The sequence below is a fragment of the Pocillopora verrucosa genome, chromosome 2, assembly GCF_036669915.1.
Source record: "Pocillopora verrucosa isolate sample1 chromosome 2, ASM3666991v2, whole genome shotgun sequence".
NCBI lineage: Eukaryota > Metazoa > Cnidaria > Anthozoa > Scleractinia > Pocilloporidae > Pocillopora > Pocillopora verrucosa.
In genome coordinates this window covers 3,235,175-3,307,263 of record NC_089313.1, presented here as the reverse complement: position 1 = coordinate 3,307,263, position 72,089 = coordinate 3,235,175, and the positions used below count along the sequence as shown (strand labels likewise).

The 72,089-nt window shown below is 37.7% G+C and overlaps 3 protein-coding genes, 1 long non-coding RNA gene and 3 pseudogenes across 4 annotated transcripts in view; 5 read left to right on the top strand and 2 right to left on the bottom strand.

Annotated features, from left to right (window-relative positions):
- Positions 1-1,683, top strand: part of LOC131780512 (uncharacterized) — a 5,391-nt gene extending 3,708 nt beyond the window's left edge. The window contains exons 5-7 of the mRNA XM_066162635.1: positions 88-434; positions 552-717; positions 1,463-1,683. Coding sequence (XP_066018732.1) covers positions 88-434; positions 552-717; positions 1,463-1,683 — 734 coding nt within the window. The remainder of the gene's footprint in view (positions 1-87; positions 435-551; positions 718-1,462) is intronic.
- A 3,821-nt stretch (positions 1,684-5,504) lies between these two features.
- LOC136279001 (uncharacterized) lies at positions 5,505-7,499 on the bottom strand (annotated as a pseudogene).
- A 7,807-nt stretch (positions 7,500-15,306) lies between these two features.
- LOC131780514 (uncharacterized) lies at positions 15,307-20,839 on the top strand. Its single transcript, XM_066162619.1, has 7 exons — positions 15,307-15,933; positions 16,371-16,465; positions 17,017-17,176; positions 18,579-18,645; positions 18,885-19,231; positions 19,348-19,513; positions 20,215-20,839. The coding sequence occupies exons 1-7, from the start codon at positions 15,307-15,309 to the stop codon at positions 20,433-20,435; spliced, it is 1,683 nt and encodes a 560-aa protein (XP_066018716.1). The 3' UTR covers positions 20,436-20,839.
- A 7,577-nt stretch (positions 20,840-28,416) lies between these two features.
- Positions 28,417-32,965, top strand: LOC136279043 (uncharacterized). Its single transcript, XR_010716673.1, has 3 exons — positions 28,417-28,851; positions 29,516-29,618; positions 32,713-32,965. It is a non-coding gene; the product is annotated as an uncharacterized lncRNA (long non-coding RNA).
- On the bottom strand, positions 29,975-32,316 carry LOC136278952 (uncharacterized; annotated as a pseudogene).
- Positions 32,966-42,139: 9,174 nt separating the features above from the next.
- On the top strand, positions 42,140-47,784 carry LOC136279130 (uncharacterized; annotated as a pseudogene).
- Positions 47,785-58,126: 10,342 nt separating this feature from the next.
- On the top strand, positions 58,127-71,485 carry LOC136279192 (uncharacterized). Its single transcript, XM_066162751.1, has 7 exons — positions 58,127-58,753; positions 59,288-59,382; positions 67,956-68,115; positions 69,715-69,781; positions 70,022-70,368; positions 70,477-70,642; positions 71,253-71,485. Exons 1-7 carry the CDS (start codon positions 58,127-58,129, stop codon positions 71,483-71,485), a joined length of 1,695 nt encoding a protein of 564 aa, XP_066018848.1.
- Positions 71,486-72,089: the final 604 nt, after the last annotated feature.

The following is a 72,089-nucleotide window of genomic DNA, read 5'->3' as shown; positions in this document are numbered from 1 at the left end:
AAGAGAAATTTGCCCGCCGCTTTTTCGCATTTTATTAATGTAAGAATTTGCGTTGGCGAACAAATCAAATAAATTTTTAATTAACAGAGTTCAACAACCTGGATGAGATGCAAGAAAGTCTTAGCCAAGGAACAATTGGAAGAGTAATGGTGGATCGCAACACTGCATTTCACTTTTTGGATAAATCTGGTTTAAAACGAAACAGACAGATCCGAATGATTCGTAACATCGATTATCCAATGGAATATTACCTGGTTCACGTGAGCCATGACGTAATGGCGTCACCGAATGACACGAACGATTCTGATGACGAAGTATTGGCTAGAAAAACTCAGCTTTCGGTTTGCGGGGAAAGCCTGAAAGAGTTATCAGCGGATGTGATGGCAGTTGCAAAAGATACTGCCAAAGAGCAACTTATCCCTGCCGAATTAAAGGTAGTTAATTGTTTTTTTTGTGAATTTTCTATAGTTCACCACGCGCCATTCTTCTCTTCATGCTTAGCATTTATTCCGATGCAATCAAGAGTTTGAAAATTATTTGTTTCTTTGTAGACAGCAGATTTGTCCGATGAAATGGAAGGGTTATTCTCCACCGGCTCACAAATGACCAAATTTATATTATTGGCCTTATTGGGAATACTTACCTTCCTAATGATCATCGGCAAACTTTGGGAAGTCTACACCAACTGTAAACCAACGGTACGCAAGAAGAGAAAAGGTAACTACTTCTTAAATTAATTTACCATAGGTTCCTGCAGAGTAAATATAAAACAGATACCTTTTGAAGAAAACTGTTCTATCTTAAATAATATAAATCGTGGTATTGGTGTAATTCTATATTTTTAAATTCAGATGGCGATCAAAGGCAATGAGACAGTCACTCGTCCTTCAGTTGGTCAGTCGGTCAGTCTGTCAGTTAGTTAGTCAGGCAGTCAATCAGTCAATCAGTTAGTCAGTCAGTCTGTCTGTCAGTCAGCCAGTCAGTTAGGCAGTCAGTCTGTCTTTCAGTCAGCCAGTCAGTTAGTCAGTCAGTCTGTCTGTCAGTCAGCCAGACTAATTCGTGGTATTGGTGTAATTCTATATTTTTAAATTCAGATGGCAATCAAAGACAATGAGACAGTCCCTCGTCCTTCAGTCGGTCAGTCGGTCAGTCTGTCAGTTAGTTCGTCAGGCAGTCGGTCGGTCAGTCATCCAATCAGCCAGTGAGATTTTAATCAGAAATGTGGAAACCTTCGTTACATGAAACAGTTCAATACTTATTGAAAGGTCGGTCTGTCAGTCAAATAATAAGTAATTATGTAAGTCCGTTTTTCAGTGAGAAAATAGTCATTCATTCAAACGATTAATGACCGAATCAAATATCGACTATTTGTGTACTGACAAACGGAAAGACAAAAGTAATATGTTCAGGGATTAATTTAGGGGTTCATTTCCTTAAATGTCCTTTGCGATCCTTCTTCTAGGACTGATTCTTAGCAGTAAGAAGATGTCAATGATGCAAAACTTCCTGGATTTCAAGGAACGACTAAAAGACATAACGTCTGATCTACAAAAGTTAAAAGAGGAATTTGAAGGTGCCGCGAACGATTTGTCTCGTGAATACTCAAGACCAAAAGAACGCTCATTTTCTATTAATATGCTTGATCTGAATGGAAAGAGTAAAAATACTGAAACAATAGTATAACACATAAAGCATTTTGTTATTAGTAAACTCAGATAGCATTTTAGTCTTCTGAGATTTCCATGGCCAGTGGCATATTTTTAGCTTGAGCAAAAAAAAAGAAAGTGAATATGTCACACAGAATAGGACACGTAACTCACTTCTTGTTTATTATGAATTGTATTGAATTCTTTTCCTTCCTTTTTCCTATTTCCTTTTTAATTTCCTTACTTTCGGGTTTTAGGCCAACAAATCAATACGTTATGTTCAGAGAAAGGTAGCAAGTGAACCAAGAGGGTTTATAAATTTTCTCATTCCACTGCAATCAGTTTTAGCTGTCTATTGATGAAATAGCTCGCGCTATTAACTACAGACTCTACCTCGTCCGTCCTGACGGATGAACAGAATCGAGCGTTAAGAATACTAACTTCGGTATTTGCTTTTCAGTGCCTAACTTCTGGGTTTGTTTCTTTATATTATGGAATTAAATTTCACAGGTGCTGGAAAAAAGCAAGCTTTTGAGAATGGGTGGTGAAAATTGAAAGTATAAATGAAGAATTCCTTTCTTTAATATTTATTTAAGGAAGAACTTATCATAAAAGATATAATATAACAATAATTGTTTCTTGAATTCTCTTCGCTTCGTTAGACGAATGCAATTGTAATTTCTAGCTGGCCACTTTCTCAGTTTCTTTCGCGAAAAGCATGAAATTTTATAAAAAATAGTTAATAAATGACGGGTTCGATTTATCAATTGAGACAAGATCTTTTAAGTAATGAAATTTTCAATAATATCGAGTGATCTTATGTAGACTAATTTACAATAACAAAACTAATAACTCTGCTCGTTGGTTGGCCCAGAAAACTTCAGCTATGCTCTTAACCTAGCGGATGCGAAACTGATAACAATTGCAACTTGCTCATTCGCATTTTTCCTGCTCTTGAAGCAGTTTGTTTGTTTTCTCTTTGAGTTCTCTTTGGCTAATGATAATGTAAACTGTTCTTCTGATTGGTTGTTTTGATAACTTTTGTTTTGTTTTCCAACTCTCAGAAGATAACTCTTCTATGTACAAAGTATCAATCATGAGAGTCAACAGTTGATTTTGTTAGGGATACAGCAAAAATCCCTGGCCATAAAATAATTTTACAAGATTAAAACTGGCCTTCCTTGGCTCCATAGTCGAGCAAATTGACCCACTCAGCAGGAACTTATCCCGGTTTCACTTTAGCATAAAGAAGAGTGTAACTATTCCCACCCCCCCCCCCCCCATGAGTTGCCAGTCCAACGCAAGGTCACCCCCAGCATTTCATCAGGCTTCCCTGACAATCTGTTGGTACTCGTTTATACACCTAGGTGAAAAGTGGCATGGGAGAGAAAAGTGTCTTGCCCAAGAAAAGAACCCGTTAACCCCGTCAGGTCTCGAACCCAGACCTCTCGATCCAGAATCCAGTGCACTGACCATGCATTAGGCCATTGGAACATGTCTAAGGCGAAGTGGGGACAGAGTAGAACCACAGAACAAATGAGCTGTCTGTTTCTTATGCTGACTTTACCTACCTTACCTATGACAATGATTGCAATTTGACCAACGATTATTTAAATCTGATCTAAAACAGGGATGACTGCAAGACCTTTGATTAGAGAATGATACATGCTAAATGAAACTTATTTTCATAGGACAGGTTTGCATCTTGCCTCACTTGAACAAAAGGTTTTTAAAACCGAAAATTGCCTGTAATACGAATGTAAAACGTCTGGTGGCTGTCAAAATGTGACAAATGACATAACGATGAATTCTCCCGTGCAGAAGAACATTAAGATACAATGGTATTATTCAGAACTAAAAAACTCAGCTCATAGGAATGAGCTAAAATAAGATAGAGCTATTTAAACGTTACAGTTTCTCGCCTTATTGCAGCAGTGTTTCATGAGGCGCATGGCTTTCCTAGATTAAATCCTTATATCATGAACAGAAGTCTCGATCCAGGATTTATGTACCAAACCATTAAATAGTTTGTGGACATGGCTTGATTTCTTAGACAAGCAAGCAACCGATCGAATAGCTTGCAATATGGATGCCATCTTTGCGCAAAGTCAAGGTGAAATATTAAATCTGATGAAAACCAAGCAAGTGGATTTCACTTTTCCCTTTCAAGCTAACCATGAGATAGATGATGATGGACTGCCTAATGTCACACTGATCCCTGCATTTGTGTCATTTTGCAGTTCTCTCATAGCAACTTAAATAAGTGTGAGGTAGAATCAGAGGAACAGCTGTTTGCATCTATTACGTCACGATGGCCAATTCTGGTTTGTATGATGTTACTGCCGGGAGTTTCAGGAATTCTCGTATGGCTTTTGGTAAGAACATGGATTTATGTTGGTTATCCAGTACCGCATAATCTTAGATAGGCCGCACGTTTGGGCGATGGGACACGACAGAATTCTGAGATACCTGGAGGTTTTAGGAAAACTCTTATGAATTTTGTTTTACTGGTCATGATATGTACATCTGACCTCTTGATAGAATGGAGATAATGCAGCATTTTCTTCTTGTTCTTTTTTATGAACGATATCCAAGTGATCCGGGAGAAACAGTTTATTTTGGGATAGCTCCAGGTTAAAACACCGTAACATTTTTTTGCAGGCTATAAAAGTAGAGTTTTCCTTCCTGATTGCAGGAACGCAGAGTTAACAAAGACCAGTTTTCACCTTTGTTTACGGCTGATGCACCCTAAAGGATTTTGGCGGCCCGTGCTCTCCCTTACAACAGTGGGGTATTTCAATTCTGTTTAAGATAACTGCATTTGCAACTAAACGTATTTCTAAGTTTTAAACTTTAGTTGCAGCTTTTTATGATTAATCCTCTCCTATATTAGGTACGGTGACCTAACTCCAAAGTCCTTTCTTTGCCATATATTTGACATTATCTGGGTTCTGGTGGGAGAAATTATGATGTCATTGTTCACAGGCTTAACTGAATCAGTGCCATGCAAGCCGCCCTTGATGGCACAAAATGCAAAGATATCGCTGGTAAAGAGGTGCGTATAAATTCATCTTAAGTGTTGCCAAAAAGAAGACGGATCTGTCCTTTAGTTTTAATTTGAAAACAAAACTATTTTTATAAATGTACCTTTTTAGTCCTCTCTAAGTACTTGTAGCATAAATCAACTCCCTATAGTTGTTGGTATTAATGCAAATTATTGTGTTTTTCGTATCAGGTTGGTGTCTTAGCTCCTTTTCTCACAACCCAAAACGTTGCTGAAGAGTTTGATGCAAAGATCATCAGTAAGTGAGAATTCGTTTATTGTAACAATGAGCTGTAATGCCAGAAATTATAGCAAGATGAAATGGCAACAAGTTAAAATCATTTCATTACCTTCGTGGTCACACTAAAACTTTCTCAACGAGCGAGGAATTTCTACCTCAATAAAGTTCTCACATCCTTTACTACCATTGTGAATTTTACTATCAACAATCAGTTAATCAATACTAGCTGCACATTATGAACGGAGTTAGTTTTCATCAGCAAAGGACTTTAGCTCTTTAAACCCATTAACCTACGTTCCCATATTGATTTGATCAAGGAACTTCTAATCTACAGAGTTTGACTCTCTTCAAGAAATGCAACAAAAATCTTAGCCAAGGAGCAATTGGAAGAGTATTGTTGGATCATAACACTGCATTGTACTATCTGGATAAATTTGGCTCGAAACAAGGCAAACAAATTCGATACGTAACATCAATTATCCAATGGAGTATTATCAGGTGCATGTAAGCCATGATGTCACACCACCACCAACAAGGTCACCAAATGAATCCAATGACTCCGAGGAGCAACGATTTAAAAGAAAACAAGAACTGTCCAGGTGCGGTGTGGTCTATTATTCATAGACCTGGTCTCGGTTGCTAAGGAAACTGCAAAAGAACAACTTATTCCGGCTGAGGTACGTCTAAGTGAAAGTGTATTTACCAAGAATGTGCCAAGAATCTCTGAAGGAGCTTTTGCTGTTTTGCTGGATGGTAAAAAAATTTCCGATAATTTTGGTTTCTTAGCCAGTGGTTCACCTGTCTCATTTTGCACTGTTTCACTCAGCTGTTGGGGTTCCGGAATCTGATTATTTTCTAGGTTTTCAGTACTCTCTTCTTCATCAATTAATAGTGTTGTATCTTCAGCTTCTTCTTCACATTCACCATCACTTTGAAATGACTGATCTTGAACTGGCAGATTCTGTTGCATGCATTCTTCTCCATTATGGTTTTCTTCATTGGGAATTCTGGTAGCTGGGATTTTGATTCCGCTTTGAATGCATTCTTCCCAGCAGTGTTGAAGGAAAATTTTCTCCATTCTGATATTGGAGGAGGGAAAGTGGTGAAGGGAAGGTCCTTGCTCCCTGAATTCAATTTCCTCAGGACCATCAAAGAACTCAATACAGTCTTCATCCTCAATTTCTCTCCACCAAACTCCTTCTCCCGGTACGAGGAAGTCAGCAATAGACTGAAGGTGAGCCTCCCAGTGCCTAGCATGTGTGTTGATGACATCTTTGGATAAAACTGTGTCTCCCAGCTTTGGTAGGACTTTGCTGATGTTGCTGATTTCCTTTTCTTGCCTGATGATGCAGGTCACAGCTGTGTTTCCTCCTGAAGTCTTCTCTGCTTGCATATGCAGAACTGCATTGCTCACTAAGCTTTCAACTCGGTTGTTCCAGGTCTTCCTGGTGATGTCGGTCAGCTCCTCAAACAACCTCTCAAACATCTCTGCATTAGTTGAACGGTGTGAATCAAGACGGAGAAGAAAGGCGGAATGAGATACACATGCATGGATGTATATGTCAAAGAGCTTTCCGCTTGCTAGGGCTCTAGTTGGGGTCATCACTTTTCGGCACAAAATTGCATGCCTCCAACACAGGTTATGCAACCTTAAAATCAACTTTGGTGACCGCTTTCTGTCCTGGGCATAAAAAATTTCCACCATTTCGCACAGGGTGGCCAGCAAAGCTCTCACATCATGGGTTGTTGTCTGGTAAAGGGCTATAGTTAACTAGATTAGTGTCTTGCGATAATGTACTCCTCGTTTTTTCTCTTTGTTAAGTTTGACAGCTAGTATTTCTTTAAGTTTTATCAGTGTATCAATGTGAGAAATGTGATGTGGGATTTCTTCCAGAATGTTTTTAATGTGATTCATGGAGCAGTGAAGAGCTTCAAAACACAGTACCTTATAGGACTGGAAGTAGAGACTTTCCACAGAAACACTCTCATCCCCAAACAACAGTGCTGGAATTCTTGTTGCCCCTCCAAGTTCTTCATTTAAAATTTCTGCAAGTTCTGGTTTGGTTTTGTCTGAATCTCCAAGTCCTCTTGCTTCAATTTCAGCTTGTAGCTCGTTGACCTTGAGATCTTTAAATGGGTTCAAGAGTTGTTTTGCCTCTTTTCCTTTCCTTCCTGCTAACAGCAGCTGTTGCCGTTCGGTCAATGTTCTTTACTTTCTTTGGGCCATGTAATCTAGATCGTGGCACATGCTTAAATGCCCCTCACAACCTGGGCAATCATAATGCCCTCCATGCTGATTTCCACATTCAAAGTTTGCTGCAGGGTTGTCTCCATTCATGAATCTCATCTCATCTTCTACTCCAACATCCTCCTCTGTTTTCACTCTTTGGGTTAAATTTACTAAATCATCATGTCTGGCTGGAACAAATTTTATCTGATCTTCAATGCTGGAACTGCTCTGCCCCAGCATATACAGATAGGGCCTCTCCACTGTTGCCTGGACATCCACATCTTTTCCATATTGAACTCTAGCTTCTGCATCAGAGAGATGAATTGCTGGGTCATACATCTCTCTGACACAAAAGAGCATGTGACCATAATTTGAAAGGGTTGAATGGTCATGCCAAATCAGCCAATGCCTCTTCCGCTGAAAGCTTTTCAGCCTTTGTTTGATTTCATCATGTGTTCCCCTTATATCCTCACTGATCTTTTCTAGCTCTGCACGAATCTCACTTTCACTAAGCTCTTCATAAAATGCATCGTTTTTTATTTGAAGGAGGTCTTTGTTTTTTAATCAATGCTTCTTTTCTAATGTCTTGGAAGGGAATTTTCCTTGCTTGCAAGTGGCATTTCTTCTGCTCTATCTCTCCCTGTGCATTTATAGCCAATTTGGTAATCTCTCTTTCTATCACTGGCTCTTCTATGTTAAATTTGCCACTCTCTATTCCCTCATGGATGCTTTACTTGAGTTTTTTATTTGATTGCATCACAGGCACAGAAATTTCTCCCCCCTTTTGCTTCCTCATAGCCCTGCGTACCCTCAATCCTGGAAAATTAATCAAACCTTTTCTTACATGAGGCTAGAGAAATGATAAAAAACCCATGAAAGTATTATACGGTATGCATTCTTATTACTTCAGGCCTTCTTCTTCTACTTCTAAATTCTAAATTGTAACTCTTAAATCTCACTGTTCTTTAATTAATAAATCAAATTTTGTTCAATCCTAATACACAATTTCTTTCGCTTATAATGATATTGCAGAGATGTAACTCTCCACTGTCGGCTTAGTTACAAATTTACCACTTTTTTTACCTGTAAGGACATCCTCTGAATTGAGATGCACTTCTGATGGGGGCTTAAATCGGGTAATGCCTCCTTTTTTTGACATTTAAAAAAGGCTTTGACTAATTGTCATCCATTGCCAGGTGTCGAATCACTTCCCTTGGTTTTTTTTGTTATACATTCTGGCTTTTTCTGACCAGTTTGGATGACCATTAGGCCATGACTGTACATCTGCAAGTAGCTGTTCCAACTTTCCTTCTATGTTAGCAGGTGAAGCTGTGTGGGATCGTTCCCTGACCTTTGGTGGGGTCGTTTTTGCTCTCTCCTCGGCCTCTTCAAAGGTTTCAAAGGACAGGGCCATTCTTTGGACTTGTCTTGAACTGTAAGACTGACGAAGGCTAAGGTGAACAGCAGTGTCATTTTGTGACATCTTGGTCTCTAGTTCTTTTTTTGTTTGCCTTCGCTCATTTCTCTTCATTTTTTTCTTTTCAGCAGGTGAAGGCTTCTTTTGAAGACCCGCTTCAGGGACAAGCACTAGAATTTCACTTAGTGATTTTTGAAAGTTTTCCAGGCATTTTTCATTGTAAGTGGCATATATTGCTTCCCCAATGCTTTTTAATTTCCTTTTTGTGACCTTAGGTTCTCTCTGACATTGTCTCCTGACATTTTTGTTAAGTTTAGTCAGAGGTCCTTTCCTAGCCCCTCTGCAAAACTTACTTATAGGGAAGGTAGATTGTAATTGAGAGTTGAACAAAAGACAGGCCTGGCAGCTGGTCAACGAGTGATCTTTTTTCCCTTCTTTACTAATTACTTTGCCCTCATTCCAGTTCATTGAGGAAAATGCTGTTAGGTATGCTTCTTTTTCGGTTTCACTTCTCCAGTTGTAAAAATTTTCATCAATGGTTCTGTAATGCCGCATGAAGTCTTCCCGTTTTATGTGTAGCCCAGGGTATTCTTAAAAATGTTCATTGAAGATTTCTATCTTGCAGCAATCTAGCAGCAAACTTTGCATTTCCTTCACCGGGAATCCTTTCAGTGTTCTAGTTTAACACAAGTTGGAACTCTCCACGCTGCTACTTGCACTAGCTAACTGCTCGAAATTTAAGACAAATTGCGCGCCAAAAACTAAGGAGCTCATGTAACATGTAATACGAGCCGCGTTTGCGGACCACTTTATTCATTCATTTACTAATATAAAGTCTACGAAGGTTTGAATGGACCATTGCCATTCTTCATCGATTTTTTTATTAAAGAATTACGGAAATATTAAGAAAACACTACCTTGAAATGTATTTTGTAGCTTAGAAGAACACTTTAAATGGCTGTTAGGCACCCTAAAGTTAAAAACGACCCGATTTAATCTTAATTCGAGAGCTCGAAGAATCCTCTCCTTCGACCGTCATCTTGGAGTCTGCATTTTAGTCCATAGTTCATTTCACCATATCCCCCAGAAAAAGGGCATAAATACAATTAAATTCTTCCCCAGGGGAGAGGGATTCGAAGTTTCTGTTTCAGTCTCCCAACGGCCGTGAAACAAAATGGCGTCCGAATCGGAACATTGTCGAGTGACGACCTATTTTGCACCATGGGGGAAAGAAAATCGATTCAAGTGTGAAAAAGTTTAACATAAGTTAGTTCTGCTGAACTTCTTCTTCTTGTTTTAGCCTTGCAATGTTGACCCCAAAGCTCGTAACCATTAAGAATTTAACGTAAAGACCCTCCAAACTGCTGCCGTGACGATTTCCTGACTTTTACCTATTCATCCACGGACATATGGCTGATGCTGACGCCTTTGCAGGGTTAACTCTTATGAATCAACTATTCCTCAATACGGTTTAAGCGAACTTGATTCAAGTCCTGAAGATTTGGTTTGCCCCATTTCAATTCAAAGTAAGGTAATTAATTTGGGCGTCGTCAAGGGTGACTATAATATAATTATGGTTGCTATGGCAATGGTATTGCATGGAATGATAGATAATTTCCATAGTAATAACCTCGCCGACATTTGTTAAATTTGATCTTCTACAACGACCTGGAATGAAAAAATTATTTTTTTTGCCTCGTTTTCACGTTGTAACCATGCCTTAACGTGCCTGAGTAAGTCAATTATCAGCCGACCAAAACGGGTAGAAAATGATGCAACGAAAGCCATTCTAAAAGGCTAAAAATGGATAGTGTTGTCTTACATTATCTTTTATTTGCATATCATTTCTAATTGAAACTTAAATAACCTCTCTTTTTTCCAATTGTTTGGAATTATTTTACGTCTGACGCGTTTTCCGTGAATAATGATGATGAACTTCGGAATGATCAAACGCCTTATTCCTTGCAGGATTAAAAGCATTTCAGTTGTATAGGGCACAGTTATTTCTACATATATTTTGAGGTATTTGTCTATTTCATTATTTTGTGTGTGTGTGCTTCATTGTAAAACATATGGCGTTCACCGGTTCGGAAAACAAGTTCTGAATTTTCTGACATTTTCCGACAAGAGAATCCAAAGTTTTCCCGTTAGTTTCGAGTCAACAAATTGGGTTATTCGTTCCATTATCCAGCAATTTTCCTTTTTAAGAGAGCGGTTAACAGATGGGAAAACGGTTGGTATTCGTTGCTTATTGGCGTTTTCCAGCAACAAAAGATTGCTTTGAAAGAAGTTTTCCTTCAAAGACAGTGCGTTTCCTTCCATTTTCCGAGGACAGGAAAATGTATAGAAAACGCTTGAAAACCACGTGTCGTCCAATGTTCACGGGTTGGTCAACGTAAAGAAATATGATGTTTTCTGGCGTTTGTTAGCTGTTTGCGTAGAGAAAACGTGTTGTTATCGGCGATTCACCACCCGAATGCAGTTATTCCCACGCATTTTTACGAAGTTGCCATTCGATTATCGTGCGAAAAATGGTATTTATTCCTATATTCATCGGTGTTTTACACCGTTAGCCATTTGGACATCTATGAATATGTTTATTATACATATATTATGTTTTGGTGAAGGAAAAAAAAACTGCCATACTGTTTCACTCATCGGCTCTACGCGTGTTTGTTTTTGTCAGAAGACAGTGCTCATCTCATCATCTTTGTCCGTGCTTCATTGCGAAACATATGGTGTTCACCGGTTCGGAAAACAAGTTCTGACTATTTGAAAACGCGGCATTCTTCATGCATTTTTCTGACATTTTCCGACGAGAGAATCCAAAGTTTTCCCGTAGCTTTCAACTCGGCGAATTGGAGTATTCGTTCCATTATCCAACAGTTTTCCTCCACAGTTAACTCTATGAAAACTATTGTTTTCCTGGTGTTAAGAAGTCGGTGTCAGATGGGAACCGGTTTGTATTCGTTTCTTACTGGTGTTTTCCAGTAACAAAAGACTGCTTAGAAAGAAGTTTTCCGTCGAAGACAGAGCGTTTCCTTCCATTTTCTAGGACAGAAAATGCGTAGAAAACGCTTAGAAACCACGTGTCGTCCAACGTTCACGGGTTGGTCAACGTAAAGAAATGCGATGTTTTCTGGCGTTTTTCACCTGTTTGCGTTGAGGAAACGCGTCGTCATCGGCGATTCACCACCCGAATGCGGTTATTCCCACGCAATTTCAAATAGTTGCCGTTCGATTATAGTGCAAAAAATGGTATTTATTCCTATATTCATCGGTATTTTACACCATTAACCATTTGGACATCTATAGATACGTTTATTATACGTATATGTTTTGGTGAAGCCCTTTTTTCTTTGATGGAAAAAAAACAAACAAAAACAACCGGCCACACTGTTTCACCAGAGTATGCCGGTTCGCATCAAACAAATTATGGCGTGCAAACCACTGAGTGCATTTATTTGTCACTTCAAAGTATCGTTTACGATCAAATGGAAGAAAAGTTGTCAAACTATATATATCAAGCTATACTCAAGGATTTTCGTTTGAAAATATAGATTGTACTAAATATCAGCTCATATTTGTGACCGCAGAGGAGATTTCGTCGAAGACATTTCTTTTCTAGCTGAAGAACAAAACTTCTTTACCGTTTCACTCATCGGCTCTACGTGTGTTTGTTTTTGTCGGAAGACGCTGCTTCTAGTTTTTAATTTAACTCAGTTTGATTGGTTACCCGCTTATCTTCAGGAAATGAAGTGACGCGCAACTACTCAGGGGGTGTTTTTCCTTTCCACAGCCTCTTCGGGCAGGTGTCTTCTTGCCCTTCCGTTCACCGTTCACTCTAACTCCAAATCAAACATGGTTGGTCGGAAAAACGATCGCGAGCACATAACGTTAGCTCGGCCTAATAACACGCCTGCACTGCAGGCTAGGCTCACTCTGATTCTTGATAACGTAGAGCTTCCTCTTTAACAAAGGGCTCTACGAAACTTCATGAGATATGTCTCCCAAATTTCCGTTTATAACAAGACGGCGTCGACTAATAATTTTTCTAGATTTTTAGTTAGAAACCATCGATGAATCTGAAAGTTTAACAGCCTGTAAATAGTCGCAAGAGAAAAGGTTAAAAATGGATAGTGTTGTCTTCCACCATTTGTTATTTGCATGTCCTTTCTAATTGTGAATCTCCTCGTTTACTAACTGTTCGGAATCATCATACGTCTGACACGTTTTCCGTGAATAAGAATGATGAAGTTCGGAATGATGATTGCAGGATTGCAAGCATTTAAATAGTATAGAGCAAAGTTATTTCTACATGTATTTTGAGGTATTTGTTTATTTCATTACTTTGTACTCGCTTCATTGCGAAACATATGGTGTTCACCGGTTCGGAAAACAATTTCTGAACATTTGAAAACGCGGCATTATTCATGCATTTTTCTGACATTTTCCGACAAGAAAATCAACGTTTTCCCGTTAATTTCGATTCGGTGAATTGGAGTATTCGTTCCATTATCTAGCAGTTTTCCTTGACAGTTAGCTCCACGAAAACTGTTTTCCTGGTGTTAAGAAGGCGGTGTCAGATGGAAAAATTGTTTGTATTCGTTGCTTACGGGTGTTTTCCAGTAATAAAAGACTGCTTTGAAATAAGTTTTCTGTCGAAGACAGAGCGTTTCCTACCATTTTCTTGGACAGAAAATACGTAGAAAACGCTTGAAAACAACGTGTCGTCCAACGTTCACGGGTTGGTCAACGTAAAGAAATAAAATGTTTTCTGGCGTTTTTTAGCTGTTTGCGCAGATAAAACGCGTTGTTATCGGTGATTCACCATCCGAATGCAGTTATTCCCACGCATTTTCTCGTATTTGCCGTTCGATTATCGTACGCAAAATGGTATTTATTCCTATATTCATCGGTGTTTTACACCATTAACTATTTGGACATCGACATATATAGAAAAGTTATTTTTGAAATTCCTAAATATCACAGGAGTATTTCCCTTTTTTGTATGATTATAGACGATGATAACGAAACTCGTTAATCTATCGGCTATCCTCTTCCCAACTTAATACTATCAGCAATTAATTAAGGAAATCCTGATAAGTATCGGTTCGTTAAAACGATAGCATTATAAAGTGTAACATAAATGGGCTTGTTCATGTTCGAACACTGACTTATATTATGGCGTTGATCATCTTTCAGTAACATATTTCTCTGAAGAGCCCGCGCTATCTGTTGAGATCACAGCAAAACTTCAAGTGTGCAAGCAAGGAAGGTTTTCCAGTAATTCAATTCTTCGGCAGTTTTTACCATGCATGTTGCAACCATAAGACTAGCGCTGTCTCTTCTTTTGTTCCGATTTACGGCCTGCCAGCAGCCAAAAGCCCCGAATTGATTCAATCGATCAATCGGAATTACTGCGTAAAGCCCGTGATATCAGGCAACATCGTAAAATTCGCCAAACGCTTTTTATCCTTACAGAAGTTGGTAGACTAATTTCTGATATTTTTTTTGATATTGTTATCTGGAGTTTTTTTAATGGACTCTCATAAAATTAACGAAAACCTGTCCCAAATTCAGAATTTTTGTGACTTATTTGAATTGCCAATGAGATCCTAGAAGAAGTAGAAGTAGTCAAGTAGTGACAGTTCAATAATTTCTTGGCTTTGCCAAAGCCAGCTGAAAGCACATTTATTTGCCTGGCTCTGAATATTTCCCATAATGATTATTATTCATACTGCACTATGTCTACTGATTCCCTTTTGAATATCTTTCATTAAAAGTCAACTTTCCCAATTTCTTAATCGAAGATCGAAACGCGCTCCGTCTTTTCAAATTTCTATGCAGCCCTTCGCCAGACTTCATCAATTGTGTTTAGAGTCCGTCCCCGCTCTGTCCCCCGCAAATAACTGTGTAATAACATTCGCTCAATCTGGCGTCACAGCCCAGGACTCAAAATATTCTGCAGTGTTAGAAAAAAAATTACATTGACGCGGTGTTTTTGTTCACAATGGGGACTTATTTATAATCCTGGCATAGCCTTACTTACAGATTTTGTAGAACACATTAATATGCCAAAATTGCCGTTATGTTCCCCGACACAGAAAAGCAGAGTCGAAGAAAAACTATACTTTATCAAAAGATCTCAAATAAAAAGAGCTAATGTAGGATTCTTTTAAAAATTGTTATTTTCTGGCTCAGAATTTTGATAATCAAGCCCTTAAACTGCATCTGCCACAATTACAAATTTTGTTAGTCTGGAGATTCAAAGTATAGTTTGTAGTATAGATAAATGCATCGTAATAGGCGGTTTTCGGAAATTGAGAAAAATAAGCGTTTAGTGAGGGTAGCTGGATATTGCCAGGAGAGCAGATCGCTACCTCAATGAGAACTCCATAACTTTTTGTCTATAAGAAACTTCTTCGAGTCCTTTGAGAAGGTTAAAATCATATTTTCGTTCCATTCTTTTCAAGTGCATGATGTCTTCTTCGTGAATATTCTCATATAAATGTAATGGAAACCACATTGATATTTGGTCTTGCATTGCACCCATGCATTATAAAACAGCAAGCTTGCAAACAGATAACATATTGTACCGACTTTGGCATCTGTGGTTTTTGTTTGTTTGTTTGTTTGTTTTTTTTTTTTCTGGTTAGATCTGACAACTTGAAGTCTGGTAGCCTCAGGGGAGGTTTCTAACCATATCATATCTTGGTGGTGTTAACGATGCATGTTGCAACTCTGAGACTGGTCCTATCTTTAATGGTTTGCTGCGACTTATGGCTTTCCAGCAGCCAAAAGCTCCAACTTGATTCAATCGATCAATCAGAATTAGTGCGCAAAGCCCGTGAAATCAGGCAACATCGTCAAGCTCGCCGAACGCGTCAACTTCGTCAGGAACAAGATAAAGAAACGAAATGCAAATTCAAATTTGCCTTGCTAGATTTTCCTCCTTACATTATGAACCAAAGTATTAACCAAGGATTTATGTATCTAACCCTAAAATGGTTTGTGCACATGGCTTGCCTTGGTAGAAATGCAACAGACCCCATAGCTTGCAAAATGGTACCAGTATTTGTTCAAAATCAAGACGAGATAGTGAAATTGATTAAAAATGGGTCGGTTGATTTTGGCTTTCCAATTCTATCGGATGCAAAACAAAAACTTACGGGTCTAGACAGTGTGACACTCATCCGGGCATTTGTATCATCCGGGTGTTCAATGATTGTGAACTTAAAGCAGTGCAAAGCAGAGTCACGGGAACAGTTATTTACTTCCATTACGTCACAATGGCCAATATTGGCTTATATCATATTGCTGTCAGGGATATCTGGAGTGATCATTTGGCTCTTGGTAAGAGTTAAGGCTTATCATCGTCAATCTATACTCAGCTTCTGAAGCTCTTCAGTTTTAATTCTACGTAAGGTTAGATTCAAACTTAATTGTTACGGCTTTAGCATGAAAATAGTTCAAGTAGGAATCGACAGCACTATTTTTGAGTAAACGGTTAGTTAGGCACACCTTATCGCTTCAACAAAATAGAAAGCCAAACTAAAAAAAAGGACCTCACAGTAAATAGAAAGAAAACTGTAATGCCCCACAAGTCATGAATCTACAAATAAGGTTTGTTTGTTTGTAGGTGAATAAAGACCGTTGCAATGATGCAAACTATCAAATAAGGACATTTTATTCCGAGATGCCACAATTTCGGATAGAGTAATACTGCTGCAAACTTTGCGCGTTGTAGCAGGGCCTTAAGTAAGCTTGAAGTGTACTGATTTTCACGACAGGAACACCGTTCACACGCGTCTCAGTTTTCACCCTTGTTCACGAAAGGATCACCAGAAGGCTTTTGGTGGGCAGTGGAAACACTTACGACAGTAGAGTAAGTTGATTTAGATTTACACACCGGAAGTATGACGGTTCGACATCAACTGTGACGAGTCGTTCGATTCGAGTCGATTCGACATCTCCAACCCACCTTCGTAGTTACTCGCGGAATATTCTCTAAGTGTCTTGCAAATCGACTTCCGGTAAGACGGGTCGACATCAGCTGCGACGAGTCGTACGATTCAACAAAATCTGCAACCCCCTTTCAGAATATTTTCTAGTACATATTTTGTCTTGCAAATCGACTTCTGGTGTGACGGGTCGACTTTAACTTAGACGAGTCGTTCAATTCGACAACATTTTCAACAATCCTTGACAGTTACTTGTGAAATATTTCCTAAGTGATTTGCAAATCGACTTCCAGTTTCCATCTAATGAGAGACGGTTTATCAGATTTCCGATATAACGAGACGCATTAACCGGTAGAACGATTCGCAAACTGCCTCTGACGAATCGTAGCGGTTTGGGTGTATTGGACAACCCTCTTCCTATACTTGCTAGACTATCCTCAAAGCGCAAAGATATTTGGTTCCTTTTTCTCATTAGGTACGGTGATAAGACGCCTAAAACCCTCTGTGGACGTTTATTTGGTATAATATGGATCCTGATAGGAGCTATAACGTTGTCGCTCTTCACCGCCTTAATGACAAATACTATCCAAGCTTCCCTGGATGGTACGAGATGTAGGGACATCGGTGGCAAAAAGGTTAGTAACCCTAACATGAATACCTAAAACCCTTTGCACCCTAACATCATTATGCCTCTTCTCTATGTTTTCCTATATACATTTCTTAAGGTGCTGGAAAAAAGAATTTTTTTTTAATAATCAAGAGTTTCTTTAGTTGGTGATCATTTCTTTTATTCTCGTGACCCTAATGTTTGATTCAGGTGTGATATTGTAAGGAAATATTAGTTGATTATTTTCTTGGTTTCAAATTAGATTCCCTACATTTTTCAATTTATCCTAAACGAAGCGTCGAAAGGCTTTTCCCTGGAAAAGTTATTTTACCAATAAATGGATCCTACCCTCATCGATCGAACTCAGGAACAGCTAAAATGCAACTCGGCCCTGTGACTCAAACCTTCAGGGCCGAGTTGTTAAAAGCATGGTTCAGATAACTCAGCAGTAATGTGAAATCTTATTTAAGATCTGAAAGCTGTAAAGAAAGGTTGTTACGATTTTTCCACACTTATTAAATGCTCTTAGGAAAAAAAAATAGAGAAAATTATTCGAAAGAGGTTGCTGAACAAAGGTGTAAAGAAACCCGCATGAAATTAACCCCGGATTAGCGCTACTCAGACTTCGAACAGCTAAGCTAGGAATTATGAGCTACCTGAGTCCGAGTTAGCAAGTTGTATGGAAGAATGAAATTAGCATTAAACAATTTTAATTGATTGTCGAAGTGGAAAATTGCTCTGGTTTTGTACAACTTCGGATATTGTTGGCCCTTTCAACAACAATGCCTTCCCTGTTCCTATTATTTAGGGTGGGTCTTTCCGGAACTACAACTTAAGTGTACTTTCGTTGTACAGGTTTTTCATATTCTTTGCAAGAGGAAAGTACTTATCATCTGGCAATAAGCCTTTATAGATTGTGCTAGTAAAAGTAGCATATTATGCTAGTGGTATTACTCGATCATTTTTCAAATGGTGCTCAAAATTAAACTCGTTTTTGAAAATTATGCTACTTTTTATTTAAGTGCGCTTTACAAAAAAAGAAAAAAGAAACAAACGAAGTCTAAAGTATATATTTGTTGTCAATTAAACATGAAATCTTCTTCATTTTGAGATACATACTTGCTCTGACAAAACATAATTAACTATTGGATTCCAGACGAGAAGCAGTGACTTGACGAGTCAAAATGTAAGTTTCTCTTCGGCGCTATTTTGTTGCCTGTGAAAGCGGGAACTATAAACGATGTAATCTTTACTACGGGTATGCCCACTCCTTTAGACAACAAACGATTCTATACTGCGGTAACCCTCTTCTTACAAGACATTGAAAACCTGAAAATAGACTTGAACCATAGACCGAAAATCATTCTTGCGCAATCTATAAGAGCCCAACTGGCACATAAAAATTTGTCTGACGCTAATTTACTTGTTAGGTGGGTGTGTCCAACAAGAATCCTGAAACGCATATGGTCGCTATGGAGCTGGACGCAGACTTTGTCAGTAAGTAATTCTTTCCAGGTTATTTTAATGTTCTTGTATAACGCGTTGCATGACCATTGTTCTTCAGGAACGACTACGAAGGTAAAAAAATAAGCTTAAAAATTACCTTTTAATTTCAGTTATATTTCATATACTTTTGTATCAAAACTCTAAAGAGAAATTTGTCCGCCGCTTTTTCTTATTTTATTAATGTAAGAATTTGCGTTGGCGAACTAATCAAATAAATTTTTCATTAACAGAGTTCAACAACCTGGATGAAATGCAAGAAAGTCTTAGCCAAGGAACAATTGGAAGAGTAATGGTGGATCGCAACACTGCATTTCACTTTTTGGATAAATCTGGTTTAAAACGAAACAGACAGATCCGAATGATTCGTAACATCGATTATCCAATGGAATATTACCTGGCTCACGTGAGCCATGACGTAATGGCGTCACCGAATGACACGAACGATTCTGATGACGAAGTATTGGCTAGAAAAACTCAGCTTTCGGTTTGCGGGGAAAGCCTGAAAGAGTTATCAAAGGATGTGGTTGCAGTTGCAAAAGACACTGCCAAAGAGCAACTTATCCCTGCCGAATTACAGGTAGTTAATTGTTTTTTTATGAATTTTCTATATTTCACCACGCGCCATTCTTCTCTTCATGTTTAGCATTCATTCCGACGCAATCAAGAGTTTGAAAATTATTTGTTTCTTTGTAGACAGCAGATTTGTCCGATGAAATGGAAGGGTTATTCTCCACCGGCTCACAAATGACCAAATTTATATTATTGGCCTTATTGGGAATACTTACCTTCCTAATGATCATCGGCAAACTTTGGGAAGTCTACACCAACTGTAAACCAACGGTACGCAAGAAGAGAAAAGGTAACTACTTCTTAAATTAATTTACCATAGGTTCCTGCAGAGTAAATATAAAACAGATACCTTTTGAAGAAAACTGTTCTATCTTAATTAATATAAATCGTGGTATTGGTGTAATTCTATATTTTTAAATTCAGATGGCGATCAAAGGCAATGAGACAGTCACTCGTCCTTCAGTTGGTCAGTCTGTCAGTTAGTTAGTCAGGCAGTCAGTCAGTCAATCAGTTAGTCAGTCAGTCTGTCTGTCAGTCAGCCAGTCAGTTAGTCTGTCAGTCTGTCTGTCAGTCAGCCAGACTAATTCGAGGTATTGGTGTAATTCTATATTTTTAAATTCAGATGGCAATCAAAGACAATGAGACAGTCACTCGTCCTTCAGTCGGTCAGTCGGTCAGTCTGTCAGTTAGTTAGTCAGGCAGTCGGTCGGTCAGTCATCCAATCAGCCAGTGAGATTTTAATCAGAAATGTGGAAACCTTCGTTACATGAAACAGTTCAATACTTATTGAAAGGTCGGTCTGTCAGTCAAATAATAAGTAATTATGTAAGTCCGTTTTTCAGTGAGAAAATAGTCATTCATTCAAACGATTAATGACCGAATCAAATATCGACTATTTGTGTACTGACAATCGGAAAGACAAAAGTAATATGTTCAGGGATTAATTTAGTGGTTCATTTCTTTAAATGTCCTCTACAATCCTTCTTCTAGGACTGATTCTTAGCAGCAGGAAGATGTCAATGATGCAAAACTTCCTGGATTTCAAGGAACGACTAAAAGACATAACGTCTGATCTACAAAAGTTAAAAGAGGAATTTGAAGGTGCCGCGAACGATTTGTCTCGTGAATACTCAAGACCAAAAGAACGCTCATTTTCTATTAATATGCTTGATCTGAATGGAAAGAGTAAAAATGCAGAAACAATAGTATAACACATAAAACATTTTGCCATTAGTAAACTCAGATAGCATTTTACTTTTCTGAGATTTCCATGGCCAGTGGTATATTTTTAGCTTGAGCGAAAAAAGAAGGTGAATGTGTCACACAGAATAGGACACGTAACTGACTTCTTGTTTATTATGAATTGTATTTAATTCTTTTCCTTCCTTTTTCCTATTTCCTTTTTAATTTCCTTACTTTCGGGTTTTAGGCCAACAAATCAATACGTTATGTTCAGAGAAAGGTAGCAAGTGAACCAAGAGGGTTTTTATAAATTTTCTCATTCCACTGCAATCAGTTTTAGCTGTCTATTGATGAAATAGCTAGCGCTATTAACTTCAGACTCTAACTCGTCCGTCGTGACGGATGAACAGAATCGAGGGTTAAGAATAATAACTTCGGTATTAGCTTTTCAGTGCCTAACTTCTGGGTTTGTTTGTTTATACTCTATGGAATTAAATTTCACAGGTGCTGGAAAAAAACAAGCTTTTGAAAATGGGTGGTGAAAATTGAAAGAATAAATGAAGAACTCCTTTCTTTAATATTTATTTAAGGAAGAACTTATCATAAAAGATATAATATAACAATAATTGTTTCTTGACAGCTCTTCGCTTCGTTAGACGAAGGCAAGTGTAATTTCTGGCTAGTCACTTTCTCAGTTTCTTTCGCAAAAAGCATGCAATTTTATAACATTTCAGGAGACTTTTGGAACCGCTGACTTTTAAAATTATGGAGGGCGGATGCAAGTGGTCACCGAAGACTCTAGGTTAAAAGTTAATCGTTTCGATACTTCCCTAATCCTCAAATCCTTACAGTTTCATCAAAGTTTTTAGATATTGTATATAACCAATAGATCTGTGTGCCTATAGAGCATGCATAACAAACACTGATTATAGGAGAATAACGGCCAGTCAAGGACTATTATTCATTTACAGGTAATAAACTCCAATCCAGGTGATGTCTCTCTGGGAAATGCATCCCCGTTCTGCACTTGAATCTTGCACCGTAGTCGCTGATTTTTTTTAATTCAGGCAAGACTGAAGCGTTATATATGCTACAAGCGAAAGCTACAACTTGTGAAGTAATTAAAGGAATCTTTACTCTTAGTGATCAAGAAATATACTGATCAATGTATAGTAATAATTGCAGGTGAAAAAAAAAAACAAAAACAAAACAAAACAAAAAAAACCTTAGATGTTAGATCAAATAGTGTCCACAGCGATTTATTTTAGGGACCTTACTCCCACACTAGATGATTGGTTCCCTTGACTAAGAATTTTTGGGTTCGCTCTTTTACTATGAACAGATTAATCGTGTCGCGGCAAGCAACTACAGGAATGGGCTAATGAATTAGAAGAAAAAAAGATGACGAATCCTAAATCTTGGCCAAAAATTAGTTACAAGAAGGAATGATAAAAGAAAGTCATAACTTTACCGTCTCGGCTCAACCTTTAGTTTTAATTCTTTCGTGAATATAGCCGCGGCAGTAAAACATACTCACATATAATAGCTTCTACTACAGCTTTAGAATGGAAAGGTTTATAGTACAGACCAGATACAGATTTTAAGTCTAATAAACAAACCTATTATACAAAATAAAATTACAAAATTATGTCTTGACTATAAAATCGTCTCTGCTTGATGGGTTACAATTATGTTACCATCGTTTTTGAGGGTATAAGGTGTTGCAGCGCGCCGTGCAAGGCAAGCTCCGCTATTACACAATTATCTAGTTGCAAAGTGAACTGAAAAATATAATAGTATGTATCGGTTAAACGAACAAAAAATAGTTAATAAATGACGGGTTCGATTCATCAACTGAGAAAAAATCATTTTAGTAATGAAATTTTTAAATAATATCAAGTGATCTTATGTAGACTAATTTACAATAACAAAACTAATAACTGTGCTCGTTGATTGGCCCAGAAAACTTGAGCTATCCTCTCAACCTAGCGGATGCGAAACTAATAACAATTGTAACTTGCTCATTCGCATTTTTACTTCTCTTGAAGCAGTTTGCTTGTTTTCTCTTTGAGTTCTCTTTGGCTAATGATAATGTAAACTGTTCTTCTGATTGGTTGTTTTGATAACTTTTGTTTTGTTTTCCAACTCTCAAAAGATAACTCTTCTATGTACAAAGTATCAATCACGAGAGTCGACAGTTGATTTTGTTAAGGATATAGCAAAAATCCTTGGCCATAAAATAATTTTACAAGATTAAAACTGGCCTTCCTTGGCTCCATAGTCGAGCAAATTGACCCACTCAGCAGGAACTTATCCTGGTTTCACTTCAGCATAAAGAGGAGTATAACTATTCTCCCCCCCGCCCCCCGCCCCCCCGATGAGTTGCCAGTCCATCGCAAGGTTACCCCCAGCATTTCACCAGTCTTCCCTGACAATCTGTTGGTACTCGTTTATACTCCTAGGTGGGAAGTGGCATGGGAGAGAAAAGTGTCTTGCCCAAGAACACAACCCTTTGACCCCGTCAGGTCTCGAACCCAGACCTCTCGATCCAGAGTCCAGTGCACTGACCATGCATTAGGCCGTTGGAAGACGTCTAAGGCGAAGTGGGGACAGAGTAGAAGCACAGAACAAATGAGCAGTCGATCTGTTTCTTTTGTTGACTTTACCTACCTTGCCTATGACAATGATTGCAATTTGACCAACGACTATTGAAATTTTCCCTCTTTGCTGTAAAACCTCATTTTTTCAGGCCATGTCAGAGGTAACAAAGGCCTCTGATCTAAAACAGGGATGACTGCAAGACCTTTGATTAGAGAATGATACATGTTAAATGAAACTTATTTTCATAAGACAGGTTTGCATCTTGCCTCACTTGAAAAAAAGGGTTTTTAAAACCGAAAATTGCCTGCAATATGAATGTAAAATGTCTGGTGGCTGTCAAAATGTGACAAATGATATAACGACGTGTAGAAGAACATTAAGATACAATGGTATTATTCAGAATTTACAAACTCAGCTCATAGGAATGAGCTAAAATAAGATAGAGCTGTTTAAACGTTACAGTTTCTCGCCTTATTGCAGCAGTGTTTCATGAGGCGCATCGCTTTCCTAGATTAAATCCTTATATTATGAACGGATGTCTCTATCCAGAATTTATGTACCAAACCATTAAATAGTTTGTGGACATGGCTTGATTTATTAGACAAGCAAGCAACCGAATAACTTGCAATATGGATGCATCTTTGTGCAAAGTCAAGGTAAAATGTTAAATCTGATGAAAACCAAGCAAGTGGATTTCACTTTTCCCTTTCAAGTTGACCATAAGATAGATGATGATGGACTACCTAATGTCACACTGATCCGTGCATTTGTGTCATTTGGCAGTTCTCTCGTAGCAAACTTAAAGAAGTGTGAGGTAGAATCAGAGGAACAGCTGTTTGCATCTATTATTTCACAATGGCCAATTCTGGTTTGTATGATGTTATTGCCGGGAGTTTCAGGAGTTCTCGTATGGCTTTTGGTAAGAACATGGAATTATGTTGGTTATCCAGCACCACATAGGCTTAGATAGGCTGCACGTGTGGGCGATGGGACACGACAGAATTCTGAGATGCCTGGAGGTTTTAGGAAAACTCTTATGAATTTTGTTTTACTGGTCACGATAATGTGCATCTGACCTCTTGATAGAATGGAGTTAATGCAGCATTTTCTTCCTGTTCTTTTTTATGAACGATATCCAAGTGATCTGGGAGAAACAATTTATTTTGGGATAGCTCCAGGTTAAAACACCGTAACATTTTTTTGCAGGCTATAAAAGTAGACTTTTCCTTCCTGATTGCAGGAACGCAGAGTTAACAAAGACCAGTTTTCACCTTTTTTTACGGCTGATGTACCCTAAAGGATTTTGGTGGGCCGTGCCCTCCCTTACAACACTGGGGTATTTCAATTCTGTTTAAGATAACTGCATTTGCAACTAAACGTATTTCTAAGTTTTAAACTTTAGTTGCAACTTTTTATGATTAATCCTTTCCTATATTAAGTACGGTGACGTAACTCCAAAGTCCTTTCTTTGCCATATATTTGACATTATCTGGGTTCTGGTGGGAGCAATTATGATGTCATTGTTCACAGGCTTAATAATCAGTGCCATGCAAGCCTCCCTTGATGGCACAAAATACAAAGATATCGCTGGTAAAGAGGTGCATATAAAGTCATCTTAAGTGTTGCCAAAAAGAAGACGGATCTGTCCTTTAGTTTTAATTTGAAAACAAAACTTTTTTTATAAATGTACCTTTTTTAGTCCTCTCTGAGTTCTAAGTACATGTAGCAGAAATCAACTCCCCATAGTTGTTGGTATTAATGCAAATTACTGTGTTTTTCATATCAGGTCGGTGTCCTAGCTCCTTTTCTCACAACCCAAAAAGTTGCTGAAGAGTTTGATGCAAAGATCATCAGTAAGTGAGAATTCATTTATGGTAACAATGAGCTGTAATGCCACAAATCATAGCAATAAGATGAAATGGCAACAAGTTAATATCATTTTTGGTCACACTAAAACTTTCTCAACAAGGTAAGAACTTTATTCTCGTCTTGGCTGCCTATATATTGAATGTGCTAAAAAAAAACAAAGCAATGAAAATTTGATAAATGATAACCATGTGGAGAAAAAACCTGAAGCCGGCAAAAAATTTAATGGTGGTCATTTGGCATACAGTTTTGAAGTGCACAAGTATCTAGAGGACACCAGGTATAAGAATTACGGTAAAGGCTACGTTTAACAAGACAGAGTTGTCGGAATTTCTACTTCAATAAAGTTCTCACATCCTTTATTACCATTTATTATCAACAATCAGGTGATCAATACTAGCTGCACAACATGAACGGAGTTAGTTTTCATCAACAAAGGACTTTAGCTCTTTAAACCCAATAACCTACGTTCCCATACTGATTTGATCAAGGAACTTCTAATCTACAAACTTTGAATCTCTTCAAGAAATGCAAAAAAATCTTAGCCAAGGAGCAATTGGAATAACACTACATTGTACTTTCTGGATAAATTTGTCTCGAAACAAAGCAAACAAATTCGAATGATACGTAACATCAATTATCCAATGGAGTATTATCAGGCGCCTGTAAGCCATGACGTCACACCACCACCAACAAGGTCACCAAATGGATCCAATGACTCCGAGGAGCAACGATTTAAAAGAAAACAAGACCTTTCCAGGTGCGGGAAGAATTTAAAAGATTTATTCATAGACCTGGTCTCGGTTGCTAAGGAAACTGCAAAAGAACAACTTATTCCGGCTGAGGTACGTCTAAGTGAAAGTGTATTTACCAGCTGTTCACTTATTTTAACACGCGCAGCCGTTCAGTGCATTTGCCTTGATTTCTTTAGTCTTTTTAAGGCTTAACTTCTCGCAGACAACAGGCTCAGCAAGGGTTAGGGTAAGAAATAGAGGTTTAATTCCATTATCTCAAAAAATACCAAATTCATTTTGACTCACCTTCAAATATTCCTTTCCTCAAGCTCGGGAGTCGATAAACTTTTGGGAGTTTACAGTAACTTAAATGTCAACCTACTTGGGTCAGTATAAATCGAAAGTTTATCGGAAAAGTTTCCACAGCTGATGACTTTCCAAGTCCTCAGAGGTAAATTAAAAGACTAAATCGTTCTAGTGGAGTTAACAATAACAAAACAATTTTCAAAATAACGCCTTGAGGTCATTTTACTAGAGTAGATTACCAATTGCGAAATGTAAATAATAAAAATCACATCTAGGTTATAAAAACGAGTATGTTTTCCTCCACTGAACAATTGTCTGTATCTCTTTTGAATAAACCTTTCAACTTTTTCAAGAAATTCTAGGACAGAGTGACTGAATCATAATATTTCCCTTCTTGAATTATTGATCTTTACAGAGCGCAAACCTGTCCGATGAAATGAAGGGTTTTTTTCAACCGGCTCGAAAATGACCCTGTGGATGTTGATTTATCTTCTGGTGGTATTTCTCGGGCTGGTGTTTCTCGGTATCTTATGTCAAGTCTACACCAAGTGTTACCTAGCCAGGGTGCACGCAATAACAGAAGGTATGATTATCATCTATACATAGGCTGATACTGAGTAACATCACTTTTTTTTTACCCAAATAAAGCAAACGCCTCCTCTAAATTGTAAGTTATTAAATCTTGCGACTGAATTGAGCAATTTTACGTTTGCAGCAGTCCTAGGTCTTTCGATGGGAATGTCTTATTTCTTCATGAGCAAATGGGCAAGTTTCAGTGACAAGAAAAATCATTGTTCATTGTGAAAATAGGGTTAAAATATTTTTTTGCTTGTTAGTGGCAGGAAGCGGAAATTGAAAAGACCGCGATTTTTGAATTTTGAAGAATTTAATATCAATATCCTCAAGTTCATTTTCAATCCGTTTAGTTTTTGACCCTCAATTCTTTTGTTTTTTCTTTGAAAGAATTGTGATCATGAAGTAACTTCTTTGGCAGCCCATTTAAGCTTACGATCATTTATGCATGATTTAGATAAATTTGTGACTAACAAAAACATTGGAAGTATAAGTACATTTGTAGATTTTCCACACCGTAATGATGTCTCTGAGAATCTCCGGGACACGCACGTGGCTGATATTATGCAATATGTCAACAGTTTGAAGGAGAGACCAAAAGATTCAATTGCAGCGAACGAAAGAAGAGATGAACATGACCATCCCTGGCCGAGAAACCCGGACCTCAAGGAATTAAAAAAAAATCGATGATAAGTCGCGTCTGTCAACTGCACATCATTATGGCCACCATCCTTTGTCTACGACCATAATTATATTAAATAAAATTTAAGACTTAGAGCGTTTTTATTCCACCGTTATGATATTTATTTCCAACAAGATGTGCCTCAGAACCTTCTCATTTTTAGTCCATAGAAACTTATCATTTGTCATTCGTATAACACACTTAGAATTTATCATCAAACACATGTAACACCCATCTTTAGATCACGATCTGGTTATAAGGAGAGCACTGCCTAAGCCCATAAAGGGCCAAAGGCTATTGTTCAGTTCCTTTCAACTGCTGTTAAACTCAGCTCAGTAGCTATTAAATTAACGATAAGACAAAGGTAATACAGTCATTTGAATTGACTCTGTAAATAGATTGTTAAAAACTAACCATGGATTGAGCCTGTATAGCAAGGGCAGACTCGGGAACTTTTGATGGAGAGAGGGAGGGGGGGGGGGTTGAAAGGGGTCACACTAAGATTCAGAAAACAAATGTTTTTTCTTTTACGCTAAGGCCAAAATAATCTAAGAACTATTTGAAGATAACTAAATTTCAATTACTTTAAGTCGAGAGGTATTTTTGTTTCAGACAAGTAGTGGATACACCCATATGTCTGGTTGGGGAGGGAACACATTTTCATGAATGAAAGTACTCCTCTTCTTGTGATATTAAGGCAATGTTGGCGTTTATGATGAGAATGTAAGATATGTAATTTTTAAGTGGCAAATTCTCGCAAGTAGGCGGAAGAGTACCTGTATTTATTCATACTGAGATTTAATATTTTCACGTTTGGTCCATGCTTCAGTCTATTTATAATTTTGCAATATTCCAGGGAAGAAGGTTACCGGAGAGCGGTGGGGGTAAGGGCTTCGTCCAGGGCGGAATCGAACCTAATAACTTCACAATCAGAGCTCGATATCCTCCCGATTCCTCCCTCGAGAGCGAAATGTCACAATGGCGCTCAAATGACACATTTGGCATGTGATTGACAGCTGCAGTTAAACTGCACCAATTAAGCACTCTGTTCGTGGGTGAACTGAGTTTTACAAAAGACTTCTGGCAGGCGTAATCTTTACTCCCCCACTTCCCCACAATCTCCTTATTTTGGACCGTCGACCGCCCTCTTGGTACAAATTTCTTTCTCTCCCAAGCCTACCGCTGCTATTAAAATCAAAGGCGGCAGCCATAATTTTAGTTAGGAAAATACTGAGCACTCACTCGCCAAAATTACGCCTGCTCTGCAGACTAGAATGAGCCCACTTTTAAAAGATCGAACTGTCTCATATTGATTATTTGCAATCATAATTTTTGACAAATTTGATTCTGCGAAACGTTCTTTGACGCAAACAAACGCAACGAAAACGAGCCATTTGTCCACATTGAACACAGTTGTACGTGCTGATGGAGTTAAACTGTATTAAAATGTCAAGTTCATTAGGCTCGATTGCGGAGCACTCAAATACTCGGGCTCGTTAAGGCATGGCTCAGGATGATAAATTCCCCACCGCGAAGTCAATCGCGCCTAGAGAAAACATTTCAAAATGGCGGCAAAGATGGCGGACATTGTGGCACATCGAAGTTTCGGAAACTCTGTCGCTCTTTTATATTCTGAGGCTTGTTTGTGTTAGAGGTCTGGAATCACTTGGGAATAATATGTAGGTGAGAAATTTTTTATCACTGCTTCCTTTTTAACGTTGTTTAAAGGTTTTGCTTGTTGCGCGTCCTTCGATTGAATTCAGTGTGAGTTAGATCAAACTAGATCATTCTAGGCATTATGCGTTAGTTGACCGACAGGAAAGCTACGTATTACTTTCATCGCCGAGCAGGCATTAATTTAGTTTCACGCTTTTTTAATTCAATATGTTTCGGACGAAGCGTGAGAAATTGAAATTGTTTTGTGTTGTTAGAGAATCTTTCTTTTGATCAGCGTAACCTGTGTTAAGGTCCAACTTAAAAACGTGGAGAGAAAGAGACATTTGTAAGACGAAAAGCATTTTGTTAGCTTAAGTTAAAATCATGTTTCGTAAAGGAATTTATGATTTAGTTCTGAAAAAAGAATTCTGGTGAACCATTGCCCTTTTATCAAAAGTCTTAATATGAAAGTTAACCATGAGAACTAACAATACAGTCATTAGTTTCAAAATCACTTGAGTAGATTTAATTTGCTCGACATTATTCATCATGCACTTGGCAAATGTTACATTTTGAGCTCATTTTGTTCAATGAATCCTTTAGAAGCATAAATAAATTAATGACTTAAAAATTGCTGTACAAAATTAAACATTGCAACATGATTAATCATGTTGTTGCTGTTCTTTTTTAGATTTCTACCATGGTACATTGCCTTCAGTTATGTTCCAGATCTACATACATGTAGGATACTCATATTTATCAGTTGGATTGTTATACTAAAGTTCCTCAAAATGGTATGTATTAAATAGTTTTTTTGGTGCTTTTTCATGCTTACAGAACATGTGGAACCCACTGAAGACAGCTTTTCTGTGGACTTAATGTTGAGGACTGTAAATATTAATTATTTTCAGGGCTTGGAAAAATATTATGCAAATCACAAAATATCAGCACGTATTATACGTTAAAACATTGGATAATTTGAAGTGTTTATTTAGGAAGGTGAATGGTGATCTTCCATATTTTCAGTAGCTCAGTGGCAACTTTATTTTTCCTCCATGTTTTTGCTATAACTGGATCTTTTTTCATGTGGTTTTCTGTGGGATTTTTTTTGAAGACTTTCTTGAAGTTGGCTGACCACTCAGTAATTGCTTCATTTATGTCCTTGTATTTCTTTAGAACTTGTACTTGAATGTGTGCCAGGTGATTTAAGAAGTGTTCTTTGTGGTATCTTGAGCTTGAATTTTTTGTTGCATTTTTTTTTAAGTTTTTCATATAATATAACATCCTTGGTTGTGCCAAGAATCTCTGAAGGAGCTTTTGCTGTTTTGCTGGATGGTAAAAAATCTTCAGATAATTTTGGTTTCTTAGCCAGTGGTTCACCTGTCTCATTTTGCATTGTTTCACTCAGCTGTTGTGGTTCCGGAATCTGATTATTTTCTAGGTTTTCAGTACTCTCTTCTTCATCAATTAATAGAGTTGTATCTTCAGCTTCTTCTTCACATTCACCATCACTTTGAAATGACTGATCTTGAACTGGCAGATTCTGTTGCATGCATTCTTCTCCTTTATGGTTTTCTTCATTGGGAATTCTGGTAGCTGGGATTTTGATTCCGCTTTGAATGCATTCTTCCCAGCAGTGTTGAAGGAAAATTTTCTCCATTCTGATATTGGAGGAGCGAAAGTGGTGAAGGGAAGGTCCTTCCTCGCTGAATTCAATTTCCTCAGGACCATCAAAGAACTCAATACAGTCTTCATCCTCAATTTCTCTCCACCAAACTCCTTCTCCCGGTACGAGAAAGTCAGTAATAGAGTGAAGGTGAGCCTCCCAGTGCCTAGAATGTGTGTTGATGACATCTTTGGGTAAAACTGTGTCTCCCAGCTTTGGTAGGACTTTGCTGATGTTGCTGATTTCCTTTTCTTGCCTGATGATGCAGGTCACAGCTGTGTTTCCTCCTGAAGTCTTCTCTGCTTGCATATGCAGAACTGCATTGCTCACTAAGCTTTCAACTCGGTTGTTCCAGGTCTTCCTGGTGATGTCGGTCAGCTCCTCAAACAACCTCTCAAACATCTCTGCATTAGTTGAACGGTGTGAAGCAAGACGGAGAAGAAAGGCGGAATGAGATACACATGCATGGAAGTATATGCCAAAGAGCTTTCCGCTTGTTAGGGCTCTAGTTGGGGTCATCACTTTTCGGCACAAAATTGCATGCCTCTAACACAGGTTATGCAACCTTAAAATCAACTTTGGTGACCGCTTTCTGTCCTGGGCATAAAAAATTTCCACCATTTTGCACAGGGTGGCCAGCAAAGCTCTCACATCATGGGTTGTTGTCTGGTAAAGGGCTATAGTTAAGTAGATTAGTGTCTTGCGATAATATTTTCTTTAAGTTTTATCAGTGTATCAATGTCAGAAATGTGATGTGGGATTTCTTCCAGAATGTTTTAAATGTGATTCATGGAGCAGTGAAGAGCTTCAAAACACAGTACCTGATAGGACTGGAGGTTGAGACTTTCCACAGAAGCACTCTCATCCCCAAACAACAGTGCTGGAATTCTTGTTGCCCCTCCAAGTTCTTCATTTAAAATTTCTGCAAGTTCTGGTTTGGTTTTGTCTGAATCTCCAAGTCCTCTTGCCTCTTTTCCTTTCCTTCCTGCTAACACCAGCTGTTGCCGTTCGGTCAATGTTCTGTACTTTCTTTGGGCCATGTAATCTAGATCGTGGCACATGCTTAAATGCCCATCACAGCCTGGGCAATCATAATGCCCTCCATGCTGATTTCCACATTCAAAGTTTGCTGCAGGGTTGTCTCCATTCATGAATCTCATCTCATCTTCTACTTCAACATCCTCCTCTGTTTTCACTCTTTGGGTTAAATTTACTAAATCATCATGTCTGGCTGGAACAAATTTTATCTGATCTTCAATGCTGGAACTGCTCTGCCCCAGCATATGCAGATAGGGCCTCTCCACTGTTGCCTGGACATCCACATCTTTTCCATATTGAACTCTAGCTTCTGCATCAGAGAGATGAATTGCTAGGTCATACATCTCTCTCACACAAAAGAGCATATGACCATAATTTGAAAGGGTTGAATGGTCATGCCAAATCAGCCAATGCCTCTTCCGCTGAAAGCTTTTCAGCCTTTGTTTGATTTCATCATGTGTTCCCCTTATATCCTCACTGATCTTTTCTAGCTCTGCACGAATCTCACTTCCACTGAGCTCTTCATAAAATGCATGAAGGAGGTCTTTGTTTTTAATCAATGCTTCTTTTCTAATGTCTTGGAAGGGAATTTTCCTTGCTTCCAAGTGGCATTTCTTCTGCTCTATCTCTCCCTGTGCATTTATAGCCAATTTGGTAATCTCTCTTTCTATCACTGGCTCTCCTATGTTAAATTTGTCCACCTCTATTCCCTCATGGATCCTTTGCTTGAGTTGTTTATTTGATTGCATCACAGGCACAGAAATTTCTCCCCCCTTTTGCTTCCTCATAGCTCTGCGTACCCTGAATCCTGGAAAATTAATCAAACCTTTTCTTACATGAGGCTAGAGAAATGATAAAAAACCCATGAAAGTATTATACGGTATGCATTCTTATTACTTCAGGCCTTCTTCTTCTACTTCTAAATTCTAAATTTTAACTCTTAAATCTCACTGTTCTTTAATTAATAAATCAAATTTTGTTCAATCCTAATACACAATTTCTTTCGCTTATAAATGATATTGCAGAGATGTAATCTCCACTGTCGGCTTAGTTACAAATTTACAACTTTTTTTACCTGTAAGGCCATCCTCTGAATTGAGCTGCACTTCTGATGGGGGCTTAAATCGGGCAATGTCTACTTTTTTATTTTAAAAAGGCTTTGACTAATTGCCCGCCATTGTCAGGTGTCGAATCACTTCCCTTGGTTTTGATGTTGTACATTCTGGCTTTTTCTGACCAGTTTGGAGGACCATCAGGCCATGACTCTACATCTGCAAGTAGCTGGTCCAACTTTCCTTCTATGTTAGCAGGTGAAGCTGTGTGGGATCGTTCCCTGACCTTTGGTGGGGTCGTTTTTGCTCTCTCCTCGGCCTCTTCAAAGGTTTCAAAGGACAGGGCCATTCTATGGACTTGTCTTGAACTGTAAGACTGACGAAGGCTAAGGTGAACAGCAGTGTCATTTTGTGACATTTTGGTCTCTAGTTCTTTTTTTGTTTGCCCTCGCTCATTTCTCTTCATTTTTTCTTTTCAGCAGGTGAAGGCTGTTGAAGTCCTAAATGTAATAACTGTCCTAAATGTAATAAAGTCCTAAATGTAATAACATTTGGTCCTAAATGTAATAAAGTCCTAAATGTAATAACATGTAGTCCTAAATGTAATAAGCCTCTTATGCAATCGTTTAACTCCTGCAGTGCATTGTTGTTATGGCGGACATCCACATTGATATGTTAGTGACAGCTGTTGCTCAAAAAAAAAACCGCTGACCAGTATACATGTCACATTATGGGCTCGCTGATGTCAATCAGCGTCTTTTTACTTGCTAGACATAAGAAATATTAGCAGTCGAAGTATGGTCCTTATAGCGGTTTATTGATCGAGTTGAAGAAAATCATTTCCAGCCCAAAGTGGGCTAGTGCTTGACTGGAAGCTCAATAGGATGGAATCGATTGGTACGTAACCATTAAGACTTTTTGGAAAAGAAATTTACTACAATTGATGATGAACTAGCATGCTATTGTTGATGTTATCGTTCGTGTTAAAGTCTTTAGAAGTGATGTACCATTTTAGAGCAGTTTGAATGATTTCGCTGTGTCACTTGTTAATCCAAAAGGAAATTATTATTATCAGTAGCGTTATTGAAATTTTGCACATCAATGTTATTCGGTGTCAATTGATTATAATGAAGCATTTGAGTTCATTTTTAAGAATGACTGTCCAGATTTATTCAATTTTGAACCTGGGGTGTTGCATTTCCAGCCCTCTATGGCTTTACTCCACCTCAGTAATCAGTTCATGTACCATATGACTATAAGTGGAAACTGTTGAGCTTTCTTTTTTCATTCATCTATTTATCTATTCATTTTCTCCCCTCACGGCGGGGAGAAGAGGTGAAGACAAAAAATGATCGTGAAATGGGATAACATATCATTGGTCAGTCGATATCTTGCTCTGCAAGTCACATTATCATATAGCTAGCAGCGCACGCGGGCAAGATGAAGTGAATCCTGTGTTCTGATTGGCTACCTGAGCGGGCATGTTGGGCCCACCCTTGTTGAAGTCCTAAATGTAATAACTGTCCTAAATGTAATAAAGTCCTAAATGTAATAACGTTCGGTCCTAAATGTAATAAGCCTCCTATGCAATCGTTTAACTGCGCTAACATTGAGATGTCAAAGTGACAGCTGTTGCACCAAAGAATCCTCTGACCAAAATTCATGGAATATTGCGGGCTCACTGATATAAATCAGCGTCTTTTATTTCCTACGTAGGTTGAGAAACATTGGTTACAAAGCCTTATACTGATACTGATGTGCTTTTGGCATCAAATTGACGGACGCAAAAGCAATGAGAACGTTGACCAATAGCTGTCTTTATATCATTGGCTCAGACTCTTAAGTGTAACAGATTTTAACGATATAGTTCTGTCATCAGTGCTGAAGTTAACACTTCATGAACCGAATTATAAGGAAAAGAAAGTCCCCCGACTTATACCTTAGACAAATTCTGGGCTCGGAAGGGCATTTTTTGTACTGTCTTCCCTTGCCAAATTTGTACGGGTCTGCATAAAATATATTCATATGCGTTATTGACCAAGAGTGAGGTCAAAATGGCTGGATATTAGCCGAGTTCCTTTTGTTTTGCGTTTTTATGGACTGAGACGAAGTCTCGGTCCATAAAAAAGTAGAAAAAAACGAGGCTAATATCCAGTAATCTTGACCATACAAGCTTGGTCAAGAAAGTTTATATTCTCTTGGCTTAATCATTAAAGGATTCATTGAATAGCAAAAGATTTCACTTTGATAAGAATCAAGAATGGCCCGTTTATTTCGAGAGCCGATAGTGAAAGCCAACTATGTTTGCAGCACAATAAACTCAGGAGGATCGTTAATTTTTTTTTTTTTTATGTATATGCAAACATTGTCCAAAAGTTACGAACTTTGTAGGTTTTCTTGCGTGGGATCAATACGGGGAATCCCGAGCGGGCGAGGGTGGGCCAATCATGCCCGCTCAGGTAGCCAATCAGAACACAGGATTCACTTCATTTTGCCCGCGTGCGCTGCTAGCTATATGATAAAGTGACTTACAGAGCAAGATATCTACTGACCAATTATATGTTATCCCATTTCACGATCACTGGTCTCGACATGTTGCCTTTTTTCCACGCAAGAGTCAAATTGAACCATTGAGCTACGACATTCAACACATGATGGTTAGTTGACGGTCTAATGAGCCATTCATTTTTTTCCTTTAGCCCCTTATGACGGGTTCATCAGTTCCCGAACCGAAATATTGGGAAAAAAATATATTTTAAAGTTGATCTCAAGTTTATATTTCATTTTTTGTCTTCATCTCTTCTCCCCGCCGTGAGGGGAGAAAATGAATAGATAAATAGATGAATGAAAAAAGAAAGCTCAACAGTTTCCACTTATAGTCATATGGTACATGAACTGATTACTGAGGTGGAGTAAAGCCATAGAGGGCTAGAAATGCAATACCCTAAGTTCAAAATTGAATAAATCAGGATAGTCATTCTTAAAAATGAACTCAAATGCTTCATTAAAATCAACCGACACTGGATAACATTGATGTGCAAAATTTCAGTAACGCTACTGATAATAATAATTTTCTTTTGGATTAACATGTGACACAGCGAAATCATTCAAACTGCTCTAAAATGGTGCATCACTACTAAAGACTTTAACACGAACGATAATATCAACAAAAGCAAGCTAGTTCATCATCAATTGTAGTCAATGTCTTTTCCAAAAAATTAATAATTTCGTACCAATCTATTCCATCCTATTAAGCTTCCAGCCAAGCACTAGCCCACTTTGGGCTGGAAATGATTTTCTTCAACTCGATCAATAAACCGCTTTATGAACCATGATGTCTAGCAAGTAAAAAGACGCTGATTGATATCAGCGAGCCCGTAATGTGACATGTGTACTGGTCAGTGGTTTTTTTGGTGCAACAGCTGTCACTAACATCTCAGTGTGGATGTCCGCCATAACAACTATGCACTGAAGGAGTTGAACGATTGCATTGGTGGCTTATTACATTTAGGACTAAATGTTATTACATTTAGGACTAAATGTTATTACATTTAGGAGTTTATTACATTTAGGACCAAATGTTATTACATTTAGGACTTTATTACATTTAGGAGTTTATTACATTTAGGACCAAATGTTATTACATTTAGGACCAAATGTTATTACATTTAGGACCAAATGTTATTACATTTAGGACTTTATTACATTTAGGACAGTTATTACATTTAGGACTTCAACAAAGGCTTCTTTTGAAGACCCGCTTCAGGGACAAGCACTAGAATGTCACTTAGTGATTTTTGAAAGTTTTCCTGGCATTTTTCATTGTAAGTGGCATATATTGCTTTCCCAATGCTTTTTAATTTCCTTTTTGTGACCTTAGATTCTCTCTGACATTGTCTCTTGACATTTGTGTTAAGTTCAGTCAGAGGTCCTTTCCTAGTCCCTCTGCAAAACTTACTTATAGGGAAGGTAGATTGTAATTGAGAGTTGAATAAAAGACAGGCCTGGAAGCTGGTCAACGAGTGATCTTTTTTCCCTTCTTTACTGATTACTTTGCCCTCATTCCAGTTCATTGAGGAAAATGCTGTTAGGTATGCTTCTTTTTCGGTTTTACTTCTCCAGTTGTAAAATTTTTCATCAATGGTTCTGTAATGCCGCATGAAGTCTTCCCGTTTTATGTGTAGCCCAGGGTATTCTTGAAAATGTTCATTGAAGATTTTAAATCTATCTTGCAGCAATCTAGCAGCAAACTTTGCATTTCCTTCACCGGGAATCCTTTCAGTTTTGCTTAAACTTTTAGTTTCTCTAAGAAACACTCTTGCCCAGGCACAGTCAATCTTTAAAGACATCTTTATTGCCTTGGCAGAGGATATGGGATTTGATATTGTGTTCTAATTAAACACAAGTTGGAACTCTCCACGCTGCTACTTGAACTAGCTAACTGCTCGAAATTTAAGACAAATTGCGCGCCAAAAACTAAGGAGCTCATGTAACATGTAATACGAGCCGCGTTTGCGGACCACCTTATTCATTCATTTACTAATTTTACCTATTGATCCACGGACATATGACTGATGCCAACGCCTTTGCAGGGCTAACTCTTATGAATTAACTATTCCTCAATACGGTTTGGGCGAACTTGATTCAAGTCTTGAAGATTTGGTTTGCTCCATTTCAATTCAAAGTAAGGTAATTAGTTTGGGCGTCGTCAACGGTGACTATAATTTAATTATGGTTGCTATGGCAATGATATTGCATGGAATGATAGATAATTTCCATAGTAATAACCTCGCCGAAATTTGTTAAATTTGATCTTCTACAACGACCTGGAATGAAAAAATAATTTTTTTGCCACGTTTTGACGTTTTCACGTTGTAACCTTAACGTGCCTGAGTAAGTCAATTATCAGCCGACCAAAACAGGTAGAAAATGATGCAACGAAAGCCATTCTAAAAGGCTAAAATGGATAGTGTTGTCTTACATTATCTTTTATTTGCATATCATTTCTAATTGACACTTAAATAACCTCTCTTTTTTCCAACTGTTTGGAATTATTTTACGTCTGACGCGTTTTCCGTGAGTAATGATGATGAACTTCGGAATGATCAAACGCCTTTTTCCTTGCAGGATTAAAAGCATTTCAGTTGTATAGAGCACAGTTATTTCTACAGATATTTTGAGGTATTTGTCTATTTCATTATTTTGTGTGTGTGTGCTTTATTGCAAAACATATGGCGTTCACCGGTTCGGAAAACAAGTTCTGAATTTTCTGACATTTTCCGACAAGAGAATCCAAAGTTTTTCTAGGACAGAAAATGCGTAGAAAACGCTTAGAAACCACGTGTCGTCCAACGTTCACGGGTTGGTCAACGTAAAGAAATGCGATGTTTTCTGGCGTTTTTCACCTGTTTGCGTTGAGGAAACGCGTCGTTATCAGCGATTCACCACCCGAATGCGGTTATTCCCACGCAATTTCAAGTAGTTGCCGTTCGATTATAGTGCGAAAAATGGTGTTTATTCCTATATTCATCGGTATTTTACACCATTAACCATTTGGACATCTATAGATATGTTTATTATACATATATGTTTTGGTGAAGCCCTTTTTTCTTTGATGGAAAAAAAAAACAAACAAAAACAAACGGCCACACTGTTTCACCAGAGTATGCCGGTTTGCATCAAACAAATTATGGCGTGCAAACCACTAAGTGCATTTGTTTGTCACTTCAAAGTATCGTTTACGATCAAATAGAAGAAAAGTTGTCAAACTATATATATCAAGCTATACTCAAGGATTTTCGTTTGAAAAATATAGATTGTACTAAATATCAGCTCATATTTGTGACCGCAGAGGAGATTTCGTCGAAGACATTTCTTTTCTAGCTGAAGAACAAAACTTCCTCACCGTTTCACTCATCGGCTCTACGCGTGTTTGTTTTTGTCGGAAGACGCTGCTTCTAGTTTTTAATTTAACTCAGTTTGATTGGTTACCCGCTCATCTTCGGGAAATGAAGTGACGCGCAACTAATCAGGGGGTGTTCTTCCTTTCCACAGCCTCTTCGGGCTGGTGTCTTCTCGCCCTTTCCCCGCCCCCTACTTCCACCGTTCACTCTAACTCCAAATCAAACATGGTTGGTCGGAAAAACGATCGCCAGCTCATAACGTTAGCTCGGCCTAATAACACGCCTGCACTGCAGGCTAGGCTCACTCTGATTCTTGATAACGTAGAGTTTCCTCTTTAACAAAGGGCTCTACGAAACTTCATGAGATATGTCTCCCAAAATTTTCGTTTACGGCGTCGACTGATAAATTTTCTAGATTTTTAGTTAGAAACCATCGATGAGTCTGAAAGTTTAACAGCCTTTAAATAGTCGCAAGAGAAAAAGCTAAAAACGGATAGTGTTGTTGTACACCATTTGTTATTTGCATGTCATTTCTAATTCAAACTTCAATTACCTCCTCGTTTACCAGCTGTTCGGAATCATCTTACGTCTGACGCGTTTTCCGTGAATAATAATGATGAAGTTCGGAATGATGATTGCAGGATTACAAGCATTTAAATAGTATAGAGCAAAGTTATTTCTACATGTATTTTGAGGTACTTGTTTATTTCATTACTTTGTACTCGCTTCATTGCGAATATATAGTGTTCACCGGTTCGGAAAACAAGTTCTGAACATTTGAAAACGCGGCATTATTACTGCATTTTTCTGACATTTTCCGACAAGAAAATCAACGTTTTCCCGTTACTTTCGATTCGGCGAATTGGAGTATTCGTTCCATTATCTAGCAGTTTTCATTGACAGTTAGCTCTACGAAAACTGTTTTCCTGGTGTTGAGAAGGCGGTGTCAGATGGAAAAATTGTTTGTATTCGTTGCTTACGGTTGTTTTCTAGTAATAAAAGACTGCTTTGAAATAAGTTTTCTGTCGAAGACAGAGCGTTTCCTGCCATTTTCTTGGACAGAAAATACGTAGAAAACGCTTGAAAACAACGTGTCGTCCAACGTTCACGGGTTGGTTAACGTAAAGAAATAAAATGTTTTCTGGCGTTTTTTAGCTGTTTGCGCAGATAAAACGTTGTTATCGGTGATTCACCATCCGAATGCAGTTATTCCCACGCATTTTCTCGTATTTGCCGTTCGATTATCGTACGCAAAATGGTATTTATTCCTTTATTCATCGGTGTTTTACACCATTAACCATTTGGACATCGACATATATAGAAAAGTTATTTTTGAAATTCCTAAATATCACAGGAGTATTTCCCTTTTTTGTATGATTATAGACGATGATAACGAAACTCGTTAATCTATCGGCTATCCTCTTCCCAACTTTATCAATAAAGGGCAAAATTACTGAGCGCTGATTGGTTGAGAGAGAGGGCATTTTTTCTTAATCGAGGGCATTTTTAGTAATCAAGAGAAGGCATGATTACCTGTTAATGATTGGCTAATCCGTGCGCGCGTGATTTTCCTTCGTATAAATTTTGCCCTTTATTGATAAACAAGTAATCCCATGAGACCTCGTACTATTAAGGATTAATTGCACTTGAGTTTTCAAAATTTTTCAAATTGCCCTCGTCGCTTCGCGACTCGGGCAATTTTGGAAAATTTTGAAAACTCTCGTGCAATTAATCCTTAATAGTACTTGGCCTCATGTGATTACATATACTAATACTATCAGCAATTAATTAAGGAAATCCTGATAAGTATCGGTTCGTCAAAACGATAGCATTATAAAGTGTAACATAAATGGGCTTGTTCATGTTCGAACACTGACTTATATTATGGCGTTGATCATCTTTCAGTAACATATTTCTCTGAAGAGCCCGCTCTATCTGTTGAGATCACAGCAAAACTTCAAGTGTGCAAGCAAGGAAGGTTTTCCAGTAATTCAATTCTTCGGCAGTTTTTACCATGCATGTTGCAACCATAAGACTAGCGCTGTCTCTTCTTTTGTTCCGATTTACGGCCTGCCAGCAGCCAAAAGCCCCGAATTGATTCGATCGATCAATCGGAATTAGTGCGTAAAGACCGTGATATCAGGCAACATCGTCAAGTTCGCCAAACGCTTTTTATCCTTACAGAAGTTGGTAGCCTAATTTCTAATATTTTTGTTGATATTGTTATCTGGAGTTTTTTTAATGGGCTCTCCTAAAATTAACGAAAACCTGTCCCAAATTCAGAATTTTTGCGACTTATTTGAATTGCCAATGAGATCCTAGAAGAAGTAGAAGTAGTGACAGTTCAATAATTTCTTGTCTTTGCCAAAGCCAGGTGAAAGCACATTTATTTGCCTGGCTCTGAATATTTCCCATAATGATTATTAATCATACTGCAATATGTTTATTGATTCCCTTTTGAACATCTTTCATTAAAAGTCAACTTTCCCAATTTCTTAATCGAAGATCGAAACGCGCTCCATTTTTTCAAATTTCTATGCAGCCCTTCGCCAGACTTCATCAATTGTGTTTAGAGTCCGTCCCCGCTCTATCCCCCGCAAATAACTGTATAATAATATTCGCTCAATCTGGCGTCACAGCCCAGGACTCAAAATATTCTGCAGTGTTAGAAAAAAAATTACATTGACGCGGTGTTTTTGTTCACATGGGGACTTATTTATAATCCTGGCATAGCCTTACTTACAGATTTTGTAGAACACATTAATATGCCAAAATTGCCGTTATGTTCCTCGACACAGAAAAGCAATGTCGAAGAAAAACCATACTTTATCAAAAGATCTCAAATAAAAAGAGCTAATGTAGGATTCTTTTAAAAATTGTTATTTTCTGGCTCAGAATTTTGATAATCAAGCCCTTAACCTGCATCTGCCACAATTACAAATTTTGTTAGTCTGGAGATTCAAAGTATAGCTTTTTTTTTACCAAGTGTCAATTTGGGAAAAAAGGATCTACTTTTAAACTGAAAACGTGAAGCATTTTTCTAAAAGCCTTCTTGATGACACAGACCCTGACAAAAAACAGTTATTGCCAACCGCCAAGCGCAATTCAAAATTCATAACGGGTCCATCTTTCGAACTTCTTGATGGGAGCGAATCAAAATTTGTCAGTATGTTTGTAGCCGCCTTGTCTGATTCATTAACTAAAGAGAATGTCTGTTTTTGGCTCAGATATCAGCTTTTAATCATTAACTTTGATTCTACTACCCGAACTTACACTTAAACTCGTTTGATGTAAATTCTGTAAGCACACTAACTCAGGTAACAGCGCGCTGTGTGGTAATAGATACATCGTAATAGGCGGTTTTCGGAAATTGAGAAAAATAAGCGTTTAGTGAGGGTAGCTGGATATTGCCAGGAGAGCAGATCGCTACCTCAATGAGAACTCCATAACTTTTGTCTATAAAAAACTTCTTCGAGTCCTTTGAGAAGGTTAAAATCATATTTTCGTTCCATTCTTTTCAAGTGCATGATGTCTTCTTCGTGAATATTCTCATATAAATGTAGTGGAAACCACATTGATATTTGGTCTTGCATTGCACCCATGCATTATAAAACAGCAAGCTTGCAAACAGATAACATATTGTACCGACTTTGGCATCTGTGGTTTTTGTTTGTTTGTTTGTTTGTTTGATTGTTTTTGGTTAGATCTCAACACAACTTGAAGTCTGGTAGCCTCAAGGGAGGTTTCTAACCATATCATATCTTGGCGGTGTTAACGATGCATGTTGCAACTCTGAGACTGGTCCTATGTTTAATGGTTTGCTGCGACTTATGGCTTGCCAGCAGCCAAAAGCTCCAACTTGATTCAATCGATCAATCAGAATTAGTGCGCAAAGCCCGTGAAATCAGGCAACATCGTCAAGTTCGCCGAACGCGTCAACTTCGTCAGGAACAAGATAAAGAAACGAAATGCAAATTCAAATTTGCCTTGCTAGATTTTCCTCCTTACACTATGAACCAAAGTATTAACCAAGGATTTATGTATCAAACCCTAAAATTGTTTGTGGACATGGCTTGCTTTGGTAGAGAAGGAACAGACCCCATAGCTTGCAAAATGGTACCAGTATTTGTTCAAAATCAAGACGAGATAGTGAAATTGATTAAAAATGGGTCGGTTGATTTTGGTTTTCCAATTCTATCGGATGCAAAACAAAAACTTACGGGTCTAGACAGTGTGACACTCATCCGGGCATTTGTATCATCCGGGTGTTCAATGATTGTGAACTTAAAGCAGTGCAAAGCAGAGTCACGGGAACAGTTATTTACTTCCATTACGTCACAATGGCCAATATTGGCTTATATCATATTGCTGTCAGGGATATCTGGAGTGATCATTTGGCTCTTGGTAAGAGTTAAGGCTTATCATCGTCAATCTATACTCAGCTTCTGAAGCTCTTCAGTTTTAATTCTACGTAAGGTTAGATTCAAACTTAATTGTTACGCCTTTAGCATGAAAATAGTTCAAGTAAGAATCGACAGCACTATTTTTGAGTAAACGGTTAGTTAGGCACACCTTATCGCTTCACCGAAATGGAAAGCCAAACTAAAAAAAAGGACCTCACAGTAAATAAAAAGAAAACTGTAATGCCCCACAAGTCATGAATCTACAAATAAGGTTTGTTTGTTTGTAGGTGAAAAAAGACCGTTGCAATGACGCAAACTATCAAATAAGGACATTTTATTCCAAGATGCCACAATTTCGGATAGAGTAATACTGCTGCAAACTTTGTGCGTTGTAGCAGGGCCTTAAGTAAGCTTGAAGTGTACTGATTTTCATGAGAGGAACACCGTTCACACGCGTCTCAGTTTTCACCCTTGTTCACGAAAGGATCACCAGAAGGCTTTTGGTGGGCAGTGGAATCACTTACAACAGTAGGGTAAGTTGATTTAGATTTACACACCGGAAGTATGACGGTTCGACATCAACTGTGACGAGTCGTTCGATTCGAGTCGATTCGACAACATCTCCAACCCACCTTCGTAGTTACTCGCGGAATATTTTCTAAGTGTCTTGGAAATCGACTTCCGGTATGACGGGTCGACATCAGCTGCGACGAGTCGTACGATTCGACAAAATCTGCAACCCCCTTTCGTGGCCACTTGCGGAATATTTTCTAAGTGTCTTGCAAATCGACTTCTGGTGTGACGGGTCGACTTTAACTTAGACGAGTCGTTCAATTCGACAACATTTTCAACAACCCTTGACAGTTACTTATGAAATATTTCCTAAGTGATTTGCAAATCGACTTCCAGTTTCCATCTAATGAGAGATGGTTTATCAGATTTCCGGTATAACGAGACGCATTAACCGCATTAACCGGTAGAACGATTCGCAAACTGCCTTGACGAACCGTAGCGGTTTGGGTGTATTGGACAACCCTCTTCCTATACTTACTACACTATCCTCAAAGCGCGAAGATATTTGGTTCCTTTTTCTCATTAGGTACGGTGATAAGACGCCTAAAACCTTCTGTGGACGTTCATTTGGTATAATATGGATTCTGATAGGAGCTATAACGTTGTCGCTGTTCACCACCTTAATGACAAATGCTATCCAAGCTTCCCTGGATGGTACGAGATGTAGGGACATCGGTGGCAAAAAGGTTAGTCACCCTAACATGAATACCTAAAACCCTTTGCACCCTAACATCATTATGCCTCTTCTCTATGGTTTTCTCTGTAAATTTCTTAAAGTGCTGGAAAAAATAATTTTTTTTTTAACAATCAAGAGTTTCTTGAATTGGTGATCATTGCTTTTATTCGCGTGACCCTAATGTTTGATTCAGGTGTGATATTGTAAGGAGATATCAATTGATTATTTTCTTGGTTTCAAATTAGATTCCCTACATTTTTCAATTTATCCTAAACGAAGCGTCGAAAGGCCCTTCCCTGGAAAAGTTATTTTACCAATAAATGGAATCCTACCCTCATCGATCGAACTCAGGAACAACTAAAATGATTCACAGGGCCGAGTTGTTAAAAGCAGGGTTCAGATAACTCAGCAATAATGTGAAATCTTATTTAAGATCTGAAAGCTGTAAAAGAAAATTCAGTATAATTCTTTTTGTCCACACTTATTGGATGCTCTTAGGAAAAAAAAAATAGAGAAAATTATTCAAAAGAGGTTGCTGAACAAAGGTCTAAAGAAACCCGCATGAAATTAACCCCGGATTAGCGCTACTCAGACTTCGAACAGCTAAGCTAGGTATTATGAGCTACCTGAGTCCGAGTTAGCAAGCTGTATGGAAGAATGAAATTAATATTAAACAATTTTAATTGATTATCGAAATGAAAAATTGCTCTGGTTTTGTAAAACTTCGGATATTGTTGGCCCTTTTAACAACAATGCCTTCCCTGTTCCTATTATTTAGGGTGGGTCTTACCGGAACTACAACTTAAGTGTACTTTCGTTGTACAGACTTTTCATATTCTTTGCAAGAGGAAAGTACTCATCATCTGGCACTAAGCCTTTATAGATTGTGCTAGTAAAAGTAGCATATTATGCTAGTGGTATTTCTCGATCATTTTTCAAATGGTGCTCAAAATTAAACTCGTTTTTGAAAATTATGCTACTTTTTATTTAAGTGCGCTTTACAAAAAAAAGAAAAGAAACAAATGAAGTCTAAAGTATATGTTTGTTGTCAATTAAGCATGAAATCTTCTTCATTTTGAGATACATACTTGCTCTGACAAAATAAAATTAACCATTGGATTCCAGACGAGCAGCAGTGACTTGACGAGTCAAAATGTAAGTTTCTCTTTGGCGCTATTTTGTTGCCTGTGAAAGCGGGAACTATAAACGATGTAATCTTTACTACGGGTATGCCCACTCCTTTAGACAACGAACGATTCTATACTGCGGTAACCCTCTTCTTCCAAGACATTGAAAACCTGAAAATAGACATGAACCGTGGACCGAAAATTATTCTTGCGCAAAGTCTGACCCCAATTTACTTGTTAGGTAGGTGTGTCTAACAAGAATCCTGAAACGCATATAGTCGCTATGGAGCTGGACGCAGACTTTGTCAGTAAGTAATTCTTTTCAGGTTATTTCAATGTTCTTGTATAACGTGTTGCATGCCCATTGTTCTTCAGGAAAGACTACGAAAGTAAAGAAATAAGCTTAAAAATGACCTTTTAATTTCAGTCATATTTCATATATTTTTGTATCAAAACTCTAAGGAGAAATTTCTCCACCGCTTTTTCTAATTTTATTCATGTAAGAATTTGCGTTGGCGACCAAATCAAATAAATTTTTAATTAACAGAGTTCAACAACCTGGATGAAATGCAAGAAAGTCTTAGTCAAGGAACAATTGAAAGAGTAATGGTGGATCGCAACACTGCATTTCACTTTTTGGATAAATCTGGTTTAAAACGAAACAGACAGATCTGAATGATCCGTAACATCGATTATCCAATGGAATATTACCTGACTCACGTGAGCCATGACGTAATGGCGTCATCGAATTGCACGAACGATTCTGATGACGAAGTATTGGCTAGAAGAACTGAGCTTTCGGTTTGCGGGAAAAGCCTGAAAGAGTTATCAGCGGATTTGTTTGCAGTTGCAAAAGACATCGCCGAAGAGCAACTTATTCCTGCCGAATTACAGGTAGTTAATTGTTTTTTGTGAATTTTCTATAGTTCACCACGCACCATTCTTCTCTTCATGTTTAGCATTTATTTCGATGCAATCAGCAGTTTGAAAATTATTTGTTTCTTTTCAGACAGCGGATTTGTCCGATGAAATGGAAGGGTTATTCTCCACCGGCTCACAAATGACCAAATTTATATTATTAGCCTCATTGGGAATACTCACCTTCCTAACGATCATCGGCAAACTTTGGGGGGTCTACATCAACTGTAAGCCAACGATACACAAGAAGAGAAAAGGTAACTACTTCTTAAATTAATTTACCATAGGCACCTGCAGAGTAAATATAAAACAGATACCTTTTGAAGAAAACTGTTCTATCTTAATTAATATAAATCGTGGTATTGGTGTAATTCTATATTTTTAAATTCAGATGGCAATCAAAGGAAATGGGACAGTCACTCGTCCTTCAGTTGGTCAGTCTGTCAGTTAGTTAGTCAGGCAGTCAGTCAGTCAGTTAGTCAGTCAGTCTGTCTGTAAGTCAGTCAGTTAGTCAGTCAGTCTGTCTGTCAGTCAACCAGACAAAATAGTGGTATTGGTGTAATTCTATATTTTTAAATTCAGATGGCAATCAAAGACAATGAGACAGTCAATCGACCTTCATTTGGTCAGTCTGTCAGTTAGTTAATCAGGCAGTCGGTCGGTCGGTCAGTCATCCAATCAGCCAGTGAGATTTAAATCAGAAATGTGGAAACCTTCGTTACATGAAACAGTTCAATACTTATTGGAAGGTCGGTCTGTCAGTCAAATAATAAGTAATTATGTAAGTCCGTTTGTCAGTGAGAAAATGGTCATTCATTCAAACGATTAATGACCGAATCAAATATCGACTATTTGTGTACTGACAATCGGAAAGACAAAAGTAATATGTTCAGGGATTAATTTAGTGGTTCATTTCTTGAAATGTCCTCTGCGATCCTTCTTCTAGGACTGATTCTTAGCAGCAGGAAGATGTCAATGATGCAAAACTTCCTGGATTTCAAGGAACGACTAAAAGACATAACGTCTGATCTACAAAAGTTAAAAGAGGAATTTGAAGGTGCCGCGAACGATTTGTCTCGTGAATACTCAAGACCAAAAGAACGCTCATTTTCTATTAATATGCTTGATCTGAATGGAAAGAGTAAAAATACTGAAACAATAGTATAACACATAAAACATTTTGTTATTAGTAAACTCAGATAGCATTTTACTCTTCTGAGATTTCCATGGCCAGTGGCATATTTTTAACTTGAGCAAAAAAAAAAGGTGAATATGTCACACAGAATAGGACACGTAACTGACTTCTTGTTTATTATGAATTGTTTTGAATTCTTTTCCTTCCTTTTTCCTATTTCCTTTTTAATTTCCTTACTTTCGGTTTTTAGGCCAACAAACTAATACGTTATGTTCAGAGAAAGGTAGCAAGTGAACCAAGAGAGTTTATAAATTTTCTCATTCCACTGCAATCAATTTTAGCTGTCTATTGATGAAATAGCTCGCGCTATTAACTACAGACTCTGCCTCGTCCGTCCTGACGGATGAACAGAATCGAGGGTCAAGAATAATAACTTCGGTATTTGCTTTTCAGTGCCTAACTTCTGGGTTTGTTTGTTTATACTCTATGGAATTAAATTTCACAAGTGTTGGAAAAAGCAAGCTTTTGAGAATGGGTGGTGAAAATTGAAAGTATGAATGAAGAATTCCTCTCCTTATTAATTATTTAAGGAAGAACTTATCATAAAAGATATTATATAACAATAATTGTTTCTTGACTTGACTTTTAATATTATGGAGGGCAGATGCAAGTGGTCACCGAAGACTCTAGGTTAAAAGTTAAACGTTTCGAAACGTCCTACTAATCTAACCCTAACCCTAACCTCAAATTCTTACAATTTAATCAAAGTTTTTAGATATTGTATATAAACAATAGATCTGTGTACCTATAGGGCAGCATAAAAAAACGCTGATTATAGGAGAATAACGGCCAGTCAAGGACTATTATTCATTTACAGGTAATAAACTCCAATCCAGGTGATGTCTCTCTGAGAAATGTATCCCCGTTTTGCACTTGAATCATGCACCGTAGTCGCTGATTTTTTTAAATTCAGGCAAGACTGAAGCGTTATATATGCTACAAGTGAAAGCTACAACTTGTAAAGTAATTAAAGGAATCTTTACTTTTACTGATCAAAAAATATATACTGATCAATGTATAGTTATAATAACAGGTGAAAAAATATAAAAAAAAAAAAAGCTTAGACGTTAGATCAAATAGCGTCCACAGCTATTTATTTTAGGGACCTTACTCCCACACTAGATGATTGGTTCCCTTGACTAAGAATTTTTGGGTTCGCTCTTTTACTATGAACAGATTAATCGTGTCGCGGCAAGCAACTACAGGAATGGGCTGACGAATTAGAAGAAAAAGATGACGAATCCTAAATGTTGGCCAAAAAATTAGTTACAAGAAGGAATGAAAAAAAGAAAGTCATAACTTTACAGTCTTGGCTCAACCTTAAATTTTAATTTAGTTTTAATTCTTTCGTGAAAATAGCTGCGGCAGTAAAACATACTCTCATATAATAGCTTCTACTACAGCATTAGAATGGAAAGGTTTATAATACAGACCAGATACAAATTTTAAGTCTAATAAACAAACGTATTGTACAAAATATAAAATCGTCTCTGCTTGATGGGTTACAATTATGTTACCATCATTTTTGAGGGTATGAGGCGTTGCAGCGCGCCGTGCACGGCAAGCTTTACTATTACACAATTATCTAGCTGCGAAGTGAACTGGAAAATATAATAGTATGTATCGGTTAATCGAACAAAAACTAGTAAATAAATGACGAATTCAATTCATCAATTGAAAAAAAAAATCATTTAAGTAATGAAATTTTCAAATAACATCAAGTGATCTTATCTAGACCAATTTACAATAACAAAAATAATAACTCTAATGGTTGATTGGCCCAGAAAACTTGAGCTATCCTCTCAACCTAGCGGATGCAAAACTAATAGCAACTTCAACTTGCTCATTCCCATTTTTCCTGCTTTTGAAGCAGTTTGCTTGTTTTCACTTTGAGTTCTCTTTGGTTAATGATAATGTAAAGTGTTCTTCTGATTGGTTGCTTTAATAACTTTGGTTTTGTTTTTCAACTCTCAGAACATAACTCCTCTATGCACAAAGTATAAATCACAAGAGTCAAAAATCCCCAGCCATACAATAATTTTACAAGATTAAAACTGGCCTTCCTTGCCTCCATAGTCCAGGAAATTGACCCACCCAGCCTGAACTTATCCCGGTTTCACTTTAGCATAAAGAGGAGTATTACTATTCCTCCAACCCCCCACCCCGATCAATTGCCACTACATTGCAAGGTCACCCCCAGCATTTCATAAGGCTTTCCTGACAATCTGCTGGTACTCATTTATACTCCTAGGTGGAAAGAGGCACGGGAGAGAAAAGTGTCTTGCCCAAGAACACAACCATTGACCCCGCCAGGTCTCGAACCCAGATCTCTCGATCCAGAGTCCAGTGCACTGACTATGCATTAGGCCATTAGAAGACGTCTAAGGCGAAGTAAGGACAGAGTAGAAGCACAGAACAAATGAGCAGTCTGTTTCTTATGCTGACTTTACCTACCTTATTTATGATAATGATTGCAATTTGACCAACGACTATTTAAATTTTTCCTCTTTGCTGTAAAACCTCATTTTTTCAGGCCATGTCAGAGGTAACAAAGGCCTCTGATCTAAAACAGGGATGACTGCAAAACCTTTGATTAGAGAATGATACATGTTAAATGAAACTTATTTTCATGAGACAGGTTTGCATCTTGCCTCAGTTGAAAAAAAGGGTTTTTAAAACCGAAAATTGCCTGTAATACGTATGTAAAACGTCTGGTGGCTTTCAAAATGTGACAAATGACATAACGGTGAATTCTCCCGTGCAGAATAACAGTAAAATACAATGGTATTATTCAGAATTTACAAACTCAGCTCATAGGAATGAGCTAAAATAAGATAGAGCTATTTAAATGTTACAGTTTCTCGCCTTACTGCAGCAGTGTTTCATGAGGCGCATCGCTTTCCTAGATTAAATCCTTACATCATGAACGGAAGTCTCTATCCAGGATTTATGTACCAAACCATTAAATAGTTTGTGGACATAGCTTGCTTTAGTAGACAAGCAAGTGTTGAAGTCTTAAATGTAATAACTGTCCTAAATGTAATAAAGTCCTAAATATAATAAACTCCTAAATGTAATAACATTTAGTCCTAAATGTAATAAGCCTCCAATGCAATCGTTTAACTCCTTCAGTGCATTGTTGTTATGGCGGACATCCACATTGAGATGTTAGTGACAGCTGTTGCACCGCTGACCAATATACATGTCACATTACGGGCTCGCTGATATCAATCAGCGTCTTTTTACTTGCTAGACATAAGAAATATCTGCAGTCGAAGTATGGTCCATTAAGCGGTTTATTGATCGAGTTGAAGAAAATTATTTCCAGCCCAAAGTGGGCTAGCGCTTGGCTGGACGGCTCAATAGGATGGAATCGATTGGTAAGTAATTATTAAGACTTTTTGGAAAAGAAATTGACTATAATTGACGATGAACTAGCATGCTATTGTTGATGTTATCGTTCGTGTTAAAGTCTTTAGTAGTGATGCACCATTTTAGAGCAGTTTGAATGATTTCGCTGTGTCACATGTTAATCCAAAAGAAAATTATTATTATCAGTAGCGTTACTGATATTTTTCACATCAATGTTATTCAGTGTCAGTTGATTTTAATGAAGCATTTGAGTTCGTTTTTAAGAATGACTATCCTGATTTATTCAATTTTGAATTTGGGGTATTGCATTTCTAGCCCTCTATGGCTTTACTCCACCTCAGTGATCAGTTCATGTACCATATGACTATAAGTGGAAACTGTTGAGCTTTCTTTTTTCGTTCATCTATTTATCGATTCATTTTCTCCCCTCACGGCGGGGAGAAGAGATGAAGACAAAAAATGAAATATAAACTTGAGATCAACTTTAAAATATATGTTTTCCCAATATTTCGGTTCGGGAACTGATGAACCCGTCATAAGGGTCTAAAGGAAAAAAATGAATGGTTCATTAGACCGTCAACTGACCATCATGTGTTGAATGTTGTAGCTCAATGGTTCAATTTGACTATTGCGTGGAAAAAAGGCAACATGTCGAGACCTGTAATCGGCAAATGGGATAACATATAATTGGTCAGTATATATCTTGCTCTGTAAGTCACTTTATCATATAGTTAGCAGCGCACGCGGGCAAGATGAAGTGAATCCTGAAGTGATTGGCTACCTGAGCAGGCATGATGGGCCCACCCTCGCCCGCTCGGGATTCCCCGTATTGATCCCACGCAAGAAAACATACAAAGTTCGTAACTTTTGGACAATGTTTGCATATACATAGAAAAAAATAAACGACCCTCCTGAGTTTATTGCGCTGCAAACACAGTTGGCTTTCACTATCGGCTCTCGAAATAAACAGGCCATTCTTGATTCTTATCAAAGCGAAATCTTTTGCTATACAATGAATCCTTTAATGATAAAGCCAAGAGAATATAAACTCTCTTGACCAAGCTTGTATGGTTAAGATTGCTGGATATTAGTGTCGTTCTTTTTCTACTTTTTTATGGACCGAGACTTCGTCTCAGTCCATAAAAACGCAAAAAAAAAAGAACTCGGCTAATATCCAGCCATTTTGACCTCACGCTTGGTCAGTAACGCGTATGAATATATTTTATGCAGACCCGTACAAATCTGGCAAGCGAAGACAGTACAAAAAATGCCCTTCCGAGCCCAGAATTTGTCTAAGGTATAAGTCGGTGGACTTCCTTTTCCTTTTAATTCGGTTCATGAAGTGTTAACTTCAGCACTGATGGCAGAAGTATATCGTCAAAATCTGTTACACTTAAAGAGTCTGAGCCAATGATTTAAAGAGAGATATTGGTCAACGTTCTCATTGCAAGTGGATTTCACTTTTCCCTTTCAAGCTAAACATAAGATAGATGATGATGGACTGCTTAATGTTACCCTGATCCCTGCATTTGTGTCATTTGGCAGTTCTCTCGTAGCAAACTGTAAGGTAGGATCAGATGAACAGCTGTTCTTACCTTGTTGAGCTGAAAAGCAACTTCTCGCGGACAACAGGCTCATCAAGGGTTAGGGTAAGAAATAGTGGTTTAATTCCACTATCTCAAAAAAAAAATTCATTTTGACACACCTTCAAATATTCCTTTTCCTCAAGCTCGGGAGTCGATAAACTATTGGGAGTTTACGGTAACTTAAGTGTCAACCTACTTAGGTCAGTATAAATCGAAAGTTTATCGAAAAAGTTTCCACAGCTGACGATTTTTCAAGTCCTTAGAGGTAAAGTAAAAGGCTAAATCGTACTAGTGGAACTAACAATAACAAAACAATTTTAAAAATAACGCCTTGAGGTCATTTTACTCGAGTAGATTACCAATTGTGAAATGTAAATAATTTAAATCACATCTATGTTCTAAAAACGAGTATTTCTTCCTCCACTGAACAATTGCCTGTATCTCTTTTGAATGAAACATTCAACTTTTTCAAGAAATTCTAGGACAGAATGACTGAATCATAATATTTCCCTTCTTGAATTATTGATCTTTACAGAGCGCAAACCTGTCCGATGAAATGGAAAGGTTTTTTTCAACCTGCTCGAAAATGACCCTGTGGATGTTGATTTATCATCTGAGGGTATTTCTCGGGCTGATGTTTCTCGGTATCTTATGTCAACTCTACATACACCAAGTGTTAGCTAGCCAAGGTGCATGCAATAACAGAAGGAATGATTATCATCTATATATAGGCTGATACTGAGTGACATAACTTTTTTTTTTTACCCAAACAAAGCAAACGCCTCGTCTAAATTGAAGGTTACTAAATTTTGCGACTGAATTGAGCAATTTGACATTTGGAGCAATCCTAGGTCTTCGATAGGAATGTCTTATTTCTTCAAGAGCAAATGGGTAAGTTTCAGTGGCAAGAAAAATAAGTTTTCGTTGCCAAAACAGGTTTTAAAATTTTTTGCTTGTTAGTGGCAGGAAGCGGAAATTGAAAAGACCGCAATTTGTGAATTTTGAAGTATTTAATATCAACATCCTCAAGTTCATTTTCAATCCGTTTAATTTTTGATCCTCAATTCTTTTGTTTTTTCTTTGAGAGAATTGTGATCATCAGGTAACTTCTTTGGCAGCCCATTTAAGCTTGTGATCATTTATGCATGATTTATATAAATTTTTGAGTGGCAAAAACATTTGAAGTATACGTGCATTTGTAGATTTTCCACAACGTAATGACGTATTTGAGAATCCCCGGGACAGGCCTGTGGCTGACATGATGCAATATGTCAACAATTTGGAGGAGAGACTAAAAGATTCAAGTGCAGCGAATGAAAGAAGAGATGAACATGACTATCCTTGGCCAAGAAACCCCGACCTCAAGGAATTAAAAAAAAATCGATGATAAGTCGCATCTGTCAACTGCACATCATTATGGCCACCATCCTTTGTCTACGACCATAATTATATTAAATAAAATTTAAAACTTAGAGCGTTTTTATTCTACCGTTATGGTGTTTATTTCCAACAAGATGTGCATCAAAACCTTCTTATTTTTAGTCCAAAGTAACTTATCATTTGTCACTCGTATAACACACTTAGAATTTATCATCAAACACATGTAACACCCATCTTTAGATCACGATCTGGTTATAAGGAGAGCACTGCCCAAGCCCATAAAGGGCCAAAGGCTATTGTTCAGTTCCTTTCAACGGCTGTTAAACTCAGCTCAGTAGCTATAAATTAACGATAAGACAAAGATAACAGAATCATTTGAATTGACTCTCTGAATAGATTGTTAAAAACTAACCATGAATTGAGTCTGTATTGCAAGAGCAGACTCGGGAACTTTTGACTGAGGGAGGGAGGGGGGGGGAAGGGGTCACACTAAGATTCAGAAAAGGATATTTTTTTACGCTAACGCCAAAATAATCTAAGAACTATTTCAAGATAACTAATTTCAATTACTTCAAGTGGAGAGGTATTTTATCATCTTGTCGTCACACAAATTTTTGTTTCAGACAAGTAGTGGATACACCCACAGGTCTGGTTGGGGAAGGAACACAATTTCATGAAAAAAAGTATTCCATTTCTTGTGAATTTAAAGCAATGTAGGTGTTTATGATGAGAATGTAAGATATGTAATTTTTAAGTGGCAAATTCTCACAAGTAGGCAGAAGAGTACCTGTATTTATTTATACTAAGATTTGATATTTTCACGTTTCGTCCATACTTCAGTCTATTTGTAATTTTACAATATTCGAGGGAAGAAGGTTGCCGAAATACTGCGTCAGTCGTCGTCCAGTGGACTGGGCACACCGGAAGTTAGATTGCGTTGGTCACAGTTCCTGCTTTCACATGTCAGAACATATTAAATGTGGAGTTGTCTTTTCTCAGAGCAAGTGTGTAACTTGAGATAAGGAAGATATCACGCTTTATTAATCATGAATAATTACTATATAATTTGAGCCTGTTTTGCTCCCTTTTTTAAAGCTCGCTTTAAGAAAAAGTGCTATAATTTTGAGCATAATTTGGAAAAACACCAGGCAATGCTAATGGCTTATAATGCCAAGGCATAAGAAGTTACTTTTATTATCACAATCTATGAGGGCCTAATCACTATTCTACTGGCGCCTGTAAACTCCATGCATATAATTTTCAACATATTGACACGAAAATAGGGCATCTCGTCATCGATCTAATTGATTGTTTTGGATGTATGGAGAAGTTATTGTCTTCTTTGTAAATAGAATGGCTTTTTTTGCGCCGTTTTCTACTTGTTTTGGTCGGCTGATAGTTGACTTATGTGACTACTCCACAATCGAGTCTAATGAACTTGTCGTTTAAGTACAGTTCTAACTCCACTATTGTCCATGATCAAATTTGTCAAAAATTATGACTTAGGTAATCAGTATGAGACAGTTTGACTGTATTAAAATGAAAAGTTCATTAGACTCGGTTGCGGAGCACTGAAATAAGTCAATTATCAGCCGACCAAAACAGGTAGAAACGATGCAACGAAAGCCACTCTAAAAGGCTAAAAATGGATGGTGTTGTCTTACATTATCTTTTATTTGCATATCTTTGTTTTGTCGGAAGACAATGCTTCCGGTTTATAATTTAACTCAGTTTTATTGGTTACCCGCTCATCTTCGGGAAATGTAGTGACGCGCAACTAATCAGGGGGTGTTCTTCCTTTCCACAGCCTCTTCAGGCAGGTGTCTTCTTGCCCTTTCCCCGCCCCCTACTTCCACCGCTCACTCTGACTCCAAATCAAACATGGCTGGTCGGAAAAACGATCGCGAGCTTATAACGTTAGCTCGCCCTAATAACACGCCTGCACTGCAGGCTAGACCCATTCTGATTCTTGATAACGAAGAGTTTCATCTTTAACAAAGGGCTTTACGAAACTTCATGAGATATATTTCCCAAAATTTCCGTTTATAACTAGACAGCGTCGGCTAATAAATTTTCTAGATTTTAGTTAAAAACCATCCATGAGTTTGAAATTTAAACAGCCTTTAAATAGTCACAAGAGAAAAAGTTAAAAACGAATAGTGTTGTTGTACACCATTTGTTATTTGCATGTCATTTCTAATTCAAACTTCAATAACCTCCTCGTTTACCAACTGTTCGGAACCATCTTACGTCTGACGCGTTTTCCGTGAATAATGATGATGAACTTCGGAATGATGATTGCAGGATTGAAAGCATTTCAATAGTGTAGAGAACAGTTATTTCTGCACATATTCTGAGGTATTTGTCTATTTCGTTACTTTTTCCGTGCTTCATTGCGAAACATATGGTGTTCACCGGTTCGGAAAACAATTTCTGAATATTTGAAAACGCGGCATTATTCATGTATTTTTCTGACATTTTCCGACAAGAGAATCCAAATTTTCCCGTTGTTTTCGAGTCGGCGAATTGAAGTATTCGTTCTATTATCCGACAGTTTTCCTTGACAGTTAGCTCTCCGAAAACTATCGTTTTCCTGGTGTTGAGAATGCGGTGTCAGATGGGAAAATGGTTTGTATTCGTTGCTTACTGGTGTTTTCCGGTAACGAAAGATTGCTTTGAAAGAAGTTTTCCATCGAAGACAGAGCGTTTCCTTCCATTTTCTAGGACAGAAAATGCGTAGAAAACGCTTGAAAACAACGTGTCTTCCAAGAAGAAAAAAAAAGAATGTTTTCTGGCGTTTTTCTGCTGTTTGCGTTGAGAAAACGCGTCCTTATCGGCGATTCACCTAATGCGGTTATTCCCACGCAATTTCAAGTGGTTGCCGTTCGATCATAGGTCATAGGGGGATTTCCCTTTTGTTGTGTGATCATAGACGATGAGAAAAAAAAACCATAACGAAACTCGTTAATCTATCGGCTAACCTCTTCCCAACTTAAAACGATCAGCAATTAATTATAAAGTATAATGCATTATAAAGTATAACCTAAATGGGCTTGTTCATGTTCGAATACTGACTTATATTATGGCGTTGATCATCTTTCAGTAACATATTTCTCTGAAGAACCAGCCCATCTGTTGAGATCACAAAATTGTGTGTGAAGGCAATGGACGTTTTCCAGTAATTCATTTCTTCGGCAGTTTTTACCATGCATGTTGCAACCATAAAACTGGCGCTATGTCTCTTCTTTTGCTCCGATTTACGGCCTACCAGCAGCCAAAAGCCCCGAATTGATTCAATAGATCAGTCGGAATTGGTGCCCAAAGCTCGTGATATCAGGCAACATCGTCAAGTTCGCCAAACGCTTTTTATCCTTACAGAAATTGGCAACCTAATTTTCAATATTTTTGTTGATATTGTTACCTAGAGTTTTTTTTAATAGACTCCTAAAATTAACGAAAACCTGTCCCAAATTCAGAATTTTTGTGACTTATTCTGAATTGCCAATGAGATCCCGTTATGTAGCAGAATTTAAGTATAAGAAGAAGTAGAAGTAGTGACAGGTCAATAATTTTTTGGCTTTGCCAAAGCCAGCTGAAAGCACATTTAATTGCCTGGCTCTGAATATTTCCCATAGTGATTATTAATCATACTGCACTATGTTTACCGATTCCCTTTTTAATATCTTTCACTAAAGGTCAACTTTCCCAATTTCTTAATCGATCATCGAAACGCGTTCGTCTTTTCAAATTTCAATGCAGCTCTTCGCCAGACTTTATCAATTGTGTTTAGAGTCCGCCCCCAGTCTCTCCACCACAAATACCTGTACAACAACATTCGCTCAATCTGGGGTCACAGACCAGGACTCAAAATATTCTGCAGTGTTAGAAAAAAAGTACATTGACGCGGTGTTTTTGTTCACAATGGGGAGTTATTTAGAATCCTGGCACTCTGTAAGCACACTAACTCAGATAACGGCACGCTGTGTGGCGATAAATACATCGTAATGGGCGGTTTTTGGATATTGAGAAAAAAAGCGTTTAGTGAGGGTAGCTGGCTACTGCCAGGAGAGCATATCGCTACCTCAGTGAGAACTTCAGAACTTTTTGTCCATAAAAAACTTCTTCGAGTCCTTTGAGAAGGTCAAAATCATATTTTCATTCCATTCTTTTTAAGTGCATGATGTCTTCTTCGTGAATATTCTTATGTAAGTATAATGGAAATCACATTGAGATATGGTCTTGCATTGCACCTATGCAGTATAAAACAGCAAGCTTAACATATTGTTCTGACTTTTGCATCTGTGGTTTTTTTGTTTGTTTGTTTGTTTGTTCTTTTGGTTAGATCTGAACACAACTTGAAGTCTGGTAGCCTCAGGAGGTTTCTAACCACATCATATCTTGGCGGTGTTAACGATGCATGTTGCAACTCTTAGATTGGTCCTATATCTAATGGTTTGCTGCGATTTATGGCTTGCCAGGAGCCAAAAGCTCCAACTTGATTCAATCGATCAATCGGAATCAGTGCGCAAAGCCCGTCCAATCAGGCAACATCGTCAAGTTCGCCAAACGCGTCAACTTCGTCAGGAACAAGATAAAGAAACGAAATGCAAATTCAAAGTTGCCCTGCTAGATTTTCCTCCTTACATTATGAACCAAAGTATTAACCAAGGATTTATGTATCTAACCCTAACATGGTTTGTGGACTCCCTTTGCTTTGGTAGAGAAGCAATAGACCCCATAGCTTGCAAAATGGTACCAGTATTTGTTCAAAATCAAGACGAGATGGTGAAATTGATTAAAAATCGTTCGGTTGATTTTGGTTTTCCAATTCTGTCGGATGCAAAACAAAAACTTACTGGTCTAGATAGTGTGACACTCATCCGGGCATTTGTATCACCCGGGTGTTCAATGATTGTGAACTTAAAGCGGTGCAAAGCAGAGTCACGGGAACAGTTATTTACTTCCATTACGTCACAATGGCCAGTATTGGCTTATATCATATTGCTGTCAGGGATATCTGGAGTGATCATTTGGCTCTTGGTAAGAGTTAAGGCTTATAATCGTCAATCTATACTCAGCTTCTGAAGTTCTTTAGTTTTAATTTTATGTAAGGTTAGATTCAAATTTAATTTTTACGGCTTTAGCAAGAAAATAGTTCAAGTAGGAATCGACGGCACCATTTTTGAGTAAACGGTTAATTAGCCACACCTTATCACTTCATTGAAATAGAAAGCCAAACAAAGAAAAGGATTTCACGGTAAATAAGAAGAAAACCGTAATGCCCTACATTTCATGAATCTACAAATGTTTGTTTGTTTTTAGGTGAAAGGAAGACCCTTGCAATGACGCAAACTATCAAATAATAACATTTTATTTGCAAGATTTCACAATTTCGGATACACAATTTCGGATACAATAAAACTGCTGCAAACTTTGCGCGTTGTAGCAAGGCCTTTAGTAAGCTAGAAGTGTTTTCTAATCAATTTATTTACTCCGCACTAAAAGTCACCTTAATATTAGTTTTTTTATATTTAATGTTAATTCATTAAACAGTTATACCGATTTTCATGACAGGAACGCCGTTCAAACGCGTCTCAGTTTTCACCCTTGTTCACGAAAGGATCACCAGAAGGCTTTTGGTGGGCAGTGGAATCACTTACAACAGTAGGGTAAGTTGATTTACATTTGAGTATTGGTGGGATTTTTTTTTCATAGCGTCCTTTGAAAATAATCAAAAATAAGCAAAACTGTAAAACCCATTTTTTTTTGTCGATGTTAATACATGCGTAAGGTTTATTAAAATCTCCACCAGGGTTCCATTCTTCAATTGGCTTCCAGTCTTACAAATAACTAGTTGTTACGTGGTATCAGGGTCCTCTTGTTCACAGCTCTTTACGGCTTATGAAGCGAAATGAAGAGCAGCAAAGAAAAGAAAGGAACAGCGTATGCACGTGAGTTAAGGAAAATTTCATACATGCGCAGAATAGGCCCTCTCCTATGTTTAGTTCTCTCCTTAACGCTCTTAAGAGCTAATGTCAACATGCATCAGACAAACAGCGGTAAGTCTCCAACATTCGTTTTCTCTCCTACTTTCATATTTTGTAGCCCAATATGTCCTAATAATTGTGGTGTAGTCTTTTTTTGAAAATATATTTTAGTTTTCGAGAAATGGTTTTTCGGTTCGACCGCTCAAATATGCAAATTTTCATCGCGAATATAGCCCGAGTTGTGTGACCTCGTGTAACGAATTTACTTGATCTCCAATATTTCTGTCAACAATATCCTTTGTTTTATCATCTGAACTTAACCCCCTGTCATTATTGAAGCTGGCAAAGAAATATTTATTTTTTGGTGAATATTTTTGTCCGACATACTTTTTTTATGTCGAAAAGTAGCATCAAAACAAAGACAATTTTAACAATGACCGATATGACAGAATCTACTGAGCTTCTAGCTTTTAAAAGACAAAAGGATGTTTATAAAGTTACTGTAAAAATTTCCTTGTGTATTTGGGTTGTTCTATCGTGAGACGAACTCAAAGTCCGGCAAAATTTACTTGCTGGCGACTATGAAATGTACATGGTGTGCCTACTTGTCGCCACCGTTTATTGGCATAAATCACTACAATTTGTAAAAAAATTAACACTCCTACCTTGATTATTTATGATTTTATAAGACCAGTAAGCAGTTTCGGTTATTAGATTACGGTTGGGTATTACTTTCTAATATATTACTCTCAGTTACTGTAACCTGACTAACGTTTCAGTCGAGTATCTCTTTCGTCACTGTTATTTTTCTCATCATGCCAAAAGCACGCCGCTCTTCGTATACTATGGCTTTCAGAATAAAAGTTGTCGCAGAGGCTGAAGCTGTAGAAAACAGCTCGGAAATCGCTTGAGATTATTGACTTAGCGAGTTCATGGTGCGACGCTGGAGACGAGACCAGGCGACTATTCTTTCTGTCAAGCTTAAGATGCCTGCAAGAGGTGCAAAAATGAGCCGTTTCAATCCCAAGTGTCCCGAACGAGACGAGCAAGCGATGTAGAGGTTTTCACGACAGAGAGAGCAATATTTCATTTGTAATGTGGAAGGAGAAGAGTTTTTGCCGAGTTGAGTGAGACCGTCTTTAAATGCATGGGAAGCAAAGAATCTGATTGGTGGTCAGAAATACGTTGTTGTTATGTCAATTTTAAAGCATGTCACGTAAAGAGCGCTGCAATCACGGAATTTACGGTCATTTCGCATGAACACTAAATTTATGCTTGTTTTTCAATTCCAAACCCTCGGCTATAAGCCGAAGCCCGTTTCTTTTGAAAAAATCTCCCAAACTTTTGTGTCAAATACTGAAAAATCACTCGGCTCATAGGTGAAGAAATACGGTAATCGTTGTTTCATTAGCAGCACATATTGAAATTTATTGTGTTTTGGCGGGAGAGCAAAGCATAATACTCTGGGAATAAAAACTCTTAGGGGCCTTTTACATAATTTCGGAATGAGTTTTGTTCAAGAACGAGTTCATCCCGGTCGCCACATGATAGCAGAGTAAAATTATTCGAAACGAGTCATCAGGCGATGGGATATGAGTGAGGATGCTTGTCGTACCTTTCAGGGGTCAAAATCAGTGATCTAGTACCTTTTATGACGTCTCAAACTTTAGTGGACTACCAGAGACCTAGCTGGTACCTTTTAGGATGTTTTTCGCCCAATAAAATACCTGGAATAAGCATTACTAGGACGATTTTAATGATCTGACTTGAGCCTCTTGAGCATATCGATAAAGGACTTTTTATTTTTAGGATCTATGTTTCAATTTTTTGTGTTTAAATTGGTACTTTTTAGGGGTAGACATCAGTTGTTGCCACTCCCACACGGATAAGACTCAAGTACCTTTTATAATTTTATAGGGGTCATTTTCAAAATTCCCGCCCTCTTATGTATAGGGGGTTCCTCGGGGGGTGCTGATACGTGCAGCACACTTGAAATTTAGCAAGGACAAATTCTGATGTAATTTTCGGTCAAGAGTAAAAAGTTTTGTCTGCAAATCTCCTTGTTAGCATGTAAGATGAAACGCTTATACAACAGATCAATTGGCTAAATCAGTATGTAGCTTGTCAATCGAATTGACTTTTGCGAACATTCTTTGACTTCCGCCGGCAAAGGAATCATTGATGGATCTGGACATTTTAGTTTTCTGAATACAGTCATTCTTGGAAGGTTTTTGTAGATATGCAAAGAGGGAAAAAAAACCCATCTCTTGGTAATTCGGAGGTTGATTCATCTTTGAATTTATGTGTCACGCTTGTCATGCAACTGATATAATAATGTGGAGAAGTTTTATAAACTGCACATCAAATCTGGCTAAAATGTGGTAAAGTATAATTTGATCATCGAAACAGCTCATAAAATCGTAAATAAATGAGGTAAGAGTATTATGCTAGATTTTTTTGCAATTTGTAGTGATTTAAGCCAGTAAAAGGTGGCGACAAATAGGCACAAGATATATATTTCATAGTCGCTTGCAAGTAAATTTTGCCAGACTTTGAGTTCGCCTCACGATAGAACGACACAAATACACAAGGAAATTTTTTCAGTAACTTTATATCCATCCTTTTGTCTTTTAAAAGCTAGAAGCTCAGTAGATTCTGTCATATCGGTCATTGTTAAAACTGTCTTTGTTTTGATGCTACTTTTCGACATTGAAAAAGTATGTCGGACAAAAATATTCACCAAAAAATAAATATTTCTTTGCCAGCTTCAATAATGACAGGGGTTTAAGTTTAGATGATAAAACAAAGGACTATGTTGACAGAAATATCAGAGATCAAGTAAATTCGTTACATGAGGTCACACAACTCGGGTAATATTAACGGTGAAAATTTGCATATTGAGCGGTCGAACGAAAAAAATCATCGAAAACAAAAATATATTTTCACAAAAAAACTACACCACAATTATTAGGACATATTGGGCTACAAAATACGAGAGTAGGGGAGAAAACGAATTTTGGGCTACTTGCCACAATATTTCAAATTTGTTCGATGGATGCTGACATCCTCTCTTAAAACTTTACCGTTGAATATCTTGTCAAAACTCGAAGTCTCTGGTAGTTTAACATATAAACCGGGAAGACTGCGACGAAGTTGAAGATTCTGCCGTTTTTATTTTTTTCTTTTCATCGACTAAGTGATAGAAATTCTAATTTTTCGTACTGTTTTGTCGTTCATTGCGCGTGGTGTTTGTTATTTGGAATTTCGAAACGGACAAGTTTAGGAGTGGGCATCGTGTTTTCAAGGCAAACTGAGTTTTGGAGTCCATCGTTGTTCGTTTGAAAGTTACTCACATTTTATTAACGCGCGCTCAAGATACCATGGAGGAGTAAATATATCGACTGATGTAATGTACTCAGAGCATCTCGAAAGTACAGCAAGCGCACAATGCAGGAGGTAAGAATATAAATTAAGTTATCTTGACCCCTATCTTGGGGTGTGTTGGTTATAAAGGGTCAATCAGCCTACTTTCAATATCGCCCACTCGAGATCGAGAGTGAACTCCGGTTTAATCGTCAACAGGAACCAAGAACAATTTATCAATCACTTCTCGGGTACTCGTTGGTACTTACTACGGATTACGGAGATGATGTTTGACTGGTATCTATTGCTAAATTAATGCTCATTTCTTTTGGGTGCTTTGAATGTAGAGGATTGACCAATACACTGATTCTTTTTTGACCACACTGCATATTCAATAATTAGTATAGGTCCAGGTAAAGCTTGGTTGTTGAACTGGTCATTACAAGTTGCCTGTCAGTTCAGGTATATGTGAGAAAAATTCCATCGATGTAGATATATTCAACAGTAGAAGAAAAACGTTTAAAGGGGAGATAGGATTAATTACGGGTCAGAATGGTATTACTTATCTTTTACACAGAATAAGGAAATAATAAACTTGGCACATTTTTAACAGATCCAGTGTTCCACTCTAATTTATTACTGTTAATCATTGTACACTTACTATGTGTAACATATAACATTGGCTGCATCACTTTGATTTGCCCTTCCTGTGCAAAATGTTATGCTTATTGTACAAGAACACTTACACATAAGTCATGTTCTTATCACATTAAAAGTTACATACTGCTAGTGATATGTTAAGTTATACATGTGCAACAGTATAATGATATAATCTACATGTAGTTGAATATTACATTTATTATGTTCTTAAACTGCTGAAATTAAGTGACAGCAATTCAGTGTTTGTTCAATATTCTACAAAGCTACAGTCATACATAACAATTTAAAATCAGATACATTACAGCTTCGTATACCTACTGTTCATTTTGAATGTAATATTCAATTCATTTAATTCAAGATCCAATACAACATGATTGTACATGCATGTCTCAACTTTGGCACCGTGCACTTTACTTTTACCCTGTCAAACCAGTTGCAATATTGTAAACCAAAAAGCTAACATGCTACATGTACATATACTAAGATATTAAGCTATGTTCACTTTACTAACATGGTATATACAACATGCTTTTACCAGGTTAATTCTAACATGTTGTGTTGAAACATTAATCAATTATTAGATGTGTCTTTGTGTGTATACATGCTGAGATATATTTATTTCATGCAGTGTGGTCGGTGAAATCAATTCTTATATGTACAAATCTAAAACGTTTAAAAATTACTGATCCACCCCTCATGATTACTCTATTCTTCATGTGCAGGCAACAGTGTAACATGTTCAGACATGTGGGATATGGAAAGATGAGTAGTTGGAGGCTGGAAGACATTTAGAAGTTTTTGTAGACACAACTGGCATTCTCTTGGTAGATCATAAATTGGTAGCTCCTCCCCATAGTTCCACACCTTTAGTGCTGCTAGCTGAATGAGTCTTGGAACTTGTCCATCAGGTGTACAGGTAACTTTATCAATTACTGTTGGGTTGAATGACCTCTGTCCCTCCAGTGTAGATGTTCCCTTGGCAGAAGCCTTCCATTGAAGTTTAAGTTTGCGACCATCTGCTTTTAGTGACTGAATTGTTTCTGGTAAGTTATTGTTTACTTTCTTCTCTACCCAAGCTCTAGGGTAAACATCCTTTGCAGTAAGTGGCCTATGTGTGCAGTTTTCTCTAATCTTGTGTAAGTTCTTTCTTGCCTCTTGCAAAACGTCTGTGGGGAGCATTTGGGTTTATTCTTTCATTCTTTCTTCGTGAACTTCACGTGCCGCTTCTGTGGTCCTGGTGTTGGGTTTTCCACTATGCAGAATATTTTCAACAAATGTGATTGAGGCCTGTTTTGATAACTCTGACATGTTATCATTAAGATACAGTTGAGAAAGGTTGAACTGTCTTTCTGCAAGAGCATTGTTAACTGGAAGACTGAAAATGTGCTTGGCATAGAACTCAAACAGGTTTGGAGTGGCTTCTTTACTTAAGAGTGAGCTGTGTGGTGATGAAGCAGTTTCTTTGACCTTACTGAGAAATTGTGGTTCCATCAATTTCCAAAGAGTGGCCCATTTAATCAATCCAACTCTATCCTTAGACACCAATGTGAGAATGGTCTGTCCATGTACATGAAAGAGATTGTTCACTGACTTTTCTTGTTGATTTTCAGATCTGACTGGAATTTCAAGAAGCTTTAAAACCGAATGCCAGAAAGGACTTTGGTATCTCTAATCAGCTCCCATTCCAAACAACTTGGGAAAAGTTAACAACTCTGCTCCATGATCTTTGATTACTTTAATTGCTTCTTGTAACATTGGCCCCTGTACTTGTTTATGAAAATGGTTAATAGCTGCTGGGTCCTTCAATGACATCTTCACCTGTTGTGATGTTAAAGGAAAATATTCTGCAGGAGACATCAACATTTTACTTAAAGTTTCATGGTGCTTCAGAACAGTTGCTGGCCATAACCTTGCTAGGTAACCACAAGCGAATCCAAGTTCTGCATCACTAGCTTGGGATGTATTCAGAGATGGGATGATAAACTTATCGAGGAATTCAAACAAAATTTGATTTCAACTTGAATCATGGGACTGGAGCTCAGCTTAATAACATCTTGCCAAATAGTCTGGTGGCTATCTGATTTTGGCAATCTTTCAAGGAGACACTCAGCGAGCTGTAAACAAGCTTTTCCATACTTAAGATACCACTGAAGAGTTTCATCATAATATGTCCACCTTATGTGTAGGAATGTCTGGGGAAGGGGTGGCTCTTTACTTAGAATACCGAGAGAAACATACATAACTTTGTATTGGCTTGGACGCTCATGATGGAGCCAAGATATTTTATAGAGTAATTGTAAAACATGGGGGTTGCTCATGTCACCCTTGGCCCCAAACCCGGCCTGGCACATTCTTCTCAGCATAATGTTTAGTACATGTGGGTAGCATCCTACAAAAAACATCTCTTTTCCAAAAATTCTGACATTGTTGGCTAAGAGACCGTTTACTTTTCCCTTTTGGGTAGAGGTATTGTCCCCAACCAACCCTGAAACATTGGTAATATCATATTCATTTTTTACAACATGGTAATCTACATCAGACTGGTGTTTTCCAGACCCGCTTGCTGTTAGGCTGTTTGCAAGGACATAAACTCGCGATCGTGGCTTCCTCTCTAAGGGACACCACCTGTGAACACCCGCCTTTCAGAACCCTGCTGTTAGGCTGTTTGCAAGGACATAAACTCGTGGCTTCCTCTCTAAGGGACACCACCTGTGAACACCCGCCTTCAGAACATTCTCACATTGGTGTCTAAGGATAGAGTTGGATTGATTAAATGGGCCAATCTTTGGAAATTGATGGAACCATAATTTCTCAGTAAGGTCAAAGAAATTGCTTCATCACCACACAGCTCACTCTTAAGTAAAGAAGCCACTCCAAACCTGTTTGAGTTCTATGCCAACTCGTGCCTTTCCTCTCCTCCTTTGTGGGAGTCATCGCTCCAGAGATGAAAATCATACTTGGAATTTGAAAAGTGCTTGCGTAAAATTAGTTTGTAAGCTTCACCTAAGAGAACATTCCAGTCAGAAAGTGTAGTTGGGGAGACAATGAAGTTTGTTGGGGGGCTACAATTGAACAAAATATTGAAAATCAGATGTAATGTTACAGGTTTCTTTTGATATGATAACAAAGATGCATGTTGCATGTATCTGACACAAGCCTTAAACATTAAGGTTCTTTGGTTGTGTCCATTGTGACCATGAGCAAATGTCTCCACAAGGGAATACCCCTTTTTGGCAATTTCACCGTTGCCCTGTAATTTCTGTTTTAAGTTTGAGGAAGCAGATCTTGTCCCCCTTAGCTTGTGTCTGACTTGTTTTTCCTTTTTTTCAGTAGAGGTCAAATTTTTTTGACACTTTTTAAGTTGAGTTTGAAGCCTCAACACGTCCTTTTTTCAATTGGATGTTCCTTCCTTTTACAAATACTGAAATTATGAAAAGGTGACACAAAAATTAGTTAAATGTAACTGATTTCACATGATAGAGTATTGAAACATAGAATACAAAGTAAAAATTTCCTACCAGAAATCTTATCGACCAGGTATATTTAGAAAGTTTTGTTCAAATTTGGTAAAAACATTGTTATCACAATTGCAAGGTTGAATAATTGAAACTATTGTGTTTCCTCGGTGGTCCGTACGCAGATAATTTTTATTCATGTTGATAAAAACTTCTAACACAAGCCTCAAAACTTCACTCGTAAAATTCTCGATACTGTGTGACACTTAAAGATACGCGTCCTTATGATCTGCTGACCGAAAAAATCAACTTGCCTGTACATTTCTTTTCTTAGGTACGAACCTTTAGAGGGAATCTAGTCCGCAGTTTAATTTTTTCGCTTTTGAGTGCGCGTACTGCCTCCCTTGCGTTAATCGCCGCTACAAATAGTTAAGCAAGAAAAAGCCTGAAAATACTGACCATGCAGCCATATCGACTACTTTGTCTTTATTTTCGAGAAGTTTTTTTTCAGCTTCTGTTCGGTGGGAGTATTATCGGTTTATGATTAAAATCCTCTTAAAGTAGTGTCATTAGCGATCGCGTAAGTTGCAACCGCAGAAAATCATTCACCGTAGTTCGTGGCTCAGGTAATCTGCAGTGTTATTCTCAGACATTTGCAAGTCCTTGCAAACTTCCTTTGACGAATCGTAGCGGTTTGGGTGTATTGGACAACCCTCTTTATATATTTACTACACTATCCTCAAAGCGCGAAGATATTTGGTTCCTTTTTCTTATTAGGTACGGTGATAAGACGCCTAAAACCATCTGTGGACGTGCATTTGGTATAATATGGATCCTGATAGGAGCAATAACGTTGTCGCTGTTCACTGCCTTATTTACAAATGCTATGGAAACTTCCCTGGATGGTACGAGATGTAGGGACATTGGTGGCAAAGAGGTTAGTAACCCTAACATGAATACCTAAAAAACCCTTTGAACCCTAACATCATTATGCCCCTTTCTCCATACTTTTCTCTATACATTTCTTAAGGTGCTGGGAAAAAATGGTTTTTTAACAATCAAGAGCTTCTTTAATTGGTGATCATTTATTTTATTCTCGTGACCTTAATGGTTGATTCAGGGGTGATATTGTAAGGAGATATATCAGTTGATTATTTTTCTTGGTTTCAAATAAGATTCTCCACATTTTTCAATGTATCTTAATCCAAGCTTCCAAAGGTTTTTCCCTGAAAAAGTTATGTTGCCAATAAATGAAATCCTACCCTCATCGATCGAACTCAGGAACAACTCAAATGCAACTCGGCCCTGTGACTCAAACCTTTGAGTCACAGGGCAGAGTTGTTAAAAGGAGGGTTCAGATAACTCAGGAGTAATGTGAAATCTTATTTCAGATCTGAAAGCTGTAAAAGAAAATTCAGTATAATTCCTTTTTTCCACACTTTTTAGATGCTCTTAGAAAAAAAATAGAGAAAATTATTGGAAAGAGGTTTTTTAACAAAGGTATAAAGAAACCCGCATGAAATTAACCCCGAATTAGCGCTACTCAGACCACTTCGAACTGCTGGGCCCTGGATGACTAAGTGTGGCCATGTTTATGATCCCTAGAGCAACTAGGAATCATGAGCTACCTGAGTCCGTACGCGTCTTAGCAAGTTGTGCTGAAGAATGAAATTAATATTAAACAATTTTAATTGATTATCGAAATGAAAAATTGCTTTGGTTTTATACAACTTCGGATATTGTTGGCCCTTTCAACAACAATGCCTTCCCTGTTCCTATTATTTAGGGTGGGTCTTTCCGGAACTACAACTTAAGTGTACTTTCGTTGTACAGACTCTTCATATTATTTGCAAGAGGAAAGTACTTATCATCTGGCACTAAGCCTTTATAGATTGTGCTAGTAAAAGTAGCATATTATGCTAGTGGTATTGCTCGATCATTCTTCAAATAATGCTCAAAATCATGCTCGTTTTTAAAATTTTGCTACTTTTTATTTAAGTGTGTTTAAAAAAAAAAAAAAGGAAAAAAGAAGTCCAAATTATATATCTGTCATCAATTAAATTCTTCATTTGAGAAACATACTCTGACAAAAACATAACTAACCATTGGATTCCGGACGAGAAGCAGTGACTTGACAAGTCAAAATGTAAGTTTCTCTTTGACACCATTACTTGCCTGTGAAAACGGTAACTATAAACGATGCAATCTTTACTACGGGTGTGCCTAGTCCTCTAGACAACGAACGATTCAATACTTCGTTAACCCTCTTCTTCCAAGACATTGAAAACCTGAAAATAGACATGAACCATGGACTGAATTTGAAAATAATCGATCTTGGAGACCAAACAAGCCATGACTCTGATAACGTTTCCTTCAAAATAAGAAAAAATATGCTCATTCGGCTTGCAGTGCTACTTTCATAAATAGAAGGAAAATTATGCTTGTTTTTACAATTTAGGTCAAAAATTATGCTTGCCCAATCTATAAGGGCCCAACTGGCGCATAAAAATTTGTCTGACCCCAATTTACTTGTTAGGTGGGTGTGTCCAACAAGAATCCTGAAACGCATGTAGTCGCTATGGAGCTGGATGCAGACTTTGTCAGTAAGTAGTTCTTTTCAGATTTATTTTAATGTCCTTGAATAATGTGTTGCATGACCATTGTTCCTCAGGGACGACTGGGAAAGTAAAGAAATAAGCTTAAAAATTACCTTTTAATTTCAGTCATATTTCGTATATTTTTGTATCAAAACTCTGAGGAGAAATTTCTCCGCCGCTTTTTCTCATTTTATTCATGTAAGAATTTGCGTTGGCGAACTAATGAAATAAATTTTTAACCAACAGAGTTCAAAAACCTGGACGAAATGCAAAAAAGTCTTATCCAAGGAAAAATTGGAAGAGTAATGATGGATCGCAACACTGCATTTCACTTTTTGGATAAATCTGGTTTAAAACGAAACAGGCAGATCCGAATGATTCGTAACGTCGATTATCCAATGGAATATTACCTGGCTCACGTGAGCCATGACGTAATGGCGTCACCGAATGACACGAGCGATTCTAATAACGAAGTATTGGCTAGAAAAACTGAGCTTTCGGTTTGCGGGGAAAGACTGAAAAGAGCATCAGCGGATTTTGTTGCAGTTGCAAAAGACACTGCCAAAGAGCAACTTATTCCTGCCGAATTACAGGTGTTTTGTTGTGAATTTTCTATATTTCACCACGCGCCATTCTTCTCTATTTGTTTAGCATTAACTCCGATGAAATCAACAGTTTGAAAATTATTTATTTCCTTTTAGACAGCGGATTTGTCCGATGAAATGGAAGGGTTATTCTCCACTGGCTCACAAATGACCAAATCTATTTTATTTGCTTTATTGGGAATGTTGGCCTTCCTAATAATCATCGGCAAACTTTGGGAGGTCTACACCAACTTTAAGCCAACGGTACGCAAGAAGAGAAAAGGTAACTGCTTCTTCAATTAATTTACCATAGCTTTCTGCAGAGTAAATATAAAACAGATACCTTTTGAAGAAAATTGTTCTATTTTAATTAGTATGAATCTTGGTATTGATGTGATTCTATAATTTTAAATTCAGCTGGCAATCAAAGGCAGCGAGACAGTCACTCGTCCTTCAGTTGCTCAGTCTGTTAGTTAGTTAGTTAGTTAGTTAGTTAGTTAGTTAGTTAGTTAGGTAGTCAGTCAGTCAGTCAGTCGGTCAGTCTGTCTGTCTGTCTGTCAGCCAGACAGTAGGTCAGTCAGTCAGGCAGTCGGTTGGTCAGTCATCCAATCAACTAGTTTGTCGGTTACCACGTCCCTCAGATTTTAATCAGAAATGCGGAAACCTTCGTTACATGAAACGGTTCGATGCTTATTGGAATGTCGGTCTGTCAGTCAAATAATAGGAAGTTATGTCAGTCCGTTTGTCAGTTAGAAAATAGTCAGTTATTCAAACGATTAATGACCGAATGAAATATCGACTACTTGTGTACTGACAAACGGAAAGACAAAAGTTCAGGGATTTATTTATTAGTGGTTCATTTCTTTAAATTTCCTCTACGATCCTTCTTCCAGGACTGACTCCCAGCAGCAGGAAGATGTCAATGATGCAAAACTTCCTGGATTTGGAGAAACGACTGGAAGACATAACGTCTGATATACAAAAGTTAAAAGAGGAATTTGAAGGTGCTGCGAACGGTTTGTCTCTTGTGGACAGTCCTGAACACTCAAGACCAAAAGAACGCTCATTTTCTAACAATATGCTTGATCTGAAAGGAAAGAGTAAAAATACTGAAACAATAGTATAACACATAAAACATTTTGTCATTAATAAACTCAGATGGCATTTTACTCTTCTGAGATTTCCATGACCAGTGGCATATTTTTAGCTTGAGCGAAAAAAAGAAGGTGATTGTATCTCACAGAATAGGACACCTAACTGACTTCTTGTTTATTACGAATTGTATTGAATTCTTTTCCTTCCTTTTTCCTATTTCCTTTTTAATTTCCTTACTTTCGGTATTGAGGCTAACAAACCAATACGTTATGTTCAGAGAAAGGTAGCAAGTGAACCAAGAAGGTTTATAAATTTTTTCTAATTCCATTGCAATCAGCTTTGGCTGTCTATTGATGAAATAGCTTGCACTGTTAACTACAGACTCTACCTCGTCCGTCCTGACGGATGAACAGAATCGAGCGTTAAGAATAATAACTTTGGTATTTGCTTTTCAGTGTGTAACTTCTGGGTTTGTTTGTTTACACTCTATGGAATTAAATTTTCACAAGTACTGAAAAAAAGCAAGCTTTTGAGTATGGGTGGTGCAAATTGGAAGTATAAATGAAGAGTTATTTTCTTTATTAATTATTTAAGGAAGAACTTATCACAGAAGATATAATATAACAATAATTGTT

What these genes read in the sequence shown, in the direction of transcription:
- LOC131780514 (XM_066162619.1), top strand. Translation starts at nt 15,307, where the DNA reads ATGCATGTTGCAACTCTGAGACTGGTCCTATCTTTAATGGTTTGCTGC. An exon ending in GAGTGATCATTTGGCTCTTG is followed by an intron (nt 15,934 to 16,370) that starts GTAAGAGTTAAG and finishes TTTTCACGACAG; the next exon opens with GAACACCGTTCACACGCGTC. An exon ending in GCTGGACGCAGACTTTGTCA is followed by an intron (nt 18,646 to 18,884) that starts GTAAGTAATTCT and finishes TTTCATTAACAG; the next exon opens with AGTTCAACAACCTGGATGAA.
- LOC136279192 (XM_066162751.1), top strand. Translation starts at nt 58,127, where the DNA reads ATGCATGTTGCAACTCTTAGATTGGTCCTATATCTAATGGTTTGCTGC. An exon ending in GAGTGATCATTTGGCTCTTG is followed by an intron (nt 58,754 to 59,287) that starts GTAAGAGTTAAG and finishes TTTTCATGACAG; the next exon opens with GAACGCCGTTCAAACGCGTC. An exon ending in TTATTCCTGCCGAATTACAG is followed by an intron (nt 70,369 to 70,476) that starts GTGTTTTGTTGT and finishes ATTTCCTTTTAG; the next exon opens with ACAGCGGATTTGTCCGATGA.